At 39.4% G+C, this 61874-nt stretch overlaps 1 protein-coding gene across 1 annotated transcript; it reads right to left on the bottom strand.

The window, feature by feature from the left end:
• Positions 1-5099: 5099 nt before the first annotated feature.
• Positions 5100-32186, bottom strand: LOC310929395 (sodium-coupled neutral amino acid transporter 3-like; the record flags this gene model as incomplete). The annotated part of the gene is made up of 16 exons (XM_083892138.1): positions 5100-5204; positions 6544-6647; positions 7649-7793; positions 7883-8007; positions 9444-9544; positions 9901-9980; positions 12919-13065; positions 14537-14595; positions 17497-17579; positions 22684-22765; positions 22865-22957; positions 23176-23249; positions 29986-30101; positions 30192-30285; positions 30438-30470; positions 32053-32186. The coding sequence occupies 16 exons, from the start codon at positions 32184-32186 to the stop codon at positions 5100-5102; spliced, it is 1575 nt and encodes a 524-aa protein (XP_083748264.1).
• Between the last annotated feature and the right edge of the window lie 29688 nt (positions 32187-61874).

Below are 61874 nucleotides of genomic sequence, written 5' to 3'. Positions count from 1 at the left end.
GATGCTAACTGGCATCGCTAACTAGCAAGATAGATACATTGTTAGATTGATAGATAGCTTGTAAGTTACCTAGCATGCTAACTAGATAGATAGATAGATAGATAGATAGATAGATAGATAGATAGATAGATAGATAGATAGATAGATAGATAGATAGATAGATAGATAGATAGATAGATAGATAGAGTTTATATCTATTTTTTAAAAGCTATTTACAGTTTTTTATTGTTCTTTACATTTATATTTTCACATACTTTTTAATTACAAGGTTTTTTCCATGTTATTTCATTCATTTTGAAAAAGAAAAAACATTTTTTGAAAACTGGTTTGAAGGAGCCCCTGGGAATTTTTGCTTAGGGCCCCTACAGACCTCTGGTTTTAGCTAACTCTAAGCTAACTTTTAGCTGATCGATAGATAGATTTGGTTTTAATGTATTTTTTTTATTGTTTTAAACCAACATCAGTCATGTAATATTAATAAAGGTTTTACATTTTAACCCTTATATTGCCAAGTTTTTGTCATGATGCACCTTCATTTTATGGTTGTTGTTTTTTTGGAATAGCATATACCATAAAATACTCACGTTGACACACCTATAGGACCAAAATGTGCTCATAAAAAAATAAGCTATACAAACTTTACTCATCATACATATCAAATATTATCAAATTTCTATAGTTTTTAACCACTGAATTGTTTTAACATAGTAGAAACATACAGTAACAGCCAAAAACACTTGATGTTGTAAATGACTAACCACTGCATTCACAGTCTGACTTTCACACTCACAGTGAAGGTTGCAGGTCCTTTATTCATTAGACTGTGCATTACTCACAATAATTGCACCAATTACAGCTTTGTGTCTCTGTAATAGATTCCGTCTTATTATAGCAGCACACTTGAATTCAGGGAGCTCTTTAGAATAAAAACCCATTCTCTTTTACAGGTGTTTGCAGAGGCAGACTGACACCAGCAGGTGCTCGATTTATTTAAAACACCTGCGTTCAATGATCAGGAGTTTGGTCTGAACACTTTTGTCCACTATAGTGAAGCACATTCTCTTTCCCCACAGCTATATAGTGCCACCTGGTGGACTGAAGCATTACTGAAACTTTTTACTTAGTATGTTTTGTGCTATTGATGATGCACTTTCTCTTTTTTAAATTTGGTAAACTGAGATAACAAGATCATTTATTATGGCAATAACATACTAAAACTACTTAAATATCTAAAAATGACAATAAACATTGTTTACAGTACAATAATTGCCGGGGGATATATTATTAAAATATATCGAGATACAGGAAAAATAGACGTGGGTCGAAGGATGGAAAAAAAAAGAAAAAATTAAGAGGCAGAACCGCAGCAGCAGAAGTGAATGACAACGTGCCTCCATGTGCCAATCTCAGCTGCTGCTGTTCCCTTCACCGTGCAGCTCCAATTACGTTTCCTGGATGCGGTTTATAGGTCACATATTCAGTTTTTTTTTTTATGTCTTATTATGTGTTAATTTCCAACCAATTATCTGCCGTTTCCACGAACACAAACACAAACACCGCCGTTACATTTCCTCATAATCTTTATTGTAACATTGTTTACAGTACAATAATTACTGGGGGACATATTAATAAAATATATCGAGATACAAGAAAATAGAAGTGGATTATTCCCGCTAAAAAATAATCCCGGGCACTCAGCAGAAAGTCACAATCGTATTTTAATCACAATCACAATTTTGGCTTGAATGGATATCGAACATGCATGCCTGATAAAAACGTGTCAATCGCAGCTGCTGCTGTTCCCTTCCCCGTGCAGCTCCAATTACCTCTCCTGGATGCAGTTTATAGGTCACATATTCAGGGTTTTTTTTTTTACGTCCAACCAATTATCTGTCGTTTCCACAAACACAAACACCAACACCGCCGTTACGTTTTTCCTCATTATCTTTATTGCAACATTGTTTACAGTACAATAATTGCCGGGGGACATATTATTAAAATATATCGAGATACAAGAAAAATAGACGTGGGTCGAAGGACACAACAAAAAAAAAAGAAAAAAGGTTTTAAAAGCACTTTGAAAAATGATTACATTTATATTTCCATTAGACTAAAACCTTAATAACTATTTACATTATACAAACTAGATATGCATATCGAATATAAAGGGTATACATTTATGTACATTATTTATAAATGCTGGCCAAGTGTCAATAATTGTGGTTACTTATATTTGTTATTAATAACACACGGGAGACGAACGTCACTGAGATCTAAATATAGGTCTAACGTCCTTTCTTATTCTTCCAGGATTATTAATATAAACGACACACATATATTTATTTATTTAGGTCCCAGTGGTTTTTCCCCCCTCGTCTGCATACGGATACATAAATGCCGGGGGATACAATCAAAATACAGATGGATTTAAAAGAGGTTTGTCGTGTAACAAATGGACAGGACGACACTTAATTATACACACGGGCACTCACTGTAATCTGGATTATTTTACCTTTTAAAAAACATTGGGACAAATGAAAGTGCACCAGGTTTCACTAGCACGTCCCGAGTTAGTAGGTTTATGTCAGATCTACACAACAACAACAACAACAACACAGATATAAAAACTGAAAATAAAACAAACAGAACGTCCACTTCTTTCATTATTTCATCACTGAATCAAAGAAACGTTAAAACAACAAGGTAATAATAATAAAAATATCAACGGTGTGAGACTTGAACTATACTGGTCATATGTCCAGATTTGACAACACGACTGCATATATATATATAAATATGTATAGAAGGTAATAGAGTTCAAATACAGCCATCTTTTTAGAAAACGTCCGTCTACGACCGTCTTTATCGACACAATTCACGTTAAATCATGGCAGCGGCTCAGCAGGAGAAGCTACAGTCAGTAAAAGCATTAATTCAAGTAACGTCGGAGGAGAAGACATCAATATTGGTCACGCCATCGATACACCGATCACTTCTCGTTTGTCGTCTACATCTGATTGACTGATTAACAACAATAATGTATTAAAAGATTTATTTCATACAAACGACACACACACACACACACACCTTAAAACACCGTGTGAGGACACTTTTTTTTTTAAAACGATTGACGGTCTACGATGAGAAGTTGTGCTTTATCGAGAAAGAAAAAAAAAGTGCTGTATATCTAACCAGCAGGAATGTTAGAGACAGAGGAGTGAAGCTTGTGCTGGAGGCAGAGATATATTTACACTCACCAAACCCTGTTTGTTTGTTTGTTTGTTTGTTGTTTGTGTGTGTGTACAAGTTTTGGTTCTCTCTCTGATTACTGTCCACGTGCCATACTGTCATCGGTCCATACTGCATCGACTGAAGGTTTTATATTGAATATAAAATATATTATCTATATCTATACATCTAGATTCATATTGCGGAGGAATGTAGAGATAAATGTGCTCATGACATTCTGTCAGTGGCTCTGCAGCCTGCTCTGATGGAGGTGAGAATTCAGGCACCTCTGAACTTTAAAATAAGCAGCAGCAGCAGCAGCATGTGTTAGAGGGAGCTGCAAACATTAAAGGAACAGTTCAACATTTTGTCCATATCTCTACGTGAAGCGTAGCTACAGTACGTACGTGTTGCTATGGAGCTATTGTCTTTGATGCACAGATAACCTTGTCCGAGAACTCCGTTTGGGCTTTTTCCAAAACCAGCCGAGCAAAGTAATGCCGTGTTTCCACTATACGGTCCCTGCTCGCCTCGCCTCTGCTCCTCAACGTGGGGCGGAGTCATCACAGCGCGGCTGCATGAAACACCTGCTCCGTTCAGAATGAATGAGAGAGAGGTTTCACCTCCACTGTTAACACGCAGACATAAAACTAGGGTTAAAGGGACACTTCACCGATTTGAATGTGGCTTTGTATTGCTAGAATAGCAGTAGTATTTTTTAGAAAATGTGCTTCCCTCCCTCAGTTTTTCCCTGACTTGTAAAAAAAATCTGTTTTCCCTTATCCAAATGTGCCCTACTGTGAGTCAAATGACGCGTTTTGCATCACAGTAGGGCAAATTTTGAAAATGGAAAACAGATTTTTTTTACAACTCAGTGAAAAACTGAGGGAGGGAAGCACATTTTCTAAAAAATACTACTGTTATTCTAGCAATACAAAGCCACATTCAAATCGGTGAAGTATCCCTTTAATCCCAATTTATACTCCTGCGTAAAGTGCTCTCCGTCGTCTGCGGCTGCACAAAATATGTGTCCGTCTGTGACTCTGGCATTGGTCCTCAGCCAGTTTTTCAGCTGCAACAACAACAACAACAGCAGTCTTTCTCTCTCGGACGCCATTGCTCACTGTAGCCAGAAGCACAACGACCTTGAGTAGCGACACCTACTGATCGGGCGAGAAATTGCAGTGCGTATCCGGCACCACGACGGAGAACTACGAGGGTTCGAGGAGTCGGATAACGCATTACGCAGTTCTAGAAGTATAAGGTGGCCTTCTTCTAATTAAGCTCTGCAATGAAATTAGCTAAAAGCTAAAATGTTGAACTGTTCCTTTTACGTTTCTTTAAATAAAAAATCGTATCATTCTGTGCAAAAGCTGTTTCTGTCACTTTTCCTCTGAGCTGCAAAACTATAGTGATTCATATCACCTATTATTACAGTAATATAATATGAAATAATTATCTTTATAATTATCATAAAATAGATTTCATTCAAAAGGAGCTTCAGATTGTGTAATCTAATCTGAGAAGAAGCAGTTTATAGATTTAAGATCAGCAGCAGCAGAATCCTACGTTGTGATAATCATTGTTTTTTTAATCCACCTCACAAGGAGAGGATGTGCAGTAAAATATGATATCATTATGACTCCTCCTCCTGACTCCTCCTCCTCCACCTGACTCCTCCTCCTGACTCCTCTAAGGCCAATAATCTCTGATGGAACACATGAGGTGGGCGTGTCTTTAACACCAAACATTATCCAACAACCACGACAAGAAAAACCAAAGAAATCAGAAACATCAGTCACATTATTACAACACACAGGTCTGAATCAACAATACAAAACCTGATGAACAGTAGGGGGCGCTGTGGTGCTCTAGTGACCGCTGCTGGCTTTACTGCTGCCCGACGTCCAGTCAATGATGATGAAGCTCAGACTCATTATCATAAACAGGAAGCCTATGCCTGCAAAACAGGCAGCCTGGAAACAAAGATGGACGATTCTGTTATTACGAGCATGAACATTTACGTCAGTGAGTGCGATTCCACATATTCTGCAGCACAAAGTTTCAATGCAATTTCTAGTTGCACATAACAAAAATTCCCAATGACGGCCCAAAATGTCCATCTGGACTTTTTTGCAGCTTATTTTAATCATAAAAGGGCCAGAAACTGTTGTTTCTGGCTTTTGTTGTAAGTTGTTTTAGCCCATTTTTTATAATCTATTAAGAAAACACATTGTAGCTTTACGTGAGCACCAGATTTTGCGTGGTAAAAATTTTATATTTTAAAGTCAGAATTAGTTGAAAAAAAATCAGAATTTGGAGAAAAAAAATCAGAATTTGCAGAAAAGAGTCACAATTGAGACAAAAAGTCAGAATTCACATAAAGAATTCAGAATTTGGAGAAAAAAATTTCAGAATTCGCAGAAAAAATGTTTTACTGAAAAAAGTCAGAATTCGTAGAAAAAATGTTCGCGGAAAGTCAGAATTTGGGGATTGAAGTCAGAATTCTGAGAAAATAAGTCAGAATTTGTTGGGGAAAAAATGTCGGAATTCGGAGAAAAAAGGTCAGAATTTGTTGGAAAAAAAAGTCAGAATTAGGAGAAAAAAGGCATAATTCAGAGAAAAATTGTCAGAATTAATTGGGAAAAAAAATCTGAATTTTGAGGAAAAAATCTGAATTTGCAGAAAAAAAGTCAGAATTCGCAGAAAAAAATCAGAATTTGGAGAAAAAAATGTTAGAATTGGCAGAAAAGAGTTTTACAGAAAAAAGTCAGATTTCGAAGAAAAAAAGTCATTTTTTTAATCATAAAAGGGCCAGAAACGGTTCTGGGAGTAAGTTGTTTTAGCCCATTTTTCCATTATTCCTTAATATTTTTTATTATTTATTAAGAAAACACATTGTAGCTTTACGCGAGTGTTAAATTTGATATTTTAACATTTAAAATAACATTTGTTTGAGTTTTTGTCTCAAATGTCCAGAAACAGGCCAACAATCTATGTACAGGTGTATTTCCAACTATTTCCTCTTCCTGCAACAGCGTGAATGAAATTACCGTAATAACTACATGTTCTCACCTCCCAGAAACAGTTGGAATCGTTCCAATAGGACAAACTTTATGGTAATGGTTTATTTTATAGGACAAAATGATGGTAACACAAATCGTGTCGTCTGCGCAAAGGAAAAGAGCGTTTAGATTTTCAATCCATCACTGTTTGTTTCAGCCTTTCAGTCTTCAAATACACATTGATGCTACATTTTCCTGTAAAACTAAGCTAAACACAGTAACGCTGACTTTCATGTTTCGTGACGCTCACCAGAATTTTGGGCGTCGAGCGCATCGGCTCCTCTTCTTTGGGTACAATACGGATGTAGAAGACGGCTGGAAAAATGAAGATGAGACACGGGGCAGACGTAGCACCTGGAGAGCAAATCACAAACATAAATACAAATAGAGGATGTTACAGCTTTTAAAGTTGCTGTTTTACGTAGGAAGCAGCGTCGCTTAGGTTTTATAACGTGTTATTTATAGTAAGAGACTGACTGGGACACACAAGGTGGACCTATGGTAATTTGCTGTGGGAATAATGCCCAACTCCTTATAAGGACATCCTGGGGTGTGTGTTTATAGGTCACATATTCAGGCTTTAAAAAAAGTCAGAATTTTGGAAAAAAGTCAGAATTCTGAAAAAATAAGTCAGAATTCGGATAAAAAAAGTCAGAATTTGCAGAAAAAAGTCATGACTCCTTATATGGACATCCTGGGGGTGTGTTTATAGGTCACATTCAGGCTGTAACAAATGTCGGGTTTTTTGTCTTCTTATGATTCATTTTATGTCGCAATTTTAGTCGTGATATGAAGTAGCAATAATTGTGCAGAGGTCACAAAATAGATATGTTTTTCTTTTCTTTTTGTTCAGAAAGTGACTTTTTTCACAGAAGTCTGAGAAAAAAGTCAGAATTCATTGGGGAAAAAATCTGAATACGGAAAAAAAATCCAAATTTGGAGAAAAAAGTCAGAATTAGCTTAAAAAAAATCATAATTTGCAGAAAAAAAGTCAGAACTCCCAGAAAAACAGTCAGAACTAATTTGGAAAAAAATCAGAATTTGGAGAAAAAAATCAGAATTCGGAGGAAAAAAAGTCAGAATTCGCAGAAAAAATGTTCGCAGAAAAAAAGCCAGAATTCGCAAAAAAAAGTCAGAATTTGGGGATTGAAGTCATAATTCTGAGCAAAAAAAGTCAGAATTCGGAGGAAAAAAGTCAGAATTCGCAGAAAATTTTTTCACAGAAAAAAGTCTGAATTCTGAGAAAAAAAGTCAGAATTTAGAGATTAAAAAGTCAGAATTCACAGAAAAAAACTGTATTTTGAGAAAAAAAGTTTATAGGTCATATACACAGGCTTTAAAAAACGATCCCATACCAATGATCCCAAAGATGCCCAGGATGTTCGGAGCAAAGATGACGAGCAGGTTGATGAAGGTGAGCAGAACCGCGGCAATGGCGATGTGGCGAGGCCAGTAGAACGTCTTGTTAGGGAACAACATCTGCTGAATGGCTCTCCGTACCTTTGCAATAAATAAATAAATAAATAATTCAATAGTCTCACTGGAGTTTATCTGTCCATTATTTGTGCGAAGTGAAGATTCTCACTTACAGGGAAGAGCACGATGGGCACAGTGAGCGTGACGGCGGTGAGCACGGCCACGCGAACGCACAGAATCAACGTGTCGTACGGATCGATGCGACTGTAGGTGTGAAGAAGCTCCGCCTCCACTTCACCTGGAGAGCACACGCACAAACACACACACACACACAATTTAATACAGTGTCTTTTCACAATAAAACTTTTCATTTTTCTCCATTTTAAATGGTTCATAATGCTATTTTAACATGTAGTAAAAGTGTAATTTACTGCCAGAGATTGAAAGTTATTCTGGAAAAATTTGGCAAATGAGCACTTTTATTTTAGTTACAGGACATTTTATGGCCCTTTTATGGTTAAAAAAGCAAAAAAAAAAAAAAAGTCCATACACACATTATATGTTGAATGAAAGAAAAATATTGATTTATTATTTCTAATATTTCTAAATATTAAATATTTTTGTAATTCATTCATCTGCCGATTATTTTCTTGATCAATCAAGAAAATAAGTTCTCAGTTCTTTGGTCCATAAAATATCAAGAAATGTTGATAAATGTGGTTTTCCTAATACTAATTTATGAAGCAAATTTGAAAAACAACAGTACAGTAGTATTTAAAAAATGATTTAGATTTTTTTATAGTAATTATTTAACTGTAACATTAAATATTCACATTTAAGAAGCTGAAAATGCAGAGAAACACAAATCACTTCATTCATGATCAAAATGTTGTACCGTTAATACATTAGTATGACCACTAGAGGGTGACACTGCACCATAAAATCTCTTGCTATGTCAGACTGTACTGATTCTGATTTGTATGTTGATATGAAAACAACATAAAAGACTGGATTAGATTAGGATTAGACAGACAGACAGATAGATACTAGCTTGGTAGCTCGCAAGCTAACTAGCAAGATGGATCACTAGCAAAATAGATAGATAGACTGTATGCTAACTGGCACGCTAACTGGCAAGATAGATACGTTGTTAGATTGATAGATAGCTTGTAAATTACCTAGCATGCTAACGAGATAGATAGATAGATAGATAGATAGATAGATAGATAGATAGATAGATAGATAGATAGATAGATAGATAGATAGATAGATAGATAGATAGATAGATAGATAGATAGATAGATAGATAGATAGACTGTATGCTAACTGGCACGCTAACTGGCAAGATAGATATGTTGTTAGATTGATAGATAGCTTGTAAGTTACCTAGCATGCTAACGAGATAGATAGATAGATAGATAGATAGATAGATAGATAGATAGATAGATAGATAGATAGATAGATAGATAGATAGATAGATAGATAGATAGATAGATAGATAGATAGATAGACTGTATGCTAACTGGCACGCTAACTGGCAAGATAGATACGTTGTGATTGATAGATAGCTTGTAAGTTACCTAGCATGCTAACGAGATAGATAGATAGATAGATAGATAGATAGATAGATAGATAGATAGATAGATAGATAGATAGATAGATAGATAGATAGATAGATAGATAGATAGATAGATAGATAGATAGATAGATAGATAGATAGCGTTACATTCTCACCATAGAAAGTTAGGTATCCAAAAAGCGCAGCCAGGAAGTACATGACGTACATGACTGCAATGGAGATGTTGGACACATGCTGCATCTTTTTCTTGGTGGGACTGAAATAAGAAGATTGCGCCGTGTAATGCAACAACACACACACACACACACACACACACACAACATGTAAAATACCATCTTACACTGTTCAAATATTACAAATATTACATTCTCGGGGGAAACAAGCAGCTGTCGTTCAAAAAGCAGGACGGTCAGATTCAAAACTACTTCATGCTACGTTCGTTCAAGCAGTGCCAACACTTTTCAAAACAAAGTCAAAGCAAGTGCACGGTGCTAGGTAATGATGAGCCAAGCACAAAACAAAGACTCCCCCTCTCTATCTGTTATTACACAGCTGATGTTGTTGACCAGAACTGTTGTGTTTTTGGAGTGTTTCTCTCCATCAGGAACATACTTGCGCAGCTCGGTGTAGATGGGCAGGACCTCGGGGTGGCACACAAAGGCGAACGCCAGGATGGGGATGGTGTAGGCCGTCTGAAAATGAATCCCAACACGTCACCATAGATACAGCAGCGCCGTCCCAGACGTCTTACCAACCCCAACCGTGTGCTTTACTGCGCCTTCACTTCCTCAGACACATCACAGAGAAGCTAATTGTTTCTGTGTGATTAACTCCCGCCTGGCTGAGGACCAGCTTTTGGCCCCAGTTAAGAATGCCTTATACTATGTGAAGCTGCTAAGCAGCAAGGAATCTGCTTTACTCGCCCGGGCTTTAACGGACACTAGTTCCATCTTTTAAGTGAGTTAATAAAGTTATAACAAGATTTTTATAAACAGCAGGGTCAACGGTGACCATTTGCTAAATCCTCTGCAAGGTTAAAGCTGCAGTGCGTAACTTCAGAAGATATAAAAATGAGTTCACACGATCAACAAAGTGTGTTTAGATCTACATGTAGATGCTGCGGGGGCAACATTCCCACGCTGCACGTGAGAAGTGATTTGTTTTGATTAGTGCTGGGGACGTTAGCACGCTAACGGCGGTTAATGGCGTAAATGGCATTAACGTTAACGCATGACGCGTTTCCATGACTGTCGTTTCGCTTTACATTTTTACGCTTTCGCTCTTACAATGTTGTCGTCATCCCGTTAATCGTACGTACAACCGCGCGCATCAGCACTAACGCACATTAGCGTGACGTCATGTTTACCCGACTCGCGATTGTTAAAAACGAGGCGCTAAAGTTAGCGCTAACGGCGCTAAAGGAGCTAACACAGCTAAGGGAGCTAACTGGTAAACGGTGGCGCGGCACGAAAACATGGCGTCACGTGCGTCTTTTTCCAGTCAGTCGTTAATGTGTGTTAACGTTTATACGTGCGTTTATCAAGACAACGACAACATTGTAAGAGCGAAAGCGTAAAGTCAGTAAACTAGGGGTGCAAACCCGAACTGTAAAAAACAGAAGCGGGGGACGTAAACGGCAATATTTCGGAAACATTAAATGTGTGTACATGTTCTCTATAAACTGCATATTATGCACGGATTGGATTGTGTGCGCAACTGTGTTTATAAGCCACTTCTTTCTTTTTTTCCCACGTTCATGAACCCAATCCAGTTAACAGTCACGTTAGGAATGACGCGTCACGTGACGTTAGCGGGGATGGAAACCAAGAAAAAACGTAAGCCAAACAATACAGCGCTGTTAGTGTTAGCTGAGAACGTTCAAGGACTGCACCGTCATCTATTTAACAGAGTACGCAAATGTCCATTTACGCCGCCGTCACCCCTGACATTTTCGTGGCAGGAACGTGGGAGGAGTTGGACTCAGTCTGTTCACTTTCCCACAAACACAAAGAAATCAACAAAAGCTGTTCAGAGCCTAAGATTTGAGGAGATTAGCAGAGTTGCAATTTCACACACACACACAGTTCAACTGAAGCCACTAAAAACAGAACGCACTGTGTACTGTGAGTATATTGTTTGGTATGAAAACTATAAACAATGTGGGCTTTTTTATTCACGTCATGCCACGACTGGCTGAATTTATTTGTTAAATGGAAATATTGCTGAGTCAGCGTGTCTGTCTGAATAGAACGTTATTTTTGTACAAAACAATATAACGACGAGACTGTGAACATTTGAAATGTTTTTCTTATCCATAATGTGCAAAAAAACAACAACTGTCAAGACATTTCAAGATAACTTTTGTTAATTTCAATAAAGTCACATCAAAATCCCTCCCACTGTCAAAGTGCATCAGCTAAAATGGATAATTTCCTCAAATTCATAAAAATGATTCCTTAAGAGGTTTGCTAAAATTTTTAAGCCATTCTTGTTAAGGGTGATGCCGACTACTATTATAGCAAATTTCAAGTAATTTCAAGATACTTTTGTGCATCAGGGAAAATGGATAATTTCCTGAATTTCAAAAAATCATTAAAATGATCCCTTTTGAGGTTTGCAAATATTTTCAAAAGATCCTTGTTCAGGGCGATACCGACTACTATGATGGTAAATTTGAAGTAATTCCGAGATACTTTTTGTTTTCGAGAAGAAAGTCAGCTTACTGTCAAAGTGCATCAGGGTAAATGGATCATTTCCTGATTTTCAAAAAATCTTTACAATTATTTCTTAAGAGGTTTGCAAATATTTTCAACAGATCCTTGTTCAGGGTGATGCCGACTATAATGACGGTAAATTTCAAGTCATTCCGAGATACTTTTTGTTTTCGAGACTAAAGTCAGCTCACTGTCAAAGTGCATCAGGGCAAGTGGACAATTTCCTCAATTTCAAAAATTCCTTAAAATTATTCCTTAAGATGTTTGAAAAAAATCACCAAAAGTTACGCACTGCAGCTTTAACTGGTTTCAGTAAAGTAAAATCATGTGACTGCAGATTTAAGAGTGTAAGAGTTGAGTGTGTGTGTGTGTGTGTGTGTGTGTGTGTGTGTGTGTGTGTGTGTGTGTGTGTGTGTGTGTGTGTGGTCCTGCTGTGAAGGTCTTTCTTATTCCACTCATTAACCAGCAGTTTGTCCAACAATGGGCAAACCTGCAAAAAAACCTCATTATAAAAGCAAGAGAAAGCCAAAGCAGTTTGTGTTTGAGCTGACTGTGAGTGAGTGAGTGAGTGAGTGAGTGAGTGAGTGAGTGAGTGAGTGAGTGAGTGAGTGAGTGAGTGAGTGAGTGAGTGAGTGAGTGAGTGGACAGCACAGGGGGAAACTGTCCATGAGCTGATTTTTGCATTAATCACAAACCTATTGTCTGTAATTAACAGTCTGATAAAAGCCTTCACCTCCTCTCGGGTGCCATCGAGTGCTTCAAACCACGTGTAACTGTTCATGCTCGGATTATGAACTGTCATTAGCAACATGCTGAACATGTCAGAGGGCGTGTGTGTCAGCGGCCATGGCGGTGGAGGAGGACGAGGACGTGTGGACTTTCATTCTGGGTGACATGCGTTAAAAATAAAACCTACCTGTGAGTTGAGATTGGCCATTTTGGGGATACAGGCAGGGTTGGGCTCCCCACTGGGCTCCATCGCTGTGATGTTGAGGACGCTGGAGGTCGCATTGAAGGAGAAGTCCACGAAAGGACAGGGCGTGTTGAACTTCTTATATATGACCTGTGCAAGTGAGGAGGAGGAGAGAGAGGCTTTAATAACTCTTAGAACTCAGAACATTTAGGCTGCTTTTTATAATCACTATGTTTAAACTTACAATACAGTTTACACAGGGGCTGTAAGAATGGACAATATAGAGTGTTTTATATCCTTTTTTCAGCACAACCTATAGGCAATCTGATGAAAAAAAATGTTTTTCACCAACAATATAAACACATTATTAGTGCCACATGTAAAATAAATAAATAAAACAGAATGAATTCTGAATTATTTTTTTCCCAAATTCTTACTTTTTTTCCTCGAATTCTGACTTTTATTTCTCCAAATTCAGATTTTAATCTCCAAAATGTGACATTTTTCTCTGAATTCTGACTTTAATTTCCAAATTTTGACTTCTTTTTCTGAATTCTGACTTCAATCTCCAAAACCTGACTTTTTTTCCGAATTCTGACTTTTTTTTCTCTGAATTCTGAGTTTAATCCAAAAAAACTGACTGTTTTTCTCTGAATTCTGACTTCAATCTCCAAAATCTGACATTTTTTCTTTGAATTCTGACTTTTTTCTCTGAATTCTGACTTTTTTTTCTCCGAATTCTGACCTTTATTTCTCCCAATTCAGGCTTTTTTTTCTCAAAATTCAGATTATTTTCTCCAAATTCTTAAATTTTTTCCTCCGAATTCTGACCGTAATCTCTGAATTCTTACTTTTTTCTCCAAATTCTGAAATTTTTCCTCCAAATTCGGATTTCTTTTCTCTCTCCTATTTCTGACTTGAATATCTGAATTCTGACTTCTACACAACTGAGCAAAAAGTACTAATCAGATTGACTTTGTGATGTTTGTGAAATACGTCACAGTTCAAAGTTCACTTGGCTCTTTTTTATGAACAAAAAGAAAAGAACGGATTTAAAACGAATCATAACTTTACCTAAAAAACACATAAGAAGACATTTTTTTAAAGCCTGAATATGTGACCTATAAACACACACCCCCAGGATGTCCATATAAGGAGTTGTGTGCTATCCCCTCGGGTGCACCTGCGGCACAGATCCGTGCCGCGTGATCACTAAGGGTTAAGCAGAGGAACACAGGCTGTACTGTAGACTGAGTACAGTTTGCAAACACAGACAGGAAGAGGAAGGAAAAATACTGGACTGAGAGACAGAAAAAGAGACTGAGAGAGAGAGAGAGAGAGAGAAAGAGGGAGAACAGTGCATGGATTACAGCTCACACACAAAACTAGGTCAGAGAAAGACAGAGAACCAGTACAGGCTGCAAATATTACACCAGGGCAAAGGAGAACAGAGAGCGGGGAATACTAAAGAGGTGGTGGTGTGTGGGTAGGTGAATGTCACAAGCTTAATCCCCACTATTTGTGCCAAACAGATGAGAAACAGGAAGCAAATTCACGTATATAATTTATATATATTTATATATATATATATATATATATATATACATAGAGTACGACTTACAGAAATGAGAAAGAAAACCATGCAGGTCAGGGAGAAACCACTCGAATATCCCAGGTACCCTGCAACGAAAAAAAGCCTCATTAGCATTAGCTCCATGTGCAATTACACAGTCACACTGATTCATCTGGACTGTATTTCATCCTCTTTTATTTCTATCTCACGCAGTAAAAACACGACGTGAGGTGAAGCCAACGTTTCTTGGCTGAGAGCATAATTTCCTGCTACACTCACGCCGCGCTCGCTGCGAGGACTAAATTGACAGAACGCGCAGGAAGTCAGAGCTCATTACAGACTCTGTCGTCGTCGATGCCTCGGCGGGAGACAGACTTCTGACGAGAGGTCAGCCAACGTGCCGCCTTCTTCTCACTTCCAAGCCGGGCTTCATACCCTGCCTTTGCTTTCTTTTCCGCTCTCTCGCTCATCAGAGATACGTTTGTGATATGAGTTGGGTCTGTGAGGGTTATTACTTTGAGTTTATGTCCATTTAGGAGGAGGGGAGGAGACAGAATAAGGGCCAATTCCAATTCCTATCTTAACCCTCAAGCTCAACCCTTAATCTTAACTGGCCTCAAAACCAAGTGTTGAGGGTTATTTTGTCACTTAGAAATGGGACACCCCTTAAATGCAGATACATCTTCAGACTGCAGGGGGCAGAATAACGCGAAAGCTGCATCCAGTCTGTCAACTCCAACAAAGAAGAAGAAGAAAAACACATTTACGTCACGATTAATTTTATATTACGATCCGTTTGTCAGTCAAGTTATTAGGTTGTCAGTTAGTTATAAGATGATACTCATACAAATACCACAACCACGGACATATTCAGCTGACAGTTACCACACGCCACGGCTTATTGAAAAGTAAACCATAGCAAACGATCGCTTGTCTGCACCGACCGACTATTGACAAAATATCGTAAAATAAAATTAAATGTTACGCAACAATGACGTCAGTTATCCATAATATGGGCCTAAACTAAGATAATACAATGGTTTTCATCATTTTCATATATCTATTAACAAAGAAAATACTTCATTTGTAGCGTTTTCGCTGCTTTCGGCGCCATCTTTGTTATGTGAAAACATGCAATGCATTCTGGGTAGCCCTTGCTCCCAGGTGTGGTCTCGGAAAATCTCAATATTGAGGGCGATACAGGCCTTAAACTCGCCTCTCGACTTAATTTTTCTGAGAATCGGGACAGCACTTGCACTAGAGGGAGCGCACATTTTTGAGATTGAGGGTTAAGCAAGGAATTGGAATTCACCCTAAGACTTCAAATGTCTTAACGTGTGGGGAAAACAACGGCTGCTGCATTCGCCTAAAACTATCTAGATACAATAATTGCAAGAGTTCAAGGACACAAAGGCCTCACGCCTGGATGGTGACGAACATCCTTGAGCTCCACAGATCCTGCTCTGGTCCTGAAGCTCAGCAAAAATGAAGACATTTAATGACATATTTCCTTATCTATGGTGTTTTTCCATAAGAATCTTGCCTTTTTCATTTCGTTCATGTCACCGTTTGGAATATCCAGAAAAATCAAAAACTACCAGAAAGCAGAGAAATTAGAGAGTTTAGCATCCTTGCTACAACACGCCTGATTTAAATAGTCAAGATCTGCAAAAAGCCTGATGACGACCCGTTATTTATTTGAATCGGGTGTGTTGGGGAGCAAAGGGCGACATCTAAAACATGCAGTGGGGTTCCAGGATCAGGATTTAGAAACACTGCTTTAGGGAAGAACATAAATAAATGGTAGAAACGTTAAAACTAAACATCCAGGACTGACAAATTTTTTTTTGCACATATGTAAAATAGTTTGAAAGTTGAATCGTTTGTTTACGTCGTTTTAGAGTTCCATTGGTTCTCAAAGAGCGGCCCGGGGGCCAATGGCGGCCCGCAGAAACATTTCTGGCGGCCCCGCAATGAATTACAGTTGATAGTTATAATCCAGGAGCTACTAAGCTTGTTAAATGTTTATTGGACATTACTGGATACAGACCAATAAGTGTAAACAAAAATACTGGGTATTTTCCTGGTTTCTATATGGTGAATTTTAGTGTATTATTTGGTTATAAGCTGGTAATAAGCAGGTAGCTACAGCCCCCAATTATTAGCTATTTACCCAGTAAATATATGGTAACAGAAATGTGTTACTTGGTATTAACCTGTAATTAGAAGGTAAGAACAATGGCCAAAATACTGGGTAATTACCCAGTAAATTATAAAGCGTTATTATATTAACGCTTAAATGACATTAGATTAACGCTTATATTATTAACGCTAAACTGTAGAACTGTAATTTGGTCATTAAAATTATTACAAATGGGATTTCTTTCTGTTTTTTTTTTCCTTTGGCGGCCCTCCATCCAACGTTGTGTTCCTAAATTGGCCCTCAGGTATCAAAACTTTGAGAACCCCCTGCTTTAAACTGTTGAAGAACTCACTCATTTAACATTTTTTTTGACAATTCTACAGCCATAAAATCTAAATAAAAGGGTTAATTATGCGGTAATATCGCGTCCATCGTCTTTTAAATATTTTTATAGAATAGAATAGAATAGAATAGCACTTTGGCAAACTATTTATAAAATGAGAAATATCAGCTAAACCAGGGGTTCTCAAAGTTTTGATACCTGAGGGCCAATTTAGGAACCCAACATTGATCTGAGGGCCACTTTGAGAACCCCTGAGCTAAACGTAAGGTGAGTGCATTCTGATTACAGAGATTATTGATCCACTCGGCTGATTTTCTCCCTCCTCTCTCCAATAATCCCACACTTCAGCTAAATGCAAAGTAAACGATCGCATTGCAACATTCATCACATTAAAGCCATGAATGACTTTTGTAATCTAGCGTTAATCTAATAATTTGCGAGAGTGTGTATGATCTTTTCTTCCCTCTGCTCGGCGATGATGAGACGAACACGACTTTCAAACTTTCAAACTTTCAAACTCACCGAGCTGCTTCATCAGAGCCAGAGGTAAAATGACAGCGACAGAGACGATCATCACCAGGTAGTTTCCGTTCAGGAACCATTCTCTGCAGAGCAGACACACACACACACACACACACACACACACACACACACACACACACACACACACACACACACACACACACACACACACACACACACACACAAACACAGAGACAAGTGTATTGATCGTGAATTATTCAGCGTTAACGCTCCTCTCAATCTCACTGTGTTAAGCGTTTGCAGTGCGTCGAGTATCGATCAGGAGGAGGAGACGCAGGAGAAAGCTCGGCTTTTATTTCACATCATTATATTTAACCGTTTTTATTTTTATTTACAGATAAAGAGATTTGACCATTACAGCAGAATGTTAGGGCCAAACTGATGAATTATTATTATATAACTGATATAACTACATCTGAATAATAATTACAACTTTATTCTCGAATGATTATGAATTTGTTCTCGAAAGATTACGACTTTATTCTCATTATATTACGACTTTATTCTAGAAAGATTACAATTGTATTCTCAAAAGATTGCGACTTTATCCTCGAAAGATTATGATTTTATTCTAGAAAGATTGTGACTTTATCCTAAAAAACTACGACTTTATTCACGTTAGAATACAACTTTATTCTTGAAAGATTATGACTTTATTCTCATTATATTATGACTTAATATTGAAAGATCACAACTTTATTCTTGAAAGATTGCGACTTTATTCTAGAAAGATTACGACTTTATTCTCGAAAGATTTCGACTTTATTCTAGAAAGATTACGACTTAATTCTCGAAAGATTACGACTTTATTCCCGAAAGATTACAACTTTATTGTCATTATATCACGACTTTATTCTCATTATATCATGACTTTATCCTCGAAAGATTACGACTTTATTCTCATTATATTACGACTTTATTCTAAAAAGATTACGACTTTATTCTCGAAAGATTGCGACTTTATTCTTGAAAGATTGCAACTTTATTCTAGAAAGATTACGACTTTATTCTCGAAATATTACAATTTTATCGTCATTATATTGCGACTTTATTCTCATTATATCATGACTTTATCCTCGAAAGATTACGACTTTATTCTCATTATTTTACGAATTTATTCTAAAAAGATTACGACTATATTCTTAAAAGATTACGACTATATTCTTAAAAGATTACGACTTTATTCTAAAAAGATTACAACTTTATTCTCGAAAGATTACGACTTTATTCTAGAAAGATTACGACTTTATTCTCGAAAGATTACGACTTTATTCTAGAAAGATTACGACTTTATTATCGAAAGGTGACGACTTTATTCTCATCATATTACGACTTTATTCTCAAAAGATTAAGACTTTATTCATGAAAGATTAAAAAGAATGGTCCTCAGTTTGGCCCTAATACTCCTTCGTATAAGATAACCACAAATCGACCTAAATTTAAAACTGTAATTTTCACTTTGTTGCAGCTGATCCTTTCATATTCTGTTGATACAGAAAATTAAGTTAGTTTCTTCTTGTGATTTTTGCTGACTGTGCATCAGGCTGTGATTTCTTTTAGCGCATCAATGTGCGTCAATAAGAGATTGTGTTGTCCGTGGAGCAGATGGCCTGAGGGCAGAATGACAACAGGACAGATGACCCTTCTCCTCTTCTTCTTCTTCTTCTTTTATTGAGATGTGTGAAAGCACAGTGTGCAGCAACAGATGTTCCCTCCTCTCTTTCTCTCTTTCTCTCTCCAGTGTCTCTCTGAGTCTCTTGGTCTACTTAGAAGACCAGGAATTAATCACTCATATGTCAGTCTAAAAATAGCTAAAGGATGATTGATTCCTCGGTATGGGTGTGTGTGTGTGTGTGTGTGTGTGTGTGTGTGTGTGTGTGTGTGTGTGTGTGTGTGTGTGTGTGTGAGTGTGTGTGTGTTCATGTACTTGCGACATACTGAGGGCCAGTGAGGGTTTTTAACCAACAAAGTGAGGTCATTTTTACGAAGTGAGGACATTTTTCCCGGTCCTCACTTTGTTTTCATTGAAATCACTTCCTTAGGTTGTAAACATGCTATACTTTGTTTTTAACAGAGGTCCTCAATTTGGTACAAAAACCTGTTTTCCAGCCCAGGTGTTTCACACACATTTTGCTCTGGGGCTCCACCTGCAGACATTTTATGGTACTTCACCCAGTAGTTCTTTATAGATGTCATTCATGTAGATATTTGTAATTGTGTTGATTTGTGTTATTATGTATTTATTAGCTTTTCTGGCACAAACACTAGTACCAGAAGTCCTCATGGGGACCAAAACCTGGTCCTAATGAGGCAGAACCTAATAACTGAGGAACTGGTAAAGTTTAGCAGGGTCTCTGCAGGTTTCAACAAGTCAAATTTAAGACTTTTTTTTAAAGACCATAATGCATACAATTTAAGACCCATTTCAAATCCATACTGGCAAAAAAAATGTACAAAAGACATGAAGGAAAATTGGAGCCACAAATCGTTGAACTTACTCGTCTTATGCAAGCTTCAGGCTTAGCTGTGGTCTTTCATTAAGTTTTCTCCGCTGCTATGCTAAGCTGCAACGCCGCGGCGCGCGCAGCACGCTAGCTAGTGGTGCTCGATAAATTCCCACAGGTGGCCTACTTTAGTTCCCTGTTGTAGTTCTGTTATCGCATCCTCAAAAATAGAGACATTTCAAAGCGAGACTGGAGTTTATGCATGTTTTTAAATAAAAGTCACGTTAATAGATTTTTAAGACCTTTTATGAGATTATAGGAGAATTTAAGACATTTTAAGACTTTTTAAGACCCCACGGATACCCTGTGTAGGGCTAAGACTAGTTTAGATTAGGGGTTAATGTTTGGCATTCACTGGTTATGGTATACCCGTGTGTGTATGTGTGTACGTGTATTTATAGCTATGAGTTTTGACATTTTGACCTTGTATGAGACATTCTGTCTAAGGTCCAACAAGGTTAAGGTTATGATAACAGGCCCGGGCATACATTATGTCAATGATGTGTCCTCACTAAGCTATAAAAGCATGTGTGTGTGTGTGTGTGTGTGTGTGATATGATCTGCCAAACAGTGCGTTTGCTCTGTGTTTAGTCATCAACGATGATTACACATAATAACAGTTTCCACTTCACTCTCTGTCAGCCGATAAATCCCTGCCCCACAGCAGCTGTAATTGTAAAAAACTAATTGTATTATAAGCGATGATGTAATATGAAGCGTGTGTGTGTGTGTGTGTGTGTGTGTGTGTGTGTGTGTGTGTGCATGTGTGTGTGCTTTGACGTGAGCTCTGTGAGTGTTTTATGTGTTATGTATAAGAGGAAAATGGAGAATACCATTTTTCAGCTCTCGTGATCAGATATTCTTCTTAATTGTTCATGTTATGGTAGCAATGTGTTAAATATCACTTGTTGAGCAGTGGTAGATCAGTGCAAATACGTGACGGCTAAGAATAAAGTCGTATTTTTGCGAGAAAAAAATTCCTTATTTTTGTCATTACCTAATGTATTATTATTATTATTATAAAAAAATCTTGTAAAAAAAATAAATAAAATCTTGTAAAAAATAAAGAGACCCCCAAAAAATCTAGAAAAAACAGACCTTGACAAAAAATCTCGTAAAACTGTCCCGAAAAAAATCTCGTAAAATCTGCAAAAACACCCCCCCCCCAAAATATATTGTATAAACAGACCCAAAAAATCTTGTGAAAAATGTCCTGAAAAAAAAAATCTTGTAAAAACCGAGCCAAAAAAAAAAAAATCTCGTAAAAACAGTCCCGGGAAAAAAAAATCTCGGAAAAACAGTCACAGAAAAAAAAAATGTCCAGAAAACAGACCCTGTAAAAGAAATATCATAAAAAATGACCCAAAAACTAAATCTCGTAAAAAATGACCCAAAAACTAAATCTCGTAAAAACAGCCTCGAAAAAAAAGTCTCATCAAAACAGACCCTGAAGAAAAAATCTCGGAAAAACAGTCCCAAAAAAAAAATCTTATAAAAACAGACCCCCCCAAAAAATCTTGTAAAATTAAAAATAATTTTAGGTGAATGCAATATCGTTCCATAAACCATAATTTCAAAATCCAAACAGGGCCATACAGTGTCTCTCTGTAGCAGGATTTACCAATCTACATATTTATGAGCCGTGAAAGTGTTGAGACCAGCACACTTTACTTTTATCCAGTAAACTTGTCCTCACTTCACTGCACACTGTAATTAACACTGACATTGCCTCTGTAGCACATTTATATGCAGGCATGTGCTGTGTGTCAATCAGATGCTGTTGCTGCTGCTGCTGCTGCATTCAGGCTCTAACTGGGATAAGGGTTAACGTGTGCAGGGGTAACATCACACTCCAAATCTCCCCCCAATCCCAAGGACGCCACTGTTGTTTGTCTCTGTGGACACCTGCACTGGCCAGCGATATCTGCCGTGGAGCCGAGCTGTGTTTTTGATTCGGTGGACGCTGTTGCTGCTGATGCTGCTGATGCTCTCCTCCTCCTCCTCCTCCTCCTCCTCCTCCTCCTCCTCCTCCTCCTCCTCCTTCGGGGTCACTGTTACATTTGTTCTCACGCCAGCAAAAAAGTGCATATATCGAACATGGATGGAGAATCTATTAACCCTTACGTATTTGTGTATTACACCCTGAGACACATTTTTGTGTTTTTAGCTTTTAATTTCCAGAATATTTGACCCTTTTCTTTCATGCATATTGTTGCAAAATTTATGCCAGGTTGTGCGTTTTTCAATATTATTAATTTGTAAACAACGTAAACTAAAAAAAACTCACCTTACGCACAAAAATGTCGTCATTGAAACCCGTTCAAATCACTATTTTTGATTCATCATGACAAAAGCTTGGCCATTTAAGTGTTAAAAACTTTAAAATTCATTAATGTTTGATATATATGATGAGGACTGATGGTTTAAAAAAAAAAATTATAATAACAATAATTTATCTAATTTTTACAGCTTGTACTTTTATGAGCACACTTTGGTGCTCTAGGTGTATAAATGTGAGTATTTTATGAATTAAGACATTGCAAAATGAATATGTGACCTATAAATATGCACTTCCAGGATGCCCATATAAGGAGTTGTGTATTATTCCCATGGCAAATTACCGTGGGTGAAAAAGTGGTCTAATCTCACATTGACTACTCACCCTGCAGGATTATCCACCTTCAGAAAGGCCTGGATGACCAGAGGAAACTCATATTTCACGATGTACAGGTAACTGGACATGGCTGTGAGGGAGGACACATGACACAAAGCGTCACATATCATTTATCTGTACATTTAAGTATATATAAGGACAGGTGGATGGCAGCGGTTTGTGACCTCACCTCCAATGTTCTGCAGTGTGATGGCAATGCCGGCGGCCATCTTCCCCGGGGTCCCAAAGGCCCTGTAACCGAGCTGCTCATACGCACGTATACCTGAGCCGAAAACAAGCACAGTATCAGCACGTTAAATCCACACTAACAGTGTTGTGGACTGTATAAAAAGATTGCAAATCTGATTAACGTCTTGCACAGCAGATTACGGAGGGGGGGGGGGAAGGGGATTCATTTCTTACGATCCGAGCATCTGACGCAAAAGAAGGTAATTGAGATGTTTTCAAATTGGGAGGATGCAGCCGGAGATTAACACGTACCTACAATACCAGACGACTTTAGCAGCAAATGGATGGAATATGAGGAGAGGACGGCCACCACTGTGAGAAGTACCCTGAAAGAGACAAGAACAACATCGTCATTCACCAAGAAAAAGACAACACTTTTCTGTGAACAATACTTTTGCAAAAAACAAGAACCAGTGAGGAGTGCAAAGAAGAAGTGACGGAGTGCAAATAACGAGTGAGGGAGCACAAAGAACAAGTGATGGAGTGCAAAGAACAAGTGAGGGAGTGCAAATAACGAGTGATGGAGCACAAATAACAAGTGAGGAGCACAAAGAACAAGTGATGAAGTGCAAAGAACAAGTGAGGGAGTGCAAAGAACGAGTGAGGAGCACAAAGAACAAGTGAGGAGCGCAAAGAACAAGTGATGAAGTGCAAAGAACAAGTGAGGGAGTGCAAATAACGAGTGATGGAGCACAAATAACAAGTGAGGAGCACAAAGAACAAGTGATGAAGTGCAAAGAACAAGTGAGGGAGTGCAAAGAACGAGTGAGGAGCACAAAGAACAAGTGAGGAGCGCAAAGAACAAGTGATGGAGTGCAAAGAACAAGTGAGGGAGTGCAAATAACGAGTGATGGAGCACAAATAACAAGTGAGGAGCACAAAGAACAAGTGATGAAGTGCAAAGAACAAGTGAGGGAGTGCAAAGAACGAGTGAGGAGCACAAAGAACAAGTGAGGAGCGCAAAGAACAAGTCAGGGAGCGTAAAAGAACAAGTGATGGAGTGCAAAGAACAAGTGAGGGAGCGCAAAGAACAAGTGATGGAGCACAAAGAAAAAGTGATGGAGTGCAAAAAACAAATGAGGGAGTGCAAAGAACAAGTGAGAGAGTGCAAAGAACAAGTGAGGGAGCGCAAACAAAAAGTGAAGGAGCGCAAAGAACAAGTGAGGGAGTGCAAAGAACAAGTGAGGGAGCGCAAACAAAAAGTGAAGGAGCGCAAAGAACAAGTGAGGGAGTGCAAAGAACAAGTGAGGGAGTGCAAAGAACAAGTGAGGGAGCGCAAACAAAAAGTGAAGGAGCGCAAAGAACAAGTGAGGGAGTGCAAAGAACAAGTGAGGGAGTGCAAAGAACAAGTGAGGGAGCGCAAACAAAAAGTGAAGGAGCGCAAAGAACAAGTGATGGAGTGTAAAGAACAAGTTAAGGAGTGCAAAGAACAAGTGAGAGAGTGCAAAGAACAAGAAGAAATGAGGGAGCGCAAAGAACAAATGAGGGAGTGCAACAAGAACAAGTGATGGAGTGCAAAGAACAAGTGAGGGAGCTTCGTGAAATCTTTGTTTGAAAATATTGACACAAACCTAATTCCATACTCTATTCTACCCAGTATGATCAGAGAATATCACAGTTTTAAATGTACATTTTCCTTGTGCTGTACGTTACACTGTGGACTGTTTACACAGCTGCAGCACAGACATACTGTACATCGTCTGAATGCCAGTGCATAGACTGTGCTGGAGGAGCAGGATTCCCGTGGATCCTCTCTGTGCGCGAGTGTTAATCCAGCTGAGTCAAACACTCTGCCACGGCCGTTGTGCACTGCACTCTCCAGATGGACTCTTCCAAAAAGAAACATGTCCCGTGCCACGCTGAGAGCGGATCCTTTTGCAAACCTCAGTGGTGGAATTATCCATTTCGGTCACAAGGAGAGACATTTTTTCCCTCCGTTTTTTAAATAATAGATTCTTAAAAAGGTCCTGAACAACAATGTGGGAGTTTTGTATCAATTTAGCCTTAAAATGGAAAACTTAATGCATCATATTGGACATTTTATCATGATGGAACATGGTTTTTGCTCTTATTTCGCGCCCAGACGGACTAGCAGCGACGTGTCCAGGTCCTTTCACCCCCCCTGTCAGCTGGGATTGGCACCAGCAGCCCCCGTGACCCTCATGTGGAGGATAAAATAGTAGGCGATTACTGAATGAATGAATGAATTGACCACCCGCTACTCAACCGTTGTTTTTTCCACCCCTCTTTTCTTCTCTTGACCAGACCAAACACTCTTTGCCCTCCATACGGAGCCGTTCCGCTTTTAAAAAATGGCAAAAACGAGCACAGAAAAAAGACAGATTCTTCTTATTGAGGCAACATTGATGTGATTATACACTGATACAAACATCATTTATAGGTAGAATATCACAATAAAACCTCCCAACTCTTCCACTCTGGAGTGTTTAAGTCAGCATTTAGCGCTTTTGGCATGCAGACGTTTTGTGAATGGACTCCCGATTTGCCACCACCCACCTCAATTTCCAACTATTTTCTAGTCGGTCTATCTTTTTGTTGCTCTTGTTCCTCTCACTCACTCACTCCAAACTCTATCCAAATCCTCTTTTCTTTTTTGGAAAGGCATAGCATCACATCGTTCACCTCCTGGCCAGTTAACAGGGTTTTTTTTGGGGGGTTGTTTGTTTGGCTTTTCTCTGGAAACGACGTGAAAGAATGCTCGGGCTGACTCGCTTTGCGGAGGATTTATTCAGTCAAGTGCTGAGCAGTGGGAGGACGGAGCTGCTGACGGACTTTAGCTGGGCATTCCTGCAGCCACAGACCCCACTGTGAGTGCTCGTCACCGAGAATCTGAGCGATATGACAAAGGAAACATGTCTTGGAAACAATCATAACACAGCTATTGTTCAGCCAGAGGCGGTTCTAGAGTCTGTAGGGGCCCTAAGCAAAAATTCCCCAGGGGGCCCTTCCTTCCAACCAGTGTTCATCACTATTATGTTACAAATAATCTGACACCAATGAAAAATGTATGGGTTCAAAAAAAAATGAAATGAATGTTGAAAAATGAATGAAATAACATGGAAAAACCTTGTAATTAAAAAGTATGTGAAAATATAAATGTAAAGAACAATAAAATACTGTAAATAGCTTTTAAATAACTAAATCATCAAGCTCAACTTTCAACTGTCAAATGTTATATTTCAACTTTTGTCATTCTTTTTTTCAAAAAATTGAATTTGTCAAATTTTGTCTTTAAAAAAAGAAAATAAAGACAATTTTAAAAAAGTACATTTTTTCCCCAAAAACTGTAATGTTTCATCTTTTGTAAAAAAAATAAAAAGATAAAATAAAATAAAAATGAATGTCTCATCTGAATCAGGTGTTTTTGGAGCAGGGCAACATCTACAACATGGCATGGCCGCGTTCCCTGAGGATCAGGGTTGGGAAACACTGCTGTAAAGAACCCACATTATAAAAAAATATAAATATATAGAACAATAAAATACTGTAAATAACATATATATAACATATATATACTGAGTAAAATAGATATGCATTACACATATGCAACGCAAATAATATGATAGATACGCAAATAATCAAAAACAGCCCTCAGGCTCCAAGTTTTGGGGGGGGGGCCCTATGGGCTCGGGGCCCCAAGCATTTGCCTGCCTTGCTGCGCCTCTGTGTTCAGCTATAATCCCCAACATTAGGTCAAATACACTCGTTACTTTCCGAAAGGTTTTTTCTTCTTGCTTGAAGGTCACTTCACACTGCTGTTGCCTGAGCAACCAGAACCTGAGCGCTACAGTAACTGAGATGACAGGTCGCAGTCTCACTGAGTCAAAATCAACACACTGATAAAAACAAATTTAAAAAAAACAGTAAAAACAAAGGCGCACGGACAACAAAGACGAGACATTTTCAGCATTTCATCGCTCTTGTTTGTGTCGCTCCATAGTTACGGCAATGGATTAATAGCCATAAAGGTGAACACGTGATGACGGAGCTCATGCACATTGAGTTAACCCTTTAACGGCTAAGCCCTCAAAATGTCCGTCTGGCCTTTTTTTTTTTGCTCATTGTTCCCATAAAAAGAGGCAGAAAATGTCCTGTGATATTTCGTCATCAAATTCTAAACTCTCTGCTCTGTTTTCACATCGCTCTGAGCGCGTGTCGGTGAGATTACCGTAATAACCACACAATTGGCGTTAAAGTGCAACTTCTCAGCTTTCAGAAACTGTTGTACTTTTTCCCGATAGCACAAACCGTCGCGTAATTACGGTAACGCAAAGAACGTGTATAGTATATGATCTTTCTAACATATTCAGCAGTGGATAAGGTAATAACAACCTCATATAATGCAATATATAAAAGACATGTTAATGTGAATGCCTAAGCCCATATTTCTAGCTCTACTTTGCATATTATATTCTATGATAAAAGCTCATACAGATATAATCACACAACAACGACAGCGAGTCATCTGTTATACGGCGGATAAATACGCGCCGTGTGCTCGATTTATCTACGCAGCCGTTAACGCACGCCCAATTACACACATTCATCACAGTGAAATGTAGATTAATCGGCCGCAGAGTTCAGTTCATGTTTTTGTGTAAAAACACAGTGTCAGTGTCTGGGGGGAAAAACAAGGTTGAGCAGGTCTAGACAACAGACACACACACACACACACACTGATTGACTGACTGAGTGAAAAAGCCACACAAGTCACACAACTCGGCTCAGAATAAGGAGCTTTCTACAACACGAGGGAAAAATCCTCAAGACATGACCGCCTTGGAAAGGAGTTGAAATGAGGTCCTTGATCCACATTTTAAAGGCGGTGCTGAATATTAAAACTGAACTCCCACACATTTTCTCCCACATTCATTTGAAACGTGAATGCTAGCATGAATTTGTAGAAACATTTTAATAACAACACTCCTTAGAGTAGAGTATAGATGCTGTAAATTTCCACTTAAAGTGCATGTGTGGGGTACATGCTAATAGCATGTACCCATTTGCTGGATTTGCTGGACCTAGTTCTTTCTCTCCCTAGTTTGGGAGTTTGGGACTAGAAGTTATTTCCTTCCTGTCCTCTCTCTCTCTCTCTGTGTGTGTGTGTCCTCATCTTGCAGGCTACAGGATCCAGATCTCTCTGTGTGTGTGTGTCCTCATCTTGCAGGCTACAGGATCCAGATCCAGTTTTGAGGCTTAGCCTTCAGTTCAAAGTTAGACTTAAAACCTTCCTTTTTGACAACGCTTATAGTTAGAGAACCATCTCTTAGTTATGCTGCTGAATATGACTTCATAATTTTTCCTTTCTCTGTGTGTGTGTGTCCTCATCTTGCAGGCTGCAGGATCCAGATCCAGTTTCAAGGCTGTTATTATTATTATCATATCATCACCATTATTATTATGCTATAATTAAAGTTAACAGTAGTATCAACAATCTCTGCTGCTGCTTGTATAAAGACATTATAGTTCTATAAACATTTCCCTTTCACCCCAACCTGTCTAGACAGATGGCCGCACATCTTTGAGTGTGGTTCTCATTGTGTGAATTGTTGGGTTTCCTTTGCTCTCTATAATGTTGTCCAATGTTCTACAGAGCCTTGAGATCGTTTTGAATAGATGGCATTGAATACTCTGCAATGTCTGGATTTTCACAGAAAGTGGAGTTTGCAACAGATCCACTGTATCAACACGATGTAACATGTAAGTTTTAGCACCAGAGCATAAGCCAGCACCATCCGGCAAAGGTGTCAGAACAGCATGGGTGAAAGGAGAAGAGACGAGGTGACATCTGGTGAGACTTTTCCTCAAGCAAACCTGATTATTTTTGTGCAACAACAAGCTCGGGAACCTTGTGAAACACGAATTCAATGCAATCGCATTTGTGTCTCACTGTGATCGTATAGCAAGTATTGTCTCGCACACACGACACAAGTAAAAACCCATGGATGAGAAATATAAATAACCCTAACCCTGAAGCATTAAGCACCCGCGACGTCGCCGTCATCTTGACAGACAACGGCTGCTGCGGAGGCTTTTAAATGATAAGCTCTTTATAGATGCAGGATGTAAACACTGAAAGTCAACCACAAGCCGTTTTTTATACATTTGATAAATGATTTCCCTGATAAGCGATTCATCTATTCAGCTATTATCATCATCATCAGATATGATGTGTGATGATGGCTGTAAAACAGACTGGTTAATACAAAAAGAGTCAATTATAATAATGTACTGCTGTGCTGTTCTTTGTGGTGACAGACCTCAACTGGAATGAACTGGTGCCTAAGAAGAAGACGATAAGTGAGTCATGTGATAATCTGTGAGGTTTAATTCTGCTATAACGCTTTAAAGCAGGGGTGTGAAACTCATACAGAGCAATTTGAGCTCAAGCTCAACTGGCGGGACCAGTAAAACAATAGCATAATAATAACTGAGTAACAACAAGAAACTCCCAAATTTTCCCAAAAAGTATCTTTTTACAAAATAAATTATGAACAACCTGACATTTTTTGAGGGAAAATAAGTGCAAATTCAACAATATTATGCCTAAGTTTAACATTTACATGTGTGCATTACAACTTCTTACAGATCACAGTGGATCTACTAAAGGCACAAAACATTTAGTTGCAGGTTAAAAAATATAGTATTTCACATTATTATTATAATTAGAAATTTTCACAAATTCATCCCGCGGGCTGGACCGAACCCTCCGGTGGGCCGGATCTGGCCCACGGGCCATATGTTTGACACCCCTGCTTTGGGGTCTTCATTAAAGATACGGTGGGAGATCATTTTCTGCAGCATTTAAAAAAATGCATTGCTTCAAATCCTCTCCACAACCCAATGGTAACCAATGAATGAATGCAGTGACGTACGCTAATCGCGCATTGCTCAGAAGTTAACGCCCAGAGCTAATGCTAGCTTACAAAATCTAGCAAGCTAGCGTTGCAGCAACATTATGACAGGTGTTTGTTCGCAAAAATGAAAGACAGCTTTTTAGGCTGATGGAGAGCGATCAATAAAGTCTGAATCTGAACTCACAAAAACAGGACGACCCCCGTGTTAGCCATGGCATAGGCCAGCCCGAGGATTCCGCTCCCCATGATGGCGTTGCCCAGGTTGAAGACCGACATCCCGAACGAGGTTTTCCCTTCAAACTACAAAAGCAAAGAGAGACAGGAGATACGTGCACATTAAATTAAATCCACTTAGAAGACGCTGCTTCGTATTTTGATGATACTACTTACGTCTGTGAAGCGGGTCGCCTTCTTCTCATCTGAGCCTGATAAGAAATCCTGGCTGTCTGGGAGGTCGCCTTCAGCATTCTCAGCTTTGTGTGGACTAATGAGAAGAAACAATGTCAGAGGAACACAGAGTAAAAACACAAGTAATACACCACGCTGTTTCCCTCCTGTTCATCTGTTATAATCCACATGAGAGACACAGGTGAAGTGGACACTGACACATGAAACACAGTGGTTATTGCGACATACCTTGCATTCTGTGCACTGTTGGGTTCAGTTTCTCTACATGTAGCAAAGAGTGAGATCATCCATCACCCAACGAGAGCACAAAGTAAAGTGAGAGAAACAACACTCTATATCATCATGTAATAACACACATAATACAGTCTCCTGGAGGAAGACATTTTAAAGGCCCAGTATGTAAGACATGAATTCTGTACAGGTGTGAGACCTGGACAGTCGACCAGCGTCATGTCAGGAAGCTGAGGATAAAAGTCCGATTTTAGTCAGACTAAGACAATAATTTGGTTTTCTAAATGTTACGTAAGTTAGTCTGACTGAAATCGAGCTAGTCTTAGTCAGACTAACATGTTTACATGCATGTCAAAAGTCCAGTTTTAGTCGGACTAAGACAATAATTTGTTTTTTTTAATGTCACATAAACACGTTAGTCTGACTAAAATCAAGGTAGTCTTTGTCGGACTAATGTGTTTACATGCATGTTAAAAGTCCAATTTTAGTCAGATTTAGACAATAATTCAGGTTTTTTTTAATGTCACGTAAACACGTTAGTCTGACTAAAATCAAGCTAGTCTTAGTTGGAATTACATGTTTACATGCATGTTAAAAGTCCAATTTTAGTCAGACGAAGACAATAATTTGGTTTTATTAACGTCACGTAAACACGTTAGTCAGACTAAAATCGAGCTAGTCTTAGTCAGACTAACGTGTTTCCATGCATGTTAAAAGTCTAATTTTAGTCAGATTAAGACAATAATTCAGTTTTTTTTTAATGTCACATAAACACGTTAGTACAACTAAAATCGAGCTCGTCTAAGTCGGACTAATGTGTTTACATGCATGTTAAAAGTACAATTTTAGTCGGACTAAGACAATTATTCAGTTTTTAATGTCACTTTAACACGTTAGTCTGACTAAAATTGAGCTAGTCTTAGTCAGACTAACAAACCTGGATAATATGATTTGATGATGATCTGATTACTGCTGCACGTATACGTTTAGTCGGACTTGACCACAGCTCTCACCGTTAGCTGTTTTTCTGTGACATAAGGCTCAACAGGAAACTGATTCCATACCATACGCACTAGCTTATGGAGACATATAGCACCACCTACGGAGGCGGAGTCAGACGTACACGGACTCGGACTACGGCCTTAGCTCGGCGAAAATTGTGCATGCAAATGTACTGAGTGGCGTGACAGTAAGACTTCTGAACTTAAAACACACGAGTAAGCAGGTAGGAGGTGAACATTTTTGCTGAAAAGCTCTCCACCAGCCAGTTAATGGACACACACTATTTGCTGTTATGCTAATTGCGCCTGCATCCGTGTAATGATGTGACAGTCGCTTGAAAGTGACAGGGCTGATCTGCCACCAGAGGCAGCGCGGTGAGGTCTCACCAGAACAGAAAATAATTAGCTGCAGATGTGAATCCCTCTCTCGCCCTGAATCCAATCGTCTTGCTTTTATTTGAATCAGGTGTGTTTTCGAAGCAAGGGAAACATCTAAAACATGGAGGGCAGTGAGTCCCCAGAACCAGGAGTGAGGAAAACCCCTGATATAAAGGACTTAAGTCAAGTATCCTCCCTTTCATCAATAATAAAATAAATTATATTTGACTCACTTTTGACTGTCGTCTGCTGCGATTTTGGCCAGCGGTGTGATCTCCTCACCAGGCTCGTGGCCTCTCCCGTTAGGAATAGCGTTGGCGTCGGCGTGGGCAGTTTCGCCGCTCTCAGCTGGTTTGTCTTCGCTCATATCTGCTTGTGTGCTTCACCGCGTACGTAAGTAACAGTGCGTCTGTGGACCGGTGTCAGTGTTTAAGGCTGTGTGAATGTTTGTGCTCTGGGAGTGAGGGAGTTTCACTGTTTCCTCCTGGGATCTGTGGAAGGAGAAAAAAAAGAGAGGTTTTATTTTTATTTCAAACAGAACAGGGGAAGACAGGCGAAGAGAGGAGAGAGGGTGATATTGATCAAATTATTAATGATTCTCATCATCTTTTCGTATATGTTCACAACTCTGACATTAAAGCTGGATAATATGTATATATATTTTTAAACCTTATTCTTGTAAAATTATGACTTTATTCTTGTAAAAATTACGACTTTATTCTTGTGAAAATTATGACTTTATTCTTGTAATATTACAACATTATTCTTATAAAAATTATTCTCGTAAAGATTATAACTTTGTAAAAAGTACAACTTTACTCTCGTTTAATTATGACTTTATTGGCCAAAGATTACAACTTTATTCTCGTAAAATTACAACTTTATTCTTGCAAAAATTACGACTTTATTCTTGTAAAAAATGATAACTTCATTCTTGTAATATTACAACTTTATTCTTGTAAAATCACAACTTTATTCTTGTAAAAAATCACAACTTTATTCTTGTAAAAAATCACAACTTCATTCTTGTAAAAAATTACAACTTTATTCTTGTAAAAATTACAACTTTATTTTCAGAAAAAATTACAACTTTATTATTGTAAAAACTACAACTTTATTCTTGTAAAACTACGACTTTCTTCTTGTAAAAATGCAAATTTATTCTCGTAATATTGCTTTATGACTTTATGTAATAATGCTTTATTTTTGTAAGAGTTATGACTTTATTCTAGTAAAAAATGTGACTTTATTCTTGTAATATTAAGACTTTATTCTTGTAAAAATTACAACTTTATTCTAGTAAAAAACAACTTTTACTCTCGTGTGAAAAGAAAAGGAAACGCTCTAATGTTGTGACTTCTGCACAATTTTATATCACAACAAAAAATGCGATATAAAATGAATCAAAACTTTGACTCAACAACACATAAGAAGACGAAAAAAAAACCCACATTTTTAAAAGCCTGAATATGTGACCTACAAACACACACGCCCAGGATGACCATGTCAACGGCAAATTTACCATGGGTGCACCTGCGGCACAGATCTGTGAGCACTGACAAATGTTCTTTAATAATATATAATAATACTGTGTGTTACTGCTGCTTGTATTCACTTTAGTTGGAAAACAATCACTTCCCATGACCCAATATCAACGTGTTAATCTGAGACACATGAGCAGATATCAGAGGTCACACTGAGGGCAACGGAGAGGGTTATGACTGAAACTCAATGAATGCTGACAGAGATGATGATGACAACACAGATACACAAAATACAGCAACAACATAAACGATATTTGTTGATGATAAAACGGTAAAGCAGTGGACTAAGAAGAACAGATGTGTTTTGTAAATCACAGGAGTAAGTGATCCATCAGCCCACAGTGTGTGTGTGTGTGTGTGTGTGTGTGTGTGTGTGTGTGTCACACTGGGCTTTGCATCCATCACACTCTCTACTTCCTGGGTCTCCTGTTGTTAAAAGTACAATTTTACTCGGACTAAGACAATCATTCGGTTTTTAGTGTCACGTAAACACGTTAGTCAGACTAAAATTGAGCAAGTCTTAGTCGGACTAATGTGTTTACATGCATGTTAAAAGTACAATTTAAATCGGATTAAGACATTTATTTGGTTCTCTTAACGTCAAGTAAACACGTTAGTCAGACTATAATTGAGCTAGTCTTAGTCGGACTAATGTGTTTACATGCACGTTAAAAGTCAAATTTTAGTCGGACTAAGACAATAATTTGGTTTTCTTAACGTCACGTAAACACGTTAGTCAGACTAAAATTGAGCTGGTCTTAGTCGGACTAATGTGTTTACATGCATGTTAAAAGTACAATTTTAGTCGGACTAAGACATTTATTCGGTTTTCTTAATGTCAAGTAAACGAGTTAGTCAGATCAAAATGGAGCTAGTCTTAGTCAGACTACTGCTTATGTGCATGCTAAAAGCCCAATTTTAGTCAGATTAAGACAATTATTCAGGGTTTTTTTTAATGTCTGACAGAGATGATGATGACAACACAGATGACAAAATACAGCAACAACATAAACGTTATTTGTTGATGATAAAATGGTAAAGCAGTGGACTAAGAAGAACAGATGTGTTTGGTAAATCACAGGAGTAAGTGATCCATCAGCTGACAGTGTGTGTGTGTGTGTGTGTGTGTGTGTGTGTTTGTGGCACACTGGGCTTTGCATCCATCAGACTTTCTACTTCCTGGGTCTCCTGTTGTCGCTGACTTTGCTAACGTTGTGAGTTCCTCACAAAGGCTCCTGTGACATGTGTCTCCAGGACGCCGTTGTTGACCAAAAGCCCCCCTACCTGGCTGGCCGTGAATGATGTGCTTTGCTCTGCAGCATCAACGGCAGTGGAATCTTTAATGGAGAGCACACACACACACACACACACACACACACACACACACACAGCCCTGAGACAAAAACAGAAGAACCAGCTACGACCAGCTACAAACCAGTTCGCCGTCTTTGTGCCTCCATTTTTCCTGCTTGTCACTTTTTCTCTTGGTTTCCACAGAGCAACAATGCTCAAGGTTCTCTGCACCACCACCACCACCATTCCTGGCAACCACTCAGGGAGGAGGGGGGGGGGCCTTCATTCCCCAGCGTTTCCTTCCGCTCCAGAGCCTGCCCTCTTAAATGTACTTTATTGTGATATTACGTTAACACATCAAACATTAGTGCGAGGTGAATAAAGCCGGCTCTTCATTGGGCTCCTCTGAACCTGTCCTCCCCAAACCCAACGTTGCTGTGAGCCCCGCTGCATCGCCCGGCCTCTCGGTGTCTCTGGCTAAAGCCGGGCAACGTGGTTGGGCAGCTAAAGCACATTGCACAATGGCACATGTTGTGCGGTTTCCTGGGAACGGGTCGGAGAACAGTGCGCCTATTGTGCCAGGGATCATTATACTGCCGGGGGCCCCTTTGGCTGCGGTTCGCCAGGCCACTCGAGAGGCTGAAAAGGTATTTCACTGGACTCTAATTGAAAAGACGCCACCTTAAATTCAGCAAATGCCAGTATCCTGTATTCATGCACAGTTGTAGCGGAGTTGCTGACGTTAGCAAAGGCAGACGCAGGAACTCCTTCCCCCCCCCCCATGGGACACAGAACTAAACTGCTGCCACTCAGGTCGTCTACAAATCACAAGGAGATTGATATAAATGTGATATAAAGCATTTATCTTATATAACGATTAGCAATAATTGTCACAAAAGCCACAAAATTAGACTGTTTTTCTTTTCGTACAAGAATAAAGTTGTAATTTTTCCAAGAATAAAGACGTCCTTCTAACGAGAATAAAGTTGGAGTTTTTGTGAGAATAAAGTCGTAATTTTTACAAGAATAAAGTTGTAATTCTTACAAGAATAATGTTGTAATTCTTACCAGAATAAAGTGGTAAATTTTACATGAATAAAGTCGTAATTTTTGTGAGAATAAAGTCGTAATTCTTACTAGAATAAAGTCGGAAATTTTACAAGAATAAGGTCGTAATCTTGTGAGAATAAAGTCATAATTTTACAAGAATACGGTTGTAATTTTTGGAGAATAAAGTCGAAAATTTTACAAGAATAAGGTCGAAAATTTTACAAGAGTATGGTTGTAATTTTTGGAGTATAAAGTCATAATTTTACCAGAGTAAAGTCGCAATTCTTACAAGAACAAAGTTATAATCTTTAAAGATTAAAACTTTATTCTTAAAGTTGTAATCTTTACAAGAATAAAGTCGTAATTCTTACGAGAATAAAGTTGTCATTTTTACAAGATTAAGAATAAAGTTTTAAAAACATATAGACGTATTATCTAGTTTATTCATGCACAGTTGTAGCAGAGTTGCTGACATTAGCAAAGGCAAAAAAAAAGCCCCCCCCATCACAAGGAGATTGGGGGTCGGGGGAGCCATTCAGCGAAAACACATAATGGAGCGTCAATGGCCTTAAATCAGTGGAGCTTAAAACAACAGAGTTGTTCATCTCAAGGCACTGTACACAGACAATATCATGCAGAGCAGAGAAACCCAACAACTGCAGCCATCTGCCAAGACAGGTTGGGGTGAAAGGAAAAATGGGGGACAAATTATTCTGTCTTCCAAGAGGAAGCCAAATGAAGAAATATGGACTCAGCAGCACTTTTCAGTGTGGGAAAATGTTCCTTTCATAGTCCGATAATACACCCGGGAGAGATTTATTTACAGGAAAAAGAATATACTATGCGGTCTTAAGTTAGGAAACAGTGGTACAACGTGGTAAAGATGAGAGAAAGAAAGAGTGTTTACATCCTTTACATTCATTATGCAAAGGCTGTGTCCTCTGTTTAAGGTTTCAACCAGCAAAACCCAAACGCTCCATAGTCATAATTATGACAGTAAAGGAATATACTGTATATGTACTGTACATATGCAACTATCTGCACTGACATCCAGAGCAAGAGTTAACGTCAGAGTGTGAGTGTGATGCTCTTGGTTGGAGTAAATGAGTCTTTTCACAGCCACAGCAGAGGCCGTGTTTATTCAAGACCTCCATTCAAAGACTCCATTCGCCTCGCTTTGCCAACACACGGCAAGTGCATGAGCTTCAGCTCAGAGACTCTGACGTCAGCAACTCTGCCGAGGGGACGTCACGCTTAGAAAGAGATGTAAGATCTACCTGTGTGCACGCTGACTCATCCTCATCCTGTCTTATTTCTATGCATGAGTTCTATCTGGGTTTGCATTAGTGCTGTGAATAAATACATGTGGGGACAGTGTTGGCTCATCCTCACATCTTTAAAGCGGACCTAGACCGGAAGTTCCGGTTAACGCTGTTTTTTATTGTGTGTATCTGCGTTATTACCTTGTTTAAGAAGCCCTGAAGGTTTAAAACAAACAGTTCAGCCACTGCTGAGAACGCTTTATTGTAATCTCGGGCTCATCGAGATCTCTGAAAAAACCCGGTCCGGTTCCGTAAACAACGGTTCTCCTGAACAGCAGATCGTCCTGCTCCGGGCACTAGTCCGGGCACATCCGGTTGTGTACATTAAAACGCAGAAGAAGAATAACGTCCGTTGTGTTTCACGAGCGACAGTGTCTTCTGACTCTGGGTCCGACTCAGGGTCAAAGTCATATTTTTAAACATTGTTAAAACAATGTTTTGATAATGAGTAGCAGTGCATCCACCGTTCCAGAGGGGGGAGCTGCGCTTCTGAGAGCGAGTGTGCTGAATATGTCACTTCCGGGTACTGGCCAATCACAAGACAGTTGGGAAGCCGGGGTAAGAGTTGAGTCTGAAATATCGCGGCTGGGCAACAGCGTGAGAAAAGAGGCTCGTTTACAGTAACTAGGAGGTTTTTGACCATAAAATCAAGTTAATGTATGTAAGTAGACCTCCATAACTGATATATATGTGCAACAGGACCACTCTATGTGAGCTTTAAAGGGCTTTTTGGTTAAGACCTTTGGTTTTAGGGTTAAGGTAAGAATTGAGTTGAGGTTTAGGGTTAAGGGGCTTAGGGAACACATTATAGCCCTGTCCCAATACCTAACCCTACATTTTTGCCCTAAACCTAAATTTAGCTCATTCATGTGAAGGGAGGAGTAAGGGGAATTGCGATTTTACCCTTATAATCAACCAATCAAAATGTAGTGAGCTCAAAATGAAGTTGAAGATGAAATTACCCATGATGCTTTGCGAATTCAGCGAGCCGGACGATATTTTTCAACAAAGATGGCGGCCACATCTGCCGAGGAACATTCGTTGTAAGTATATTTTCGCAAATAAGCACGTTACAATGTCGAAATGTGTTGGAATATGTTGGTTTGATATATACGCCCAAAGGACTGTTGAGCTTTGAACGCTAATTTATGAAAGCAGCTAGCTAACTAGCTAGCAATCGGCTATTTGCTGAGTGCTTAGAGAGAGTATGTAGCATGTAGCATGACGGGCAAACGCTCTCGAAGCACTCTGAAAATAGCCGCTAGCTAGCTCTGCTACATCTGGGTAGTTTTGTCTGAGTGTACCGGCGTTTTCGATCACATTTGTGATATAGCGATATTTACGAGGACGGAGAAAAACCGGCGTTGATCACCTGACAATACGATACCAATAATATCGCGATACAACGATTCTGCGGCATCTTATAGCGATGCATCACAATATAATCTGTCACACTGAAGGAAATAACAAGCGCAGGATTTCTCTATTTATTCGCGACACAGAGGTCCAAGGTCATAAAGTCTACGTATTGAACGCGAATGGCGCATCTCTTAACGTAGCTTTTTCCACCGCTATCTAGCTGTAAACTCCGTCTTCTTCAGAGAATAAAGTCGGAATATTGTGACAATAAAGAGTCTCAAATTTTCTGTCATTATCTAATGTATTATTGTGTGTCCATACAGGTAATCTGAAACAGAGCAAAGCAATTCTTACTAATATATAATTATAGATATATGATGGTTCTATCTGCCAAAGCTGTCTTTATTTGTTTTTTTTATTGCAGTTGAAAAACAACAGACAACATCTAAAGTCATTTATTCGCCTTCCTCTTTCTGTCCGCAAACAGGAAGAGATTTCCCGCAGATTAAGAGATTAAAACGTGGGCCACAATTCCACTGATGAGCAGCTAATAGATCTGTCAGCGAGTGTAAAACCTTCGCACAATAATGAAGATGGAGCGGGACGGGAGGATTATGGGGCCCCCGTCTCGCTCGCTCGGGCAGGAAGTCGGGATCCATCCGCCCTCTCCGAGTCAGGTCCACAGACTCCTGGAGGTAAAAATAGCTGCAGAGGATTGAACAGCCTCGCTGTAACCCCACATCATCATGTCACACACAAAGCTGCAGTTAAACGCTGCTGCTGCTGATGCTGATGATGCTGATGCTTGACTCAGTGAAGTGCAGCAGCTGCCTTAAATAAGCAGTTAACACTCAGCGAATGCATCTAACAACCATCTGCCTGTGTTCTGGTGTTAACACACACACGCTGTAATTAAACAAAACCAAATCATCACCAAAAATGTGTCTAGGTGGAAAAAGTAAGTGTTAAGACATCACACACACACACACCCCCCCCCCCCCACACACACACACACATCTGCCAACACTGAAGCGCCATCATTATTCTGCCTATAATATACTCACACAACTGTAACTGTTCAAAGACATACTGAACATGACACATTCTCTCCATGATCTCCTCTATATTTCTTTTGGAAAATCACAAGAATGTCAAAAACACCCCTTCATTACAATGTGAAAAAAGTGTCAAAAAGTGATTTAATGATCCTTTGTCCACAACTTTAATCACATCTGCTCCAAATTGTCATGGAAATCAGTTTAATATAGCAAACATGTTAACGCTTAGCACTCGTGTGGTCTAAGGAGACAAAAAAAAACATTTTTTAAAGCCTGAATATGTGACCTATAAACACACACACCCCCAGGATGTCCATATAAGGCGTTGTGTTTTATTCCCACGGCAAATTGACCGTGGGTGACAATCTGATAATAATAATAATAATTTTCACCAACTATATAAACACACCTGAGCAAAAAAAGTACTCAAAATTTTTCAAATCGGCTTGAATTTGTGAAATTTGTGAAATACGTCACAGTTCAAAGTTCACTTGGCTCGTTTTTTGCTACTTGCTATGGTAAATTTGCCCTGGGCAAATAATACACAACTCCTTATATGGACATCCTGGGGGTCTGTATTTATAGGTCACATATTCAGACTTTAAAAATGAGATTTTTCATCTTCTTATGTGTTGTTGAGTCAACGTAATGATTCATTTTATATCATATTTTTTTAGTAGTCACGTCAAGTCAATTTTATTTATAAAGCACATTTAAAAACAACCTCAGTTGAACCAAAGTGCTGCACAGTTATTAAAATACAATATAATCGCACACAATATAATAATAAATAAAAACAATAAAGGGACAGTAAGAGCTCAATTTAAAAACTAACATTAGAATACAAACAAGTAAAAAGGTAAAAAATAAAATAATACAAATAAAAGTAGTGATATAAAGTAGCAATAATTGTGCAGAAGTCACAAAATTGGAGCGTTTTTATTTTATTTTTGTTTCATAAAAGTAAACAAATTTCACAAATTCAATCCGATTTTTTTTTTTTTTAACATGTTACTTTTTGCTCAGGTGTGTTTATATAGTTGGTGAAAATGAACTTTTTTTTTCATCAGATTGCCTAAAAAAGGATATAAGACACTATATATTGCACTATATTCTTACAGCCTCTGTATATACTGTACATTTAAACATAGTGAGGGAACAAAGCAGCATAAATGCTAAAATTCTATGGGTGGACTGATAAAAGAGAAGGATAACTCTCTCTCGATGCCTTTTTATCAGGTCATCTTTTGCCCTAACGAGCAGGTGAACAGGTGCATCTTGGGAAATTGAGTGTGTATTCTTTTTGCATACCAAACCACCACTATATCTTCAGTTAATCCTCATAGTATTGTCCGGTCATTCTCTCTCTCTAACCCCCACCATCCTTTTCCTCCATGTAAAACTGTGAGATTAAAAGAGGAGATTAACTCCTGACCGTCGGCTTCTGAGATGCTTCTCATTTCCGAGGCTTCTACGGACTGAGATACTTCACCCTTTGACACCTAAGCCTCAAAACTACTCCACTGGTAGGACTTTTTTGTGCTTATTTTGACCATAAAAGGGCATGAAAATGCATTTTTCTAGATTAACTTTCACAATCTGGCAGTTATTCACAATTTACTGCATGTTAAAATACTGTTTGAACAACTTAAAAAAAAGAAAAACACTGTTGTTGTTGTACATGAACGCGTGATTTTGCATGTTTGAGTACAAAACATATGTAAAATAACGTTTATTTGAGTATTTTTGGTCTAAATGTCCGAAAACAGGCCCAAAAAAAATGGAAAATACTGCAGGCATTTTTCCAACTCTCTGATTCGCCTGCATCCTGCAACAGCACGAGTGAAATTACCGTAATAACCACACGTTGGCTTTGACATGCAACATCGCAGCTTTCAGAAACTTTTCGAATTTTACCATTAGCATTAACCGTCGCATATTTACGGTAATGCAAAGTGTACTTGTGCAAACGTGTCATCTGCGATACGCTGGGTGTTAAAGGGTTAAGTCAGAGACGATAGAACCATCACTATAACTATAAGAATGTGCAACATAGAGTGAACAAAGACGATCAAAAAAATCAATGGGAATGAGATTTCTGCCTCAGCCTTAAAGGATTGAGTCATGTTCAGGCTCTTAAATTGAGACCCAATCTGATCAGAACTCTGCCGGCTGCAAATCCGTGATCCACTAACGTCGACTATTCATCAAACACAACACAACAGATTAAACACAAGAGGCCGACGGAGTCGCACGTACTGTGGCTGTGACGGTGACGTCAACGCCTCTAAGTCTTTTCATTCACTTCCACTAAAATGGAAGCACTTTGTTGGTCCGTTGCGTAGCTTTCGGTCACACGCTGCTCAATCAAGTCACATTATGCAAATATTCCCAAACACAGGCGGCAGGTAATCTGATTACATACATGCTATTTAGCTCAAACACTACACCGCGCTACGCTCTTAGAAATAAGGGTTCCGAAAGGGTCATTCTACGAGGGCTGAGGTTCTACCTGGAACCATTTGCTTCTGAAGAAAGGATTTTTTAAGGGTTCTTGGTAACACTAATGGTTCCAGTACCATTCCAGAACCATTTTGATCCAGAGAACCCTTTAAAGCCTCTTTCCTGAATAAAGGGTTTTTAAAGGGTTCTTGGTGGAACCCTCCAAAGGGGTTCCAGATGGAACCTTTATAAAAAGGTTCTACCTGGAGCCAAAAAGGGTTCTCCTATGAGGGCAAGCCGAAGAACCTTATATGGTTCTACTAAGCACTTTTATTTCTAAGAGCTTACTCAGACATGAAGCTGCACAGAGGTCTTTCCTCTCTGAGTGACAATGCTCTAAATATGCTGTATTTTCTCTACGGTATAGCCCATTTTCATTTATGCTAGAGCTGCAGCTAACCATTATTTTCATCATGGATTGTTCGAGTAATCGTTTAGTCCATTAAAATGTCAGAAAATGTTGAGAAATGTCGAGAGTTCTTTCTCAAACTTGGTGATAATGATGTTCGCAAAAATGTCTTGTTTTTGTCCACAAACCAATACCTTTTTATAAATGTTCCACCTGGAACCCTTTTGTAGGGTTCCACCAAGAACCCTTTTAAAACCCTTTATTTGAGAAAGGGGTTTTAAAGGGTTCTCTGGATCAAAATGGTTCTTACTATAACCATTAGTGTTACCAAGAACCCTTGTTTTTCAGACGCAAATGGTTCCAGGTAGAACCTCAGCTCTTGAGTAATCGTTTAGTCCATTAAAATGTCAGAAAATGTTGAGAATTCTCATACTTGGTGATAATGATGTTTGCAAAAATGTCTTGTTTTTGTCCACAAACCAAAATGATTCACTTTGAATGATTTCTTACACTTATCGTAGCTCTTATACACTCTTAAAATAAAAGTGCTAAGTAGAACCATATAAGGTTCTTCGGCTTGTCCTCATAGGAGAACCCTTTTCGGCTTCTACCTGGAGCCAAAAATGGTTCTCGTGGTCAAGAAAAAGCCAGCCATGATAGACGACGATCTGGAGGTACAGGAACAGAAGTCGCAGTTCGCCGCAGTTCCAGTACCAGTTCCAGTACCAGTTCCAGTTCCAGTACCAGTGGCGGTTACCGGTCTTTGAAACAGGAGAAGCTCATTCCAGGCCCAGTTAGCGTTAGGTCCACAGTTTCCAATCTACACAGACAATTTTTACATAAAAACGTTGCTGTGGTTGTCGTCTAACCCCGAGGGTAGTTTTTCTCAATTCAATTCACACCTGTTTTTCCAGAAATTTAAATGCGGGAGCTCCTGAAAGCTTCCCGACGCTCGCAAAGCAAACAATTAATCTACGTCAACGAATACGACATTTTTAAAACACGTCGCTTTCGCCGTTTTTCAGCCGTTTTGGACTGGTTAGAAAACAGATGTTTGGAATGGGGGGGGGGCTTGTGCAACCAGCTGCAAGAGTCAGTTTCTTTTTTTACATTTACATCAATTCTGCAAAAGAAAAACTACAAGGAAATACAATAATTATGTATTATCTGCGATGCTATACTCGTCTTTCTACCAATATTACTGTATATATACAAATCAAGGCTGAAACAATTACTCGACTCATTGGTTTAAGTGATTTTTAAAGGATTTAAACCAGTTTCTCAGATTTTTCAGCTTCCTAAATGTGACTATTTTCTGGTTTCTTTGCGCCATTCACTCTTAGAAACAAGGGTTCCAAAAGGGTTCTTCGACGAGGGCTGAGGTTCTACCTGGAACCATTTGCCTCTGAAAAACAAGGGTTCTTGGTGACACTAATGGTTCCAGTAACAACCAGATCCAGAGATCCCTTTAAAACCCCTGTCTCGAATAAAGTGTTGTTCCAGGTGGAACCCTCCAAAAGAGTTCCAGGTGGAACCTTTATATAAAGGTTCTACCTGAAGCCACAAAGGGTTCTCCTATGAGGATAAGCCGAAGAACCTTATAAGGTTCTACTTAGCACTTTTATTTCTGAGTGTATAACAAAGAAATCATTCAAAGTGAATCATTTTGGTTCGTGGACAAAAACAAGACATTTACAAACATCATTATCACCAAGTTTGAGAAAGAACTCTCGACATTTCTCAACATTTTCTGACATTTTTATGGACTAAATGATTACTCGAATAATCCATGATGAAAAAAATGGTTAGATGCAGCTCTAGCATAAATTTAAATGGGCTTTACCGCAGAGCAAATAGAGCATATTTAGAGCATTGTCACTCAGCAGAGGAAAGACCTCTGTGCAGCTTCATATCTGGATACACTCTTAGAAATAAAAGTGCTAAGTAGAACCATATGGTTCTTCGGCTTGTCCTCATAGGAGAACCCTTTTTGGCCCTATTTATAAAGGTTCCACCTGAAATCCTTTTAAAACCCTTTATTCAGGAAAGGGGTTTTAAAGGGTTCTCTGGATCAAAATGGTTCTTACTGGAACCATTAGTGTTACCAAGAACCCTTGAAAAACCCTTTCTTCAGAAGCAAATGGTTCCAGGTAGAACCTCAGCCCTTGTAGAAGGACCCTTTTGGAACCTTTATTTCTAAGGGTGTAGACACATGATGTACATTTTATTCCCATATAGAGGAAAATAGATGACGTGTGTTTGGTCACCAGTGTGACCGACGGCTGATATCGTCCAATAGGAGCCCGGTTGCCTCCATAAGACTTTTGGGGGTCGTCACATTTCCTTTTTAACCTGTCAGACTGAATCACGTAAAGTGTCCAAGTGTCTAACGCTTCGTTTCTGCGGTAAATCAAGGATGATGGGTTGTCTGCGCACGGTTGAGAGTCAGGTACGAAAGGGCAGCCGTGGAACCATCTACATAATAGAGAAGCGCTGCAGCGATGACTCACTGAAACTGTGTCTTTATAAATAGCATCGCACGTGCACTTTCTGTCACTCTGGCTCAACTGTGACACCTCACAGACAATAATATGGGACAGAGCATACGAGGAACATACAGTACATTACCACAACCATGGACATATTCATTACGAGGAACATACTCATACAAATACCACAACCACGGACATATTCAGCTGACAGTTACCACACACCACGGTTTATTGAAAAGTAAAAGATAGCAAACGATCGCTTGTCCGCAAATAAAAATAAATGTTAAGCAACAATGACGTCAGTAATCCATAACATGGGCCTAAACCAAGATAATACAATGGTTTTCATCATTATATCTCTATTAACACAGAAAACACCTAATTTGTAGCGTACTAGTTTCGCCGCTTTCGTTGCCATCTTTGTTATGTCAAAACTCGCAATGCATTCTGGGTAGCCCTTGCTCCCAAGGATGGTCTGGGAAAATCTCAATATTGAGGGCGATACAGCCCTTAAACTTGCCCCTCAACTTAATTTCTCTGAGAATCGGGACAGCACTTGCACTAGAGGGAGCGCACATTTTTGAGATTGGGGGTTAAGCAAGGAATTGGAATTCACCCTTATTCCCCATTAATGGTCTCACTTTCCAATCGTCACGGAATCCACTTACGATTCAGTCTATTTCGGATCAAGCGGAACAAAAAAAACGCCCTTCAATGGTCACCAGTTTGTCGATCGGCTCTGCCCTCTAGAGAAGAATAAACGTTAACGTCCATACCAATGCAAAAGACGTATGTAGGGTAGTGATAGAGATAAGGTTTGGACATAAAATGGTGAATAAATGGGCCAAAGCAACCAGATACAAGAGTGCGTTTCAAATGTCTGAAATCTGAAATAATGTGGTTATTTCATGGTGTTTTTTGTGCAAATCTTTCTTGTAAACCAGAATGTGTAATGAGGCAAACTTCCTTTTGTTTTTTTGTTTTTTGTTTTTTTTGGCACAATCCTCCATTAACTCCATGTGTGTGCTTTTTTTTTCCAGATGAACTGCAGCACATTAAAGACAAACGTCCTCGGGTTATTAACACACTTTCATTTAAATTAAGACATTTGACAAAGTCATTCTCTGCAGCGCCGTTGAGGATCCAAACACGGTTAAGTACACGTCTCGTTTCAATGAAATGCTTCGTATTTATAACATATCTAATTAGAAAGAACACGATCTGGATGATCAGCCGCCTCTGTCACCTCTGCACACGACACCCAAACGTCCCCATTGTGAGACTAATAAAAGAATATCTTATCTCATCTGAACACACTAACACTGTTTGATGCTGCTTAACGGCTAAAACTGCTAATTAACTGCTAACAAGCGAGGTTTTGCTGCATCATATAGTGCTATGATTTGAAGATACAACCTTTGTAAGGACACCATAAATATCTGATGAAGACCTCGTCACGTGACCCCCACCAACCCCCAACACAGCTCTCCAATTAGAAAAACAAATCATGTGTTAATCAGTCGTGGCAGTGGAAACACAAAATTTCTTGAAAACGTCTCCAGACGTCTCCATCACACCGGCTGAGTTGGAAAATAGGTCTTATGTCCAAAATTCCGAACTATCCCTTTAACGTCCTTTGGCCTTGGACTCTGCAGAGGTGCAAAGCAAATGCGAGCACATCGCTAAAGCGACGGTAGAAAAAGGTACTGCCGCGCGTATATATCGCAGGGGACGCGCAAGCGAACTTTACTGCGTTACTGTAATTACGTTACGGTTTGCGCTATCGGAAAAAAAACGGTTTCTGAAAGCGGACAAGTTGCACGTCAAAAGCCAACGTTTATTAATGGTTATTACGGTAATTTCACTCGTGCGTTCGCAGGAAGCCGGCGAAATCAGCGTCTTTGTCGCCAGAAAAGTTGGAGGTTTTTCTTCACTTTAAATTGATAATACACTATTTTAACATTCGGTAAATTGTAAATAACTGCCAGATATTGACAAAATGTGTATTCTATTTTGTAAAAGTTAACTAGCAAAGTGAAATATGTGATAAAGTGTGAATTGTATTTATTTATTGTTTTAAATGAATTAGTCGAGTGAAAGATTCCATAAAAACTAGTATTTTGTTGCATTAAGTTAAATACTAGCGAGAAAGATGTGATTAAAAACACCTTTTATTTTATTAAAGTCAACTAGTAGAAGTAAAAATAACAACAATCTATAACTCATTCATACACATCTATCTGTATTAATGATTCATATACAAATAAGAGTGTCATCAACATAGAGAAAATCCATACATATGATAAATAAAATAAGTCATCTCTCTCGAAATATGGGCAAAAACACTTGGTCACAGGATATTTTTCTGGCCCTTTTATTATATATATATATATATATATAATTTGCACAAACATAAAAGACCAGACAGATATTTTGAGGCTTAGGTGTAAAAGGGATATATTGGTAAGGTTAAAAACTTGGCCCGGCACTATTGAAACATTCAAATAAAAGTGAAAATTGCAGGTCATTATTATTATGTAAGAATGACCAAATAGATGTGTTTGTCTCCTCACGTTTGTCAACTTTGCTTCGTTCGTCGGAAGCCGTGACACAACCACGGCGAGGAAACGGCACGCAAGTCGTCCACCGGTTTGAACAATAGCACAGAATGCGATCAGCTGCCCGCCCTCCCGACCGGTCTTCACCACCGCACTGTTCTCTTCAATGCCAGCTCTGTTGTGTGAGGTTTTTTTTTTTTTTTTCCTCAATCATGTGCCCTCAAAAAACAAAGCATCACCCTCCGCTGACATTCACCACCACACTCTCTCCTGCTTCCTCCTCATCACATGGCAGCAGAGCAGAGAAAGGTCCGCATCATCGGGGGCGAACGCATTCATTCGGCTTCGGGTCCGACTCACGCAGCGCGTGAGTGCCGTGATGGATGTTGCACCGCCGACTCTGACACATGCCACAGCACCACTGAAGCCCAAAGAACCCACTGAATGCACATCAATGTAAGGCTTAAGTATTACGTAACTACACTCTTAGAAATAAGGGTTCCAAAAGGGTCCTTCTACGAACGCTGAGGTTCTACCTGGAACCATTTGCTTCTGAAAAACCCTTTCCCGAAGAAAGGGTTTGGTGACACTAATGGTTCCAAGAACCATTTTGATCCAGAGAACCCTTTAAAACCCCTTTCCTGAATAAAGGGTTTTAAAGGGTTCTTGGTGGAACCCTCCAAAAGGGTTCCAGGTGGTACCTTAAGCCAAAAAGGGTTCTCCTATGAGGAGAAGCCGAAGAACCTTATATGGTTCTGCTTAGGAGATGGTTTCCATTCGAATGTATCACAAACTTTCAAAAATGCTTTGTTGAACACACAGAAAAAGACATTGTCAATCAAAAACTGGCTCCGCCTTTCAGACAGTTCATCCAATCATCACGCTGCACCACTGCTCCATTGACTCCCAGAGAAGCTGAGCTTCCCTGGAAGTGACGATATTGCCGCATTTGTCCAATCAGCGTCAATCGTATTGCTGCGGGAATACGAAAATCACGTAAGACGAGCCTTGATAAACGGCTGATTCCTGAAGGAATTTGTGACGTTTCCGTATGTATACTTTCGCACCTAATTTCCGCCACAGAGCCGTGGTCACGTGATGATGAGCTACATCCCCTAACCCCGTCCCTTTCCCTAACGCTACCCGTCACCATGACTATAAAAGGTAACCGCAACGCGCGGAAGAAACCTGAAAAATCGCCGTAATAACCGAGAAAGCGAAGAAAACGCTGGATTTTCGTAGGACGATGCACAAAAAACATACTTTTGTTCGTACATTTTCATATGGACCCTTCATGGGAATACGTTGAAATACAACACAGTGGATATTTGACGACATCCACACAGCTCTGGTTGTTGCTTCGTGCGTCAATGCAAAACTGGGCCCCCGAATCAACAGCATTTTACAGCGTTTTTACAAATGGTATGCGAGTAAATGTTATGGACATTGCACACTCACGTCCCTACAGCCTATATTTAGCGCATCCCAATCTTTGACTCCACAAAAATACACATTCACATTGTATTTCTGGAAAGAGACGAGAGTGGGATTAAGCAAACACTTTTTAAAAAACCCTGAAATAACTCCGTCAACAAAGTCACAGCAGGGCGTCCCCTTTATTCTCCCAGTGAACTACATTGTACTGAACAATCCGTTTCATGTTTTCTTGTAATTCTTGCCGATGTAAACCGATACACAAGCACGCGGAGCTTTGATCCAATCAAATAGGAACTTAGTGAATCTGTTGTCCGATCCAATAAGGACAGAAAAATGTCATCACTTCCTGTTGACTTATTTTAAAGGTACATTATGTAATAATTCTAAAGCAACTGGTCATAAAATCCTCCTAATATGTCACAGAGACTCAGGAATAATGTTCATATAACAAACTGAACTCACCAACAACAACAGTACAGACAAAATATTAGCATTTCAAAAAAATATTTTGCAGACTGCAAATCATGTTTTGGCATCTCCGAAACCAAGTGCCTGATCAGTATCTGATCCATAAGAAGCTGGAGTCATCCAGGAACAAGATGCCCTACGTAAAAAAAATCCCGACAGCGGGAAATTTCGCCGATGTCGCGAAAAGCGTAATGTAAAGTGGGCCTCAGCTGCCGAGCAACCATGGGTTGCCAGTTACGTCAGAAAAAGAAACCTAAAAGACCTCGGTATTTTGATTTTGAATGCAGTAACCGTTTTTGGCCACATTCTTACATATGGCGCCTTTAAAATAAAAATGTCGGAAGGCCACTTCATTGTCGGCAACATTTTCGATCATTAGCTACAGGCTGAGAATGCGTTTGCGCCGCTTTCATCCTCCCTACCGATTATAACGGAGAACCGTTTCCGATAACGAGTGGCCGTGACCTTTTGCAGCACAACGCACCCTCTCTGTCATACACACGTACACAAAACACACACAAATCATCACGCGCTACATCAAACGTACGGAAAGGCTGGTTCAGCCTCTTCACGCTGTGATTTCATAATGGGAATAGGAGGTGGAAGAGAGTGGGGAGGAGGCGGCGGCGGCGGCAGCAGCAGCGGCGGCACACAGGGCTCCACGACAAGTCAGAGCGAGTGGAGGCCAAGTCAAGTGCAGCAGCAGTCACAGCCTCAACCTGCTGCCCACAAGCCCCTCGAGGTGACTCATCTCCAGGGGAGAGAGGAGACAAATCACTGCGGTCACTCTTGCCTGCTGCAGGTGACTCCGGGAAACCACACACATCTGGTTTATATATCTATGCGTCTGTTTAAAAAAAAAGGTTGATTTTAACCAAAAACAATTGAACGACTCAGGAAGTCACGAGCGTTTTCAGCTGCACACACACAAACAAACGTATGAACGCGTCTCACAAACAGAGAAAAAAAAACAACCCCCGAGAACAGATGGTAAATTGTGGATGAGTCACGAACGTGATCTGCATAATCCAAGCATGCATGTTTTTAAACAGGCATCATCGCAATATCATCGCAATATTACTGCTATCAAGGGGAATTTTACAGTGATATGATGTCTAGCTCATAGACTAACATACAGTCCTAGTGGTTTATTTTGTACGTGCCACAAGGGGGAGCCCGTGCATCTTTGTAATTATTACAGGATTTTGTGATATTTAAGATTCTTTATGAGTTTATTGCTTCACATCAAATGAAGGTGAGGTTATTGAAGCACACATATATATATATTCATAAATTATCATCATCATTTTGTGCATTTAAATGATTCGGGGGCATATAATCCAGACTGTAATCACATATCTCCATGGAAAATATACGTTTTGAAGCATTCTGTGGACATTAAAAAAAATAAACAAACAAACAAGTTTGTCCATGATTTTCTGACAAGTTTGTGGCTTCAGATCAATTGAAGGTGACGTTATTGAATTAATCTAAGGGGGAAAAAGCACATAATATCCATTTTTTCATAAATGATCACAAAAAATGTGTGAATTTAACTGAATTTTGGGTCAGAATAATCCAGACAGCAATCACATGTCCCCATAGAATAAAGTGACCAGGTTTACTGAGGGTAAATTACGGTGGCCCTGAGGCGCAAAACACAAACGCAAATCAAAAAAACGCAAATGCAAATCAAAAAAAAGACAAACACAAAACCATAAACACAAATGCAAATCGCAAAATCAAAAAAACGCAAACACAAAAGCAGAAAATGGAAATTCAATACAGAAACGCAAATCAAAAAACACAAACACACACACAAATCAAAAAACGCAAACACAAAATAAAAAAAACGCAAACGCAAATGCAGGAAACACAAAAACATTAACTCGAAACGTAAATCACAACACATACCTCTGCCGAGATAACGTTTTCTTGCTTTTGCGTTTGCGTTTTCTGCTTTTGTGATTTGCGTTTGTGTTTTGCACCTCAGGGCCACCGTAGCAAATCATGAAATGATTCAAGATCTTTAAGAGCTGATGGAATTCACCATCATGAGAGGATGACACTGTGTTTACATCAGTTGTCCTATTGGACATATGGGTAAATATTGGTCCAGATTGGCACCAATTAATTCATGCATTTGTTCCATTTCCCTCAAGAAGAAGAAATGAATAAAAGAGCAAAATTCAAATGAAGGGAGGTATTTAAATCTGAATATTGTGAATGGTGTTGGAGCACCAGGCAACACGAGGAACCAAGAGAAGCGCGTTTGACATGTCATCATCTCTGCACAGCTGGAGCTGAATATCAACGAGCGTTTCAAATGTGGCAGAAACGAGTATTTGACGAGTATTAAAATGTCACTGTTTAATGTGATAAAACAATAAAGTGTTTATTAATTGACTACACGGGCAGCCTCTAGTGCCTTACCGGACCAGTAGCGGAGTCCTCCTCCTCCTCCTCCAACTCCAAATATCTCCACACAGACCTCGGCTCCTGGACTCGCCGCTCGGCTGACGTTGCCGTGCCGTGTCGTGTCGTGCCGTGTCGTGCCGGTTCACCGTGTGTCAGCCTTCCCTTCGACGTTAAAACGTCATGTGTCGTTTCCCCACTGACTGAATTGTCCTTGTAATCTTCTTCTTTCTCAGGAATGGGATGTTAAAAGACTGGCTCCGCCCACCGCAGCGCACGCACGCGCGCGACCCCAATCAAATTATTGTAGTGTGTGTGTGTGTGTGTGTGTGTGTGTGTGTCATGTCATGTTTATGAATTTAAACGTGGTGCGTAATTATCGCGAGACAATGCATGACCCGGAGGACAACACACACACACACACACACACACACACACACACACATACACACACACACATCATTATTGTACTTGCTGCATACTGAGGACCGGGTAAAAAGTGCTGACAAAGTGAGGACCAGCATTTCTACTTTTATAAATCAACACAATACAAACACAAATATCGACTTCATGAATGACATCTATAAAGAACTACTGGGTGCAGTACCATAAAATGTCTGCTGGTGGAGCCCCAGAGCAAAAAAAAAAAGGGCTGGAAAACGGGTTATTGTACCAAATTGAGGACCTTTGGTAAAAAAAAAAACCGAAAACAGAGTATAGCATGTTTACAAAGTGATTTCAATGACAACAAAGTGAGGACCGGCCAAAATGTCCCCACTTCGTAAAAATGACCTCACTTTGTTGGTTAAAAACCCTCACTGGTCCTCAGTGTGCAGCAAGTACAAGAACACACACACACACACACACACATAATTCTTGTTCAAACACTTGCTTGTCTTCCATTTAATTGAACGACACAACCAAAACCACAACCAGTGAACCCTCAAACCTCAATCCTCGTAAATGAGGTTGTGCCTCATTAGGACCAGGTTTTTTAGTCTCCATGAGGACTACTGGTCCTGACAAGGTCATTGTCTATGTCAGGAAATTAAGTATACACAACTTTGAACAGCATAACCAATGCCCTAACTCAACCAACCCAATCCTAATTTCACCTACAGCCTCAGAAATTAGCTTCTACACCACGTGTGTCAAACTCAAGGCCCGGGGGCCAGATGTGATGCCCGCCACGTCATTTTATGTGGCCCTGCGAGTGATTTATTGGTCTTGAAAATCTGTGTTAAAATAGGTCTATGCTGCTGTAAGGCATGCGTTGACCATGAACTACATTTCCCACAATGCACGGCGATTACGTTACCCGCAAAGTGACGGCATCACCGGACCAGGCGGATCAGGTTACATCTATAATGCATCATATTTGTAACTTGAATAAGTAATAAATACAGAAAGTTATTAGTAGTTAGCTTTATTTTACATTATATTTGTTTCCATTTATTCTGTATGAGAGTTACATCATGGCCCTTTGAGGGTAACCATTATGCTGATGTGGCCCTCAGAGAAAATTAGTTTGACACCCCAGTAATCTACACAATCCCAGTGAGAAGCAATAGTCCTGACATGGACAGTGGTCTAAAACATCTACATATAATCCATGATTGTGCATGTTCACAAAAACACCTGCACCTGCACAGACCTTAAAGAAAGACCAGCGTCTTTTTGTTAACGTGCCATCGCCAACGTAAACAGCTGCCTGAGCCACGTGCCGGCAAAGCCCACTGTTGCTTACGCACATAAGATACTACGCACACGCTATTTCTAGGTCAGCAGCAGCAGCAGCAGCAGCGTGGTTTGATGTCACTATGCTCTGAGGAGAGAGGAGAGAGGATCATCCCTTTCTCTCTTCCAGCTCAGACCCACACATACATACAAGGTAAAAATATACCATGATATAACCCCTGTGTATATATAGCCATATGATTTTTTTCCCCCACACAGCTCATTCACAGATTTGCAGAAGCTCCTCTATAAGCACAGTTTCTCTATTCATACACATCTTTAAGAGCCTTGTTTTACGTGGCACAGCAGCCTTTCACTTTTGCTGCTATGCTTCTTCTGTCGCCCCTGAACTACCTCCACTCCTTGCATCTTCACCGAACCGCCTGTCTCCTCCTAATCTTCATTCCTGATCCCTCTGAATCTCACTGTAGATTGCAATGTCATCGGCAAACAACATAGTCCACATAGGCTCCTTCCTGACCTCTTCTTCATCATCAAGAAGGGTCTCAGAGCTGATCTGCTGATGCTGCACCACCCTCACATACTTCTCTGCCACATGTACCACGGTACCTCTCTTGGAACCTGATCATAAGGCTTTCTCCAGATCCACAAAGACTCTATACATCTCTAACAAGCGTCACATATCTATGCTACTCTTTTCTTGGCATGAATCCATACTGCTGCTGCTCGCAGATCTGGACTTCTTTCCTTAACCGACGTTCATGGTGTGGCTGATCCACGTTATATCTAAAGTCGAAGTAATGTTGTTTTGGGTAGGATTTTTGTCTTTATAACTCAATCAAAGAAGAAGTTGCTTCAAAAAAAAAAGAAGTATTTTCAATTAAAAAAAATCACTTCAATCAAAAAAATCACTTTCAATCAAAGAAAAAAAGTGTTTGAATGCAAAAAATATTTGAGACTCAAAAAATGTCATTTGAATTTCATTTGCATTTTCTACTGAGTTAGATTTGTGTCTTTATTATTCAATCAAAAAAAGTTTGCTTCAATCAAAAAAATATTTTCAATCAAAAAAAACGTTTTAATTAAAGAAAAAAAATGTTTGGATGCAAAAATATATTTGAGACTCAAAAAAATACATTTGAACACAAAAAAAATTTCAATAAAAAACAACCACACTTTTTTTTTCTTTGATTGAAAATATTTTTTTTGATTGAAGCAAACTTTTTTTGATTGAATAATAAAGACACAAATCTAACTCAGTAGAAAATGCAAATGAAATTCAAATAAAAAATTTTGAGTCTCAAATATTTTTTGCATTCAAACACTTTTTTTCTTTGATTGAAAGGGATTTTTTTTGATTGAAGTGATTTTTTTTTTTTGAAGCAACTTCTTCTTTGATTGAGTTATAAAGACACAAACTTTTACATATTATCCATCTACGGACATGATACACAGTACATATATGCACAAATACCACAAAAGCTGTCACAGCAAACCTGACCCTGTGGAAAGCAGAGGACATTTGACCTGTGGGACACGGGCTGCATAAAGGTCAGCATCCTCCGTGAGGCTGACCCAGTGGGGAGTGGTTACCCATAGAGGACTGGGCCAGAGATGCTGAGAAAGTGGCTTGTTGGTCGCAGAGGTCAGCGGAGGCGCTCAGCAGATGTATGCATCAAAGGGACACATCTTCAGATACACAAAAGTCACGTGTTTTAATCTGTGGGTTTTTAAACTCGCACGTATTCGATGCGGGCGAATCATCTCGCAGACGTTATTTATCATATGTGCGTCATGTGCTACTGGAAATGACATAACAAAGGATTGGAACGGTCTCCTTTTCTTTGGTCGTCTATGTGGGTATAGAAGGGAATGCAAAAAAAAAACTGTTATAAAAGACCACACACAGTGTACTGGACTATTTGACCTGTAGTTCACCCGAAGCGGTTGAACATGTACTCGCAACTCAACGTTATAAATGAAAAGACAAAAAGGAAAGTCCTAATAGCTCGGCTCAGTAAAGAAAACCTTTCATATCAGAAAATATTCCAGGAACGACGTCAGAGGAAGAACAGACACGATAAATGAAATACCTTAGAAGTGCTGGATTACTGAAGACAACACGATTATATTTTCCTGGCATATCTTCGGTCCACACTCCAGTCCAGTAGGTGGTGGTAATGAGTCTGTAAGAAGGGTGCCAAGCAGTTTCATTCGGCCGTATGAACACCTGTTCTTCTTCTTCTTCTTCTGGGATTATAATCCAAATGATATACAAACAGCTGAGGCAAGCGGGAATGTCAAGATGTAAAGAAAGTTTTGAACCAAAGTCCTAGATACAGACATTTTACCTGGTGTTAAAAGAGCACAGATGTATATGCTTTGTTTGACCAAGAATGTAGGCACAGAATTTCAGTGCAGAGCTACTTAATGCATTCATGGCACAAAGCAAAATCCTGTTTATTAGGCCTGTGGCTGTTTGTTTAGTCAAACACACAACATTATTAGGAATATTGTCCAACAAAAGTAACTAATCTGGTTCTGGTCCTGTCCTTTTGTCTTTGTACAGAGTTTAGAGGTGAACTTTTATATTTTTTGTTGATATATTTGTGTACTCTATATCTATTATTATTAGCAGTTACAGGGATATTTAGTTTTAAATGAGTATATAGTGACTACACGACTGAAATATTCAGTTTTATGCAGGTTAAACATAATATGAAGTGTATTGTTTTGTAGTTTTACTGGATTGAAAACTGCTCTCATACCCTCATACTCATCTTTGTCACAATATGACTAAAAGGCAAATCACAATAGCGCACATTTGAATTTTTCCAAACAATTTAGTCCATTATGTTGTGTCAATTGAGCTGATTTTTTTGGTGACGGGACATTCATTATTATAATTTTATAATTAAAATAACCAAATTATTTTGTATTATTTTTGTTCTAGAACAACATCAGAATAAGAGTATAGCACTGGTGCACATTCCTATAAAAAAAAAACTACACAAAAACACTATTGAAGCTGTTATACCAACAAAGTACAGCCTTTTGAACAACTTTGAATAGATTTGTGTCTAAGTGTCGGACTTTAAGTAACTGTGGTAAATATCTTCTATTGTTCAATCCTGTACCAAAAAGTCTGCATAATCGTCCCTTTATTGCCTTATAAGATAATATATAACAACAATAATAATGAGTCTGAGCTTCCCACACACGCTTGTAGCTTCACATGGGATGCGATGTCCTGTCCGTTCTCCACAGAGCCCAAAGTCCCAGCCACGCACATAATTAGGGAAAAGAACAGGAAGAAAAGATCTTGTCACAGACCAGCAAACCCATTCAGTTAAATTTTGCCGAGTCATTCAGGAGAATTGTGTAATTAAACTCAATTAAGGTCAATCTCCCGATGAAATCATCATTCGGCCGGTCGGACGCAGCGTACTGTAGTCCAATCGTGGACGAGCACAAACAGCCCTGCTGTGGAAATGACGTGGTTATGTAACAGCGTGCAGAGATTTTTTGCCTCACGTTGGAATGAACATGCAGACAGTTTGTGAATCGGTGACTCGCTGATTCACGCTGGGTGACGCTGACATGACACGGTGTCCACCAGGGGGCAGACGCCTTTTATTCCACAACATCAGGACGTCCTTTAGCACTGAATAATTCACATTTTTGTCTATTTGGTCTTTTCTGATCTGAAAAGTTAAGTAATTACTTATTTTTTTTCTTTTTTAACAAGGTTGGGGTTCTTTCTGGTGTTGTGCAAAAAGGACAAGGGGCATTATTCACCTGTCCTCATCATCATTCACTGTCTTCATTCACCTGTCCTCTTCATTCACCTGTCCTCTTCATTCACCTGTCCTCATCATTCACCTGCCCTTATCATTCACCTGTCCTCATCATTCACCTGTCCTCCTTATTCACCTGTCCTCAACATTCACCTGTCATCATCATTCACCTGTCCTCATCATTCACTTGTCCTCATCATTCATCTGTCCTCATTGTTCACCTGTCTTCATCATCATTCACCTGTCATCATCATTCCCCTGTCATCATCATTCACCTGTCCTCATCATTCACCTGTCCTCATCTTTCACCTGTCCTCATCGTTCACCTGTCCTCATCATTCATCTGTCCTCATCATTCACCTGGTCTCGTCAATCACCTGTCCTCATCATTCACCTGTCCCCATCATTCACCTGTCATCATCATTCACCTGTCTTCATTATTCATCTGTCCTCATCGTTCACCTGTCCTCATCTTTCACCTGTTCTCATCGTTCACCTGTCCTTGTCATTCACCTGTCTTAATCATTCACGTGTCCTCATCTTTCACCTGTCCTCATCATTCACCTGTCCTAATCATTCAACTGTCCTTGTCATTCACCTGTCCTCCTCATTCACATCTCCTCATCATTCACCTGTCCTCCTCATTCGCCTGTCCTTGTTATTCACCTGTCCTCCTCATTCACCTGTCCTCCTCATTCACATCTCCTCATCATTCACCTGTCCTTGTCATTCACCTGTCCTTGTTATTCACCTGTCCTCCTCATTCACCTGTCCTCATCATTCACCTGTCCTTGTTATTCACCTGTCCTCATCATTCCCCTGTCCTTGTTATTCACCTGTCCTCCTCATTCACCTGTCCTCAAACACAAACAAAGCAAGTGAATCAACAACAACAAGGAATCAAAGGCCCACAAATATGAAATAATAAGAATAAAGATAGATATTTTTTGTGCAACAGAGTTTTAGAGTTTTAGATTTTTCTAACAGAAGATTTAACTTGAACTTCAGGAAGACAAAAAAAAACCTGGAATATTGTCAGTGACTGTAAATGTTTCGTTTATCGAGACAAGACATCTGTCAAACCGGGGAAAAGCTGTTTGTTATTCTCTGCAAACTTCAATCACTCATCAAAGTTTTTACAGAAGAAGTTCACAAAGTGTCCCCTCTCCCAGTCACATAAACACATCGCTTGGCCACCTGCCCATGATCCTCACACACACACACACACATACACACACACACACACACACACACACACACACACACACACACACACACACACACACACACACACACACACACACACACACACACACACACACACACACAGGTCCTAAGCATTATTCCTCTCAGTGGGAGGAATTCCCTGAAGGAGGAATCATCTGCAGCTGAAACACAGAGGCCCGAACATGTGAGGAAGTCAACCAGAGAACAGGAAGAAAATATGGAAGAAAAAAAATCCGGAATACGTTTTTTTTCCGCCATTTCTCTCTGACTTGCATCGTAAAAAAAAGTGTGATCAAAACAATTAAAGCTGCAGTACGTAGCTTTGAGTCATAAATGAATGTTTATTCTGGTGAGAAGAGCCTTAAAATGAGGTTTCTCACAGCCAACTTCATAAAAAGAAGTTCCTCCTTAAGACTGCAGGGGCCCAGTAGGGGGCGCTCATGTCACGTGTAATGTAATGTACCAGTCACAAACTTATAGAAATGCATAGAAAAGAATATTGACAAGAAGGATGGAACACAGAATCATTCACTCCGCCAAACTTTCGTACTTTAGCGAAACAAACAGAATAGATATATTATAGATAGATATATGTATTTGAATAACGTATTTCCCCACCTCGCCTGAGGCGGCGCTGTATCAAGAATTACTGAAGGAGTGTGATGTCGTACCGGTGCGACAACAACATTGATCGTGACACAACAGACAACAACACCACAATGGAGGACACCTAGCAGCTCCTGCTTACTTCCTGCTCGGTTACCGTTATGTTTATTTTAGTGCTTGGCACGTTATCGCTAACGCTAACGCACGTTACTGCATGGCGCGTTTCCATGACGACTGACCGGAAAAAGACATGCGTGACGTCGCGTTTACATGCCAACATGCTAACATGGACCGTTTACTAGTTAGCTTTGTTAGCTGCGTTAGCTCCTTTAGCGCTGCTAGCGCGCCTACTGTCGAACTGCAGCGGTCTGTTTATTAAACGTAAAGAGCAGCGCTACAAATAACCAGCGTACCTGTGTGCTTCGTATGTGTGCATCTGTTTTTAAAGTTTAGCGTTACTTTAGAGACTCATTTTAACAATCGGGGAGTCACGTAAAACATGACGTCCAGTCAGATGCCATGGAAACGCGTCGCGTGTTAACGTTGACGCCGTTAACGTGCCCAGCACTAGTTTCTTTCGGTCACCCAATCAGCTGACTATAGTGGGGGGATCTACCGGTCTAGCTCCACGCCAGATCAGGCCGTACCATTTTACTCTGGTACAGAGGGAGGGAAGGGAAGGGTGCCAAAAAATTTTACTTTTCATGATGGAAAAGTAAAAAAAATATGTATGGTATTATACATCCTGCAGTGCAATGCTATCAATTTTAACACAGTAGATTTTGCACAGTTAAAGTAATGCAAAGGCGCCATATGTAAGAATGTGGCCAAAAACGGTTACTACACTAAAACTCAAAATACCGAGGTCTTTTAGGTTTCGTTTTCACCGCCATTGTAGCTCAGACGTAACTGGCAACCCGTGGTTTCTCGGCAGCTGAGACTCTACTGACTGCAATGATTGGTAGACGGCGGTAGGTGGCGCCACATGCCAAAAACATGATTTCAAAACATAAACATGATTTGCAGTCTGCAAAATATATATTTTTTAATGCGAATAATTTGTCTGTACTGTTGTTGTTGGTGAGTTCAGTTTGTTATATGAACATTATTCCTGAGTCTCTGTGACATATTAGGAGGATTTTACGGCCAGTTGATTTAGATTTATTACATAACTCACCTTTAAATGTATCATTCCTTGACTCCTCCTCCTCTCCAGTTTTAATGTTTGCTTATGTCGTCCCACTGGAAGAGTTCATTCACCTTTCACCCGTCACTCGTGACATGTTGTAGCCTTTGTTTGGCGTCTTGAGGAATCGTCACACTCTACCATTAAACCCCATGACACCTGCATAAACAACTGCAAAGTCTCGTGCACGAGAAACGCCGACATGGTGTTGACCGTATAAACAAGACTCAGTCTGCACATGATGTGATGATATTTGCACATGAAACAGTTGAATTAATAAAGTCTTGTGCGCGCCGACAATGCAAAGGTTCAGTACAAAGTGACGTAAGTGCAGAATTCTTCTTGTTTTACCGAAAGCTTTTCACACGGGAATACAAACCAGTCGTTTAATACAGTCATTATTTGAAAATATTCTCATTTTGAGCCATATTTCATCGCTTTAATAACACAATAACATAACTGGTCTAAAGGGGGGAAAAGTCACTGATCTCTAAAAACCTCCACACAGATATCAGAGAGATGAGTCGACGTCTTATAGGACCTCCTCGGAGAAACATTCCAAAGCATTCTAATAAGTAAATAATGAAGTACAAATCCCAAATTTGATGAATATTAAGAACCAGTATTACACACAAACTCCCTCTAAATGTCTGTTAGACGTTGACTTGTGTTTGGACAGCTGCTCAGTGACTGGTCTGCATGAGACGAGAGGTCTATTTACTCTGTTTTCTCCTGTATTTGTTTCACATGTATTTCCTTTTCCCATCGCCAAGGAGAAGAACACACACACACACACACACACACACACACACACAACCACACAATAATTTTTCCGTGTAGACAAACAGCGTACACAATACAGTTTGACCACCTGATATACACAGGACACACAGCTCCTCTGTTTCCACTCACAACACTGATTTAATTCACAACAAGCTGCTGTGTACAAAACACGGCTAATAGTGTTTTTATTTCCATGTAATTTGATACAACACAGACATTGAAAGAGCCCAGTCATAACAACAGAGTTTAAGTAAGGATTGTTATTATTATCATTACAAGGTTTAGACATAAAAACTTATATTACACTGCAGTTTTATCTCAAATGTTCATCTTTATCTTGTCATTAAATAACTTTTGTGGACAGGTGAATGATGAGGACAAGTGACCGATGAGGACAGGTGAACTTTGGGGACAGGTGAACGATGAGGACAGGTGAACGATGATGACAGGTGAACGATGACGACAGGTGAATGAAGAGGACAGGTGAATGATGATAAGGACATGTGAATGACGAGGACAGGTGAATGATGAGGACAGGTGAATGAAGAGGACCTGTGAATGATGAAGACAGGTGAATAATGAGGACAGTGGAGGTCAGGTGAATGATGAGGACCTGTGAATGATGAGGACAGGTGAATGATGAGGACAGGTGAGTGATGATAAGGACAGGTGAATGATGAGGACAGGTGAATGATGAGGACAGGTGAATGAAGAGGACAGGTGAATGATGAGGACAGGTGAGTGATGATGAGGACAGGTGAATGAAGATGACAGGTGAATGATGAGGACAGTGGAGGACAGGTGAATGATGAGGACAGTGGAGGACAGATGAACGATGAGGACAGGTGAACGATGAGGACAGGTGAGCGATGAAGTCAGGTGAATGAAGAGGACCTGTGAATGATGAGGAC

The sequence above is a fragment of the Microchirus variegatus genome (assembly GCF_963457635.1).
Source record: "Microchirus variegatus genome assembly, chromosome: 7".
Lineage (NCBI taxonomy): Eukaryota > Metazoa > Chordata > Actinopteri > Pleuronectiformes > Soleidae > Microchirus > Microchirus variegatus.
The sequence above is the reverse complement of the archived record's forward strand: the minus strand, read 5'-3'. Positions and strand labels throughout refer to the sequence as shown.